Source organism: Oncorhynchus clarkii, chromosome 10 (genome assembly GCF_045791955.1).
Source record: "Oncorhynchus clarkii lewisi isolate Uvic-CL-2024 chromosome 10, UVic_Ocla_1.0, whole genome shotgun sequence".
NCBI classification, from domain to species: Eukaryota; Metazoa; Chordata; class Actinopteri; order Salmoniformes; family Salmonidae; genus Oncorhynchus; species Oncorhynchus clarkii.
The window spans coordinates 42,307,943-42,377,985 of record NC_092156.1 but is presented as its reverse complement, the minus strand read 5'-3'; the positions used below and the strand labels follow the sequence as shown (position 1 = coordinate 42,377,985).

The following is a 70,043-nucleotide window of genomic DNA, read 5'->3' as shown; positions in this document are numbered from 1 at the left end:
ACTCATGATCTCACGTGACTCACCACTCATGATTGTGAATGATTTCTTCTAGCAGGTATCCTGCCAAATCATCTAGTGCACTGAGTGTGGACACATGAGGAAGAGCAAACGGACAAAGAAAGGCTCAGCCCTCTTCTCTTCAATTGGCCTGTCAGGTTCATAAGCTTTGACCTGACAAAAAAACTCAAGATCAATGAGATACAGTCCATACTTTGTCCATATCTTCTCTCTCATTTTTGCTTTTCCAAGCCATGACTCAATCTAAGTTTAGTAGCCCCACTTAGTGGCAGGGTATCACAGCTCTGTTTTGACAGATACTTTTTGTCATACAGCAATAGTCAATCACTCATACTGCTTATTATGAGTGATGAGAATGCAAACACCACTTCTGGAAATGACACTAGTGGAGTAAGTTTAGCAGAAGATGCGGTGGCAGGACAAGAGGCAGGCTCCCAGTCCGCTGAGTCTGGACTGAGTCAGACTGGCAGCTCCAATGGAAATGGACAGAGGACTCGGTCTGGGGGCAAGTCCTCAAACTCTGATGACACCGATGCCCACTTGAGCGGGAACGACTCAGCCGAGAGAGAAGTGGAAGGTCACATGGGGCATGAGGCATCAACCTGCAGCAGCTCCCATAATGGGAAGGACTCTGTCATGGAGACAACCGAGAGCAAAAGGTAAAAAGTTTAACAGAATACATACGCCAAACACCACAACCATGTACAGATGGTAGCCGGTAGACACCGCTTATACTATTGTAATGAATGCTCAGCAGTGATAGTAACATCATGTTATTTTGGCCGGTCAGCTCCAACTCCCACAGCACTTCCCTTCCCAACAGCTCTATGGTCTACAGCCTGCTGAGTGGCAGCTCAGAGCAGGACCACCCATCCACCAGCGGCTGCAGCAGTGGCCAGCCGTCCCGGCTGCAGACCCAGAGAGAGTTGCTCAAGGCCCTGAAGGAGCTGAAGATCCGCATGCCTGCAGACCACCGGACAAAAGGCCGCTCCAGCACTCTGGCCTCCCTGCAGTACGCTCTCAACTGTGTCAAACAAGTCAGAGGTAAGATACTGCCTTTTGAGCCATGCCTTTTGCTACATGTATACTGCGAGGCTTTAGCATGAAATAGCATGACTACTCTCTAACTATAATAGCTATTTATACTGTCTGAATGTGTGTGTGTGTGTTTTTAGCGAATCAGGAGTATTACCACCAGTGGAGTGTGGAGGAGAGCCACGGTTGCAGTCTGGACCTCTCAGCCTTCACCACAGAGGAACTGGACAACATCACCTCTGAATACACACTCCAGAACACGGTAGGAACTAGAGAACAATCTTTGTCTACTAGAACCAGACTAACAGGTCTTAAACCCAACCGAACATTGTTCTGACCTGTTTCTTCTCCTGTACAGGACACATTCTCTGTTGGAGTGTCCTTCCTCTCTGGGAAGGTGGTGTACATCTCTCCCCAGGCCTCTCCCATGCTGCGCACTAAACCTGAGCGACTACAGGGAGCGCTCTTCTCTGAGCTGCTGGCCCCCCAGGACGTCAGCACTTTCTACAGCAGCACGGCTCCCTGCCGCCTGCCCCCCTGGGCCTCCTGTACTGGCTCCAGTAAGTTTCCACACCTCTAATTCAGCTCTGAATTCACATGGAAATGGATCATCACATTTGTGTATGTGATGTAAATATTGTTGTGGTGCTAATATCTCCCCTCTCTCTATCTCCCTCAGTGACCTCCCCTGTGGACTGCACCCAGGAGAAATCCATGTTCTGCCGCATCAGTGGTGGGAGGGACAGCGAGGGGGAGGTGCGGTACTACCCCTTCCGTATGACCCCCTACCAGCTGACACTGCGGGACTCTGATATGTCTCAGCCACAGCCCTGCTGCCTGCTCATCGCTGAGAAGGTGCACTCAGGATATGAAGCTCCCCGTATCCCAGCTGACAAGAGGATTTTCACCACTAGCCACACCCCCAGCTGTCTCTTTCAGGAAGTCGATGAAAGGGCTGTGGCGTTGCTAGGCTACCTGCCCCAGGACCTGGTTGGGACCCCTGTCCTCATGTACCTCCACCCTGATGACAGGCCTGTCATGGTGGCCATACACAAGAAGAGTGAGTACTCCTGTCCAACAGTCATGCCTTATACATTCTGTAAGGATTCATAAACCAGCAAATGGATGAATGATTATTTTCTTATACTCAATCAAAACGTTAACATATTTGGTTCTCAGTTCTGCAGTCAGCGGGCCAGCCCTTTGAACACTCGCCCCTTCGTATGTGTGCCCGGAACGGGGAGTATCTCACCATAGATACCAGCTGGTCCTCCTTCGTTAACCCCTGGAGCCGCAAAGTGGCCTTCATCGTTGGTCGACACAAAGTCAGAACGTGAGTAGTTGACCTCTCTGCTACGTCAATGACCTTCACAACCTTGCAATAGCCACATTTGAACTGCTCTGTAACCTATTTGTATAGCTATCAAGCCGAGTCTTGTTCTAAACCCCATTCCCTTGTCCTTCTCCCCTCATCTGCAGGAGTCCCCTGAACGAGGATGTGTTCACGCCTACTGTGGAGGTGGAGGCGCGGGCCATGTCTCCAGAGATCCCCAGGCTCAGTGAGCAGATCCACCGCGTGCTGGTGCAGCCTGTCCACAGTGGCGGCTCCCAGGGCTACTGCAGCTCCCACGGATCCCACCCACAGAGGCCCAGCCCAGGCTCTTCGTCAGGCAGCAACAGCCCCTCCACCAAGGAGCTCATCCTGAAGACCATCCAGAGACCAGTGAGTACTAACACAATCATAACCTCACGCATGTTTCTGTTGTCTATTTGATCAGGTAACAAGATTTGAACAGGGTCATTTTAGTTTGTAATGTTTGACTAGTTTGTAACTAGTCCTAATTCTCCCCTATCTCTGTTCCACAGCAGCAGATGACATTCCAGCAGATGTGTAAGGACGTCCACATGGTGAAGACCAATGGTCAGCAGGTCTTCACCAAGTCCCGCAACCGCCCAGCACTCCGCAAACACGCCAGCACTGGTAAACACCTGGAATTATTTAAAAAAATAATGAGTTTGTTTCAGGATTTTGTTCTATAAAATGTCCCAATTATAAATGTATAGCGTAGATAATGCGGTTCTTCTTCCTCTCAGGAGCCCTGGTGGTGCCAGATAATTTAAACAAGGACTTGGGACCTATTGGAGCTCTGGGGCCAACTAAAACCCTGGCCTCCGTGCAGTCAAGAAAAGACCCGTCAGCCAACTACTCCTACCAGCAGATCAACTGTCTGGACAGCATCGTACGCTACCTGGAGAGCTGCAACGTCCCCAACACAGTGAAGAGGAAATGTGGCTCCTCCTCCTGCACCACGTCATCAACGTCAGACGATGACAAGCAGAGGGAGTTGCCTGGAACAGCTAAAGGTACACAATAAAGATCACATTGAAACACCTCAAATTATGTTTTTTTCGATGCCTTTTTTTATGCTCTGCATGTATTTTTGGTGTCTTAACTGTGTGTTGCCTTACAGACCTCGAAGGACTCCAGAGTAATGAAGGGTCTAAAGGGGGGCCACAGATGAGCCCTCTGGCGCTGCACTGCAAGGCTGAGAGTGTGGTCTCTGTCACGTCCCAATGCAGCTTCAGCAGCACCATTGTCCACGTAGGTGACAAGAAGCCCCCAGAGTCAGGTAGGTCACATCCCTTTATTGTCCGACTGTTTGTTTACCTCTCTTCTTGGCCTCCGTCTCTTCTCGCTCATCTCTGATGTATTGTCAACCTTATTCCTTGCAGATATAGTTATGATGGAGGAGACACCAGCCACCCCCACTCTCACCGTCACCTCTCCAGCCCCAGCCACTAACAACGCCATCACAATGTTAGTGACCCCCCGGCCGTTGGCCCTGCCCAGCCCGGCACCACCCAGCCCTGCCCAGCCCGATAGGGACGGCCGCAGGTCAGCTGGATGCTCAGGCCGCCTGGGTCTGACCAAGGAGGTGCTGTCTGCCCACACCCAGCAGGAGGAACAGGTGTTCCTGAGCCGGTTCAGAGACCTGGGAGAGCTCCGCGTGCTGGACCCTGGCCCTCCTCCTCTGAGAGGACTCACCACCACACCCAAAGGTAAGACGGACACTTCAAGTGGAGATGGGGTTTTTATTATGACTGTGAAAAGTAATATGAATGAGAGACCATTGTTTTTCCATGCAGCTCACCCCTGTGTTCTCTCTGTGTATCTCCCTCTCTATGTGTCTCTGTCTCAGGAGTGCACAGCTCGAAGGACTACCCAGCAGGTGGTCATGGACGGAGGAGGGGCCGCGGGGGAAAGAGGCTGAAGCACCAGCAGGAGGGCTCCCAGCGTGGGATGAACGGTAGTTTCAGGAGGGAAGGGCAGGGGCCCCAAGGCCTCACGTTCCCCATGGGTCAACCCCTGATGATGCAGGGACCCCTGACCTCGTCCTCTTCCTGGCCCGCCTCTGAGGCCAGTCTCCCTCCTGCCGTGGCCCAGTACCCTCCAGGAGTCCTGCCCTTCTTCCCACTCTACCCCAGCGTGCAACAACAAGTCCTGGGCCACACCGGAGTGAACCCCAATGTCATGCAGATGGGCTACCCCAGCCCCCAGCCAGGCTTACCGTACCCCATGCATACCATGCCGTTGGCTCCCCCAATGATGGTTGTTCTGCCCAACTACATGTTCCCTCAACTCAACGGAGGTGTATCACCGCTCAATACCACCATGCCTCAGTATAACACAACCATACCGAACCTTTGCCCCGGTATCCCTGGTATGGCACAACTTAACCAAGCACTACCGCTGTTCAAACAGACTATCCCACTACCACAACTCAATCCTGGATTGGCTCAGTTCAACCCCGCTATGATGCAGATGAATGGCATGCCTCGTGTTAGTCCCGCCCTAGCTCAACTCAACCCGTCACAGGTCAAACCGACTTTGTCGATGATCCCCCAACACTGTTACGATCCCCGCCCAGCATTACCTTTCCCAAATCCCATTCCGATTCCCAGCTTTGCCTTACCCGAGATGGATCCCACCTTTGTCCAACGTGGCAACTCCCGCTCCAGCACCCCTCAGTCCACGTGCCAAGCCCCCCTGGAGGGGACAGACTCGCCCCTCTTCCAGTCACGATGCTCCTCCCCCCTCAACCTGCTACAGCTGGAGGAGTTGCCAGGCAACCGCCAGGAGGGCATGTCGACAGGGGCGCAGCAGACATTGCCCCCACCTGGCTCGGTATCACAGTTCGGAGGTCAAGGCTCTGTTAAGCGAAGCATGAAGGGTGGCGACAGAGAGGACGATAACGTGAGTTTTAAACTGCAATCCATTTAGAAAATATAATTACCAAAAGGTTAATTTGAGTCTAGTGAGTTCTAGTCATTAACTCTGCCTCTCCTGTGTTCTCTTCCTCCAGGATAATGCTGATGACCAGGACGCAATGTCCACCTCCAGTGACCTGCTAGACCTACTGTTGCAGGAGGACGCCTGCTCAGGCACCGGCTCGGCCGCCTCTGCCTCCGGGTCCTCAGGCTCTGGCTCTAATGGATGCAGCACCTCAGGGAGTGGCACAAGTGAGTTTAACACCTCCCAGATTATTCTTGTTAGCGCTGTGATTGGTAAAGGATTTTTATATATTGTGACTGATATGTCATGATACGAACTGAACATGTTCCTTTTTCAACCACAGGAAGTAGCAACACCAGCAAATACTTTGGCAGCGTTGACTCGTCGGAGAACGACCTTTCCCATAAGCAGGCACCAGGGGGGGCTGAAGAGGCCCAGCTCATGAAATATGTCCTTCAGGACCCTATCTGGCTCCTTACGGCCAACACAGATGACAAGGTTATGATGACGTACCAAATGCCCACCAGGTAAGAATTCATTATGGTCACTGCACTACACTGTTGTCATGGCAATTGTAGTCATGATTAATATGAAATGCTATTGTAATTGTATTTATAAATGATGATGTAGTAGTGTATTTATATATTATTTATTCATACAGACTATGAAAAAGAGAGAAATGCCTTCTCACCGTTCTGCTACTAATACACCTTTTACAGACTATGGCATATCTATGGACATGTGAAAGAGTGTCGGTGTGTGTGTGATTTTTAAAGGGACAAAGAGACTGTTCTCAGGGAGGATGGTATGATACTGAGGGCGGTGCAGAAACAGCAGCCGCGCTTCACTGAGGAGCAGAAGAGAGAGCTGATCCAGGTCCATCCCTGGATGGGCACCGGACGCCTGCCACAGGCCATCAACAGCCCTGTAAGTCAGCACACAGACACATACTGGAGACCGTAGCTACAACCCCGTCTCTCTCAGACAAGGAAAGATTCACAGGAATCAGTATAGATGACAGTGGAGATTAATATATTTAAAAAATACTTGTGAAGAATGAGTTTATTCAACTCTTGTCCCTCTGCTTGTGTTTAGACTTGTACAGGGTGCGGTTCTCCTCCCACTTCCTCCGCCCCCCGGCCCTTTAATGTGGAGCTGCAGGACATGGATCTGACACGGGTCCTCCAGCTACAGGAAGAGACCCCTGTTACCATGGCAACAGACACACATGACACCTCCATCCCACCACCACAAGCACCCCAGACAGAGACTAAGGGGGGTGAGCGGCAAGGGGAGCAGGAACGAGATGATAAGGATACCAGAGTGAAAGAGTTGGAGGTGACGTCATCATCCGGAACAGAGAAAGGGGACTCTGGCTGTTAACGGCAACCAAGGAGTTCTATATGGCCAATGACTCTGGGACAACCGGGAGCCAAGGTCACTGTTAATGTGTTGTGTTTGAACAAAGAAGAGAACATGGATAAGGAGTCAAAGAATACCTGATCCTGTTTAAAGACATAGAGAATGTAGCTCAACGTATATGGAATCTAAGGTGTAAATATTCAATGCATTTTAAGTGTAAAAATGGAAAGAGAAGCCCTTAGTAAATATTTAATTGGCATGTTTGGTTCCCTGTCTAAGGAAATTCACTGCTTTGGGACTTTTCTCCCCTTATAGTGACACTTTGATAGTTTTACAAGTTATTGTGTGTATCAACACAATATAATTTATTTGTCCAATGTCCATATTGGAAAATGATGTCAAATCTATTGTCAACCATTAAATCGCAAATTCATTTAGAAAAATATATTTGGTAGAATACTTATTTCAAGTATTTTCTAAGTCATTTCTGATATTGTACCATGTGTATATTACAGTATACCACCGACCAGGAGCTGACATACTACAGTTTTCTGTGGGCTGTTTTGTCATGTAATGTTCTGAATGGTTAATTTCTTTCATAATGTAATTGTACAACACAATCGTTGTAAAAATATGTAAAGTTTTAGTCATTATTGGGAAAATATCCTATTTTTTTAATCTCCAGAGAAATACATAAAGACCATGTTAAAAGAAATACCCTGTTTTGTTGAGTCGTTATGGGTATTTCTGTACAAATAGTATTTCAGATTTGTCAGGAGCAGAGATGGGCATTCCCATGTTAACAACAGATGGAGCCAGTTTTGTTGATAAGGGAGAGGAGCAGGCCTTGAACATGCAGTTGGTCAGGCCTTGATCATGCAGTTGGTCAGGCCTTGATCATGCAGTTGGTCAAGGCCAATATGTTCTATCAATAGTTAGTCTGCCCCTTATTCCCTTTTTCATTACTGTAAATAAAAGGATTAGTCACTTATTACAACTCTTTGGGGGGATTTTGGTATGTAATTCATATTAAAAAGTGAAATGTAATTTGGTTCTGTTTTCTTTTGTCCGTCTTGAAGAATTTGTGGTGTGTAGTTTATATTCTTTCAGGTATGCAAAGGACATCAGTGTAGCTAAAATCATCTAGTCAAGTATTATTCCTTGACCTTCTCTGCCACCAGAGGTTGTGGGGACAGTTGGTTGAAGGCTCCAGGTCCAGCCTGACTGGTGATACATTACATTTCTGAAATTGTCTACGGTAGATTAGCTAGGTATTCGAACATATTGAAGTCATTTTAAATTGCCAGCACTGCCGGCCCGCTCATTAGGCCAGATTAGGTGGCCGCCTATGGCGGAAGATTGGCGAGGGTGGCATTTTCTGAGCTAAACTGGCCAAGACGCACCTCCAACAACAACAAATAAAACCTCACATAATTCTGCTCAAAAACAATGACAATTTCTCTCAACCAGTGGAATGTTTTTTTTTGAGTGAGCGCTGATACGGCCCTGTAAAATACAGTGGCCACTTTGTCAAAGGAAAATAAATATTTTGTTTGTCCATTCCCAGCATGCCTTTCCAGGGTGCTGTTGATACAGGATATGGTAGAACGAGTATGTAGCATTTTCTGTAGCCTACAGGCTGGAGATAAAATGAATGCCAATGTATTGAGACGGACACTTTTTACACCTAAATGGCACCTGAATCAAATAAAACATTAACGTTAACAAACAACATATCCTGAAAACAGGTCAGGTCAAAGTAAAATGGACAATACGGAACGGACAATCACAACTGTTGTCCAGGAGTTTCACCCCATTCTCATGATCAGTGGTTTCAAGTTTGTGTCCGTAAAATGTTTGATAAGCTGATCATAGCGAAAAAATAAAATACTTCTGCATTTCCAGCTGTGGAAACACATAGCAAATAGGCACAAGATAAGTCCTAAAAAGTTGGGTAGCTGATATTCAGAGCTTAAAAAGATAAATTGTTTAGTCGCAGGAATCAGGACTAATAAAGCCAATGCAACGGCCTGTTTTTACAAATGGTGGACCTACCATATGGATGGGCCTTCATACCCTAACAAAAAAAGACTGCACTTAGAGTGCAGTATAACTACAATATGCTGCAAATACTGCATCCAAAATACCACAGTCGACTGCAGTTTCTGCACTTTTAGTGTAGTTTCAAAATTACAATATTTTTTATTTTAAAAATGTTATTGCTGGCTGACATGGTAAGCACGAACCGACGTCTTTTGGATGTGTTTTTTTTGTCATGTCCAGATGTCTTTTTTTGTGTGTTTTTGTGTTTTTTGTAGATGGGCATTCATAAAATTCAATTTCAGGGAACACTGTAGGCTACACCTCAGTAAGCAGAGACCAACACCAACGCCTTTTGGAAATCTTTTTTTTGGGGTCAGTCTGGCCCGGCCTTGATTTCCACACCCACAGACATTGGTTTTTGGTCCAATCCGGACCAAATGTGAACATAGATGACTATGTTTTGTTCAGATTTGGTCCGGTCTGGACCAGCCAGAATCGTCTAGAATGTCACTGTATGCTGTAGAGTGATTTCCCTTCACTGGAACTAAGGGACCTAGCTCGAACCATTAAAAACAACCTCAGACCATTATTCCTCCTCCACCAAACTTTACAGTTGGCACTATGCATCGGGGAAGATAGTGTTTTTCTGCCATCTACCAAACCAAGATTAATTCGTCAGACTGCCAGATGGTGTAGCGTAATTCATCACTTCAGAGAATGCGTCCAGCCGACGCTTGGCATTGCACATGGTCATCTTAGGCTTGTGTGCGGCTGCTCGGCCATGGAAACCCATTTCATGAAGCTCCCAATGAAGTTGCTTCCAGAAGCAGTTTGGAACTCGGTAGTGAGTGTTGCAACCGAGGACAGATGAGCTTTACGCGCTATGCGCTGCAACACTTGGCGGTCCCGTTCTGTGAGCTTGTGTGGCTTACCAATTCGCGGCTGAGCCATTGTTGCTCCCAGACGTTCCACTTCTCAATATCAGCACTTACAGTTGACCGGGGCAGCTCTTGCAGGGCAGACATTTAATGACTTGTTGGAAAGGTGGCATCCTATGACGGTGCCACGTTGAAAGTCACTGAGCTCTTCAGTAAGGCCATTCTACTGTCAATGTTTGTCTATGGAGATTGCATGGCTGTGTGCTCAAATTTTATACACCCGTCAGAAATGGGTGTGGCTGAAATAGCCGAATCCACTAATTTGAAGGGGTGTCAACATACTTTTGTATATATAGTATATATCTCTATCCCTAAGTGCTCCAGTTCTAAGTAATATTCAAAGTAGGGAATTGGCATGGGCCAAAACAATTCCTGAAATCTTCCCCTCTCCAAATCCACAGGTTAAGTGCAACAGGCAGCGTGATTTAGAGCAGATTAAATATCTGCTTGGGTCTTAGGTCAGATTAGCCCAGTGTGGGTCTCAGCTGGTAGTAACAAACAGCCACAAGACCTCGACTCTTAAATCTAAGTCTGCATTCTCCCGTCCTGGATTTGCAAAACGCTGTTCAAAGTGTATCTGAACATTCCACTGTCTTTTCTGTGTGCAGGAAGTGACTGAGCACTGCTGGACACTGACCATGGGGGAGGAGGCAGAGGGACTTATCTAACACTGGCACTCTCACTTCCACCCACGGACAGAGTCATGGCCAAATGGTTAGGGCATTGTGCAAGTCAACTGTACTTTCAACAGATGCTAGACTGTCCACCTGTGGGCTGCTGAACAGAGACTCACATGACTATTTTGTTGTTAGCCTGGGAGCAGAGTTCTCTTAGAAAACAAGACCTGCATTCTAGAATGCACTCATGCTAACCTCTCTCTTTAAAACCACATTAAGCCTTTTATTTTCATAGTTGCTTGATTTGCTATTATCTGATATAGAGTATGGATTTCCCCATGAGACCTGAGTTGGATGGAAACAAACACCGGATATACTGTGTTACATAACCATTTTGGGGAAAAAAACTTCTAAGAGTCTCAAGTTCATACCTCCCTCATTGTTGCCAAGGTAGAGGATATACGATCCAAATCCGAACACAATACTTCCCAAAAGACGTGGCCTGTTGGCAGGTCACAGGGTTTACTTGACTGTTTATATTCATACTGTTCATCCTCATTCTCATAATTATGGCCACACTGTCTCTACTTCAGTGTCTCTTTACTGTTTCTCTGTGCCTTGGACATTTCTCTGAATAACCTGACTCACCCATTACTCAGTAGGTTTAATTCATGGTTTATAAAAAACATTTAAAAAAGAGTATTTATTGCAAGAGCACACGTTTGTGAGGCAGTTTATATTCTGTCTGTGCATATGCATGTGGTGGACACAGATCTTTTTTAAGCAGGAGCGAATCCTTTGGAGTGAAACCACAATGAGAGAAGAGATGTTTTATGATTCGTCCGGGAACAGCAGTTGCTATTGTCACACTCCATTTCACACCTCCCACTGTTGTTCGGTTTGAGACATCTCTTATTGAAACCAATTTCCTCTCCAATAAGTTCCAGAGATATTTTGCAACTCCAGACAGTGTGCATGCATGGCCACTGCCGGTCAAATGTTTTAGAACACCTACTCTTTCAAGGGTTTTTCTTTATTTGTACTATTTTCTACATTGTAGAATAATAGTGAAGACATCAAAACTATGAAATAACACATATGGAATCATTTAGTAACCAAAAAAGTGTTAAACAAATCAAAATATATTTTATGTTTGAGATTCTTCAAAGTAGCCACCCTTTGCCTTAGCATTCTCTCAACCATTCTCTCAACCATAGTCACCTGGAATGCATTTCAATTAACAGGTGTGCCTTCTTAAAAGTTCATTTGTGGAATTTCTTTCCTTTTTAATACATTTGAGCCAATCAGTTGTTGTCACGTTCTTTCAAAATCGAACCCAGAAGCAGACCAGGACAAGGAGAGTAGGAAGAAGGTGAGTATTTATTTACAAGTGAATGTGAATGGGTAGATATATCCAGGTGGCGTAGCGGGCAGCGGTGGTGAGTTGATGGGAGTAAATAGGTGGATCCAATGGGGTAGCGGAATCCTCCGAAGACCAGGCGGGAATGGGGTAAATGATCCGGGTGAGTAACTGAAGACAGAACAAACGGAGGTAAATTTAAGGCAAGCAATACGTAAAAAACAACAAAACAAATTCTATCCAACTTGAGGCTGATACTATGGCACAACATACTGTTCATGGCTAACGATCCGGCAGGGAATGGATGTCAGGTCAGAGCTTTTGAAGGGGAGAGGTGATGATCAGGACAGGTGTGCAGATTACTGATGGGATACAGGTGCGGGTGAACATCGATCTCCCAACAAGCTAATTCGCCCGGCAACCAGACAGGGTGCGTTCCAGGACACCGGAAACACACTCCAGGACAGAAACACAGGCAAACACAGACTCAGGAAGCGGGATTTGTGACAGTTGTGTTGTTTTAAGGTAGGGGGTGTACAGAAGATATTGCCATATTGGATAAAAGACCAAGCCCATATTATGGCAAGAACAGGTCAAATAAGCAAAGAGAAACGACAGTCCATCATTACTCTAAGACATCAACACGGAAAATGTCAAGATCTTTGAACATTTCTTCAAGTGCAGTCGCAAAAACCATCAAGCGCTATGATGAAACTGGCTCTCATGAGGACCGCCACAGGAATGGAAGACCCAGAGCTACCTCTGCTGCAGAGAATAAGTTCATTAGAGTTACCAGCCTCAAAAATTGCAGCCCAAATAAATGTCAACTATTCAGAGGAGACTGTGTGAATTATGCCTTCATGGTCGAATTGCTGCAAAGACCACTACTAAAGGACACCAATAATAAGAAGAGACTTGCTTGGGCAAAGAAACACGAGCAATGGACATTAGACCGGTGGAAATTTGTCCTTTGGTCTGGAGACCAAAATTTTGAGTTTTGATTCCAACCACCGTGTCTTCGTAAGATGTGGCTGAACGGATTATCTCCGCGTGTGTATTTCCCACCGTGAAGCATGGAGGAGGAGGTGTTATGGTGTGGGGGTGCTTTTCTTGTGACACTTTCTGTGATTTATTTAGAATTCAAGGCACACTTAACCAGCATGGCTACCACAGCGCACTGCAGCGATACGCCATCCCATCTGGTTTGGGCTTAGTGAAACTATAATTTGTTTTTCAACAGGACAATGACCCAATACACCTCCAGGCTGTGTAAGAGCTATTTTACCAAGAAGTACAGTGATGGAGTGCTGCCTCCGATGACCTAGCCTCCACAATCACCAGACCTCAACCCAATTGAGATGGTTTGGAATGAGTTGGACCGCAGAGTGAAGGAAAAGCAGCCAACAAGTGCTCAGCATATGTGGGAACTCCTTCCAGGCTGTTGGAAAAGCATTCCAGGTGAAGCTGGTTTAGAGAATGCCAAGAGTGTGCAAAGCTGTCATCAAGGCAAAGGGTGGCTATTTGAAGAACCTCAAATATAAAATATTTTTGGATTTGTTAAACACTTTTTTGTTTACTACATGTAAATATGTGTTATTTCATAGTTTTTATGTCTTCACTATTATTGTACAATTTAGAAAATAGTAAAAATAAAGAAAAACCCTTGAATGAGTAGGTGTCTAAAACTTTTGACCGGTAGTGTATGTGTGTGCAGGGGGGATATCCGTCTCAAGCAGGAAGAAATAAATATGACTCAATTTCCATCATAAATACTTGCACTGCTGAGTATCCTCGGTTTGCAGCGGCATTTAAACTATCTCATTTTCCCTCCCCATTTTCTCCATCGGCTTGGAAGATTCCAGGAGAAATTAACTAACTATCCACCCCTCCCTCCATCCCCTACCACAGTCCCATACTACCCATTTTGCCTTGCTGTCTCTCCTGCAGGAGGAATGTGTGTCTCGTGATGGACTGTTCTGGAGTCGTGGCAGAATCAGAGGCCTACACCCCTTGGACTCCAGCCAGGTGTTACGGTCACTCATGCTCCCCCGCTCTAGCAGCAGCAGTCCTCACAAACAGACGCCATCCGCCCCCCAGCAGACTCACTCTGCACGTCACCACATTCCTGTTGTCTCAGCCTCTTATCAGAGATGTAGCTTAACACACAGCAGGCAGCAGACACTGACTGGGGAGTTCAAGGCAAGCTAATGAGCAGCCGTGCCATAGCATTGTTGATAGGGGGCTGTATCATAAAATTATCATAACACAACCATAACAACATTTCAAGCAGTTCAAGCAGTCCCATAGGCTCTTGCTTATATCAATCAGTCAATAATTCATGAATCCATGTTAAAGTGAGAGACCACCTGTAATTATGACTAGGGGATGTGAATGTATAAACATGTACCACCTCCTATGTTCTTTGGTCATGGTTTTACTGCTCTGTCCGTCTGAAAGAGGCTGTTTTTATGGTCTGTATGAAACGGCACCCCCTCTAAAGGCCCCAGCCCAGCGATGCGGGCGAAAGGGTCGGCTTTACAGATCCACATCATGTGAACACTCCCCCAGGCCTCTCTGGGGTGTTGTTCCCTATCTCGTTGCATTGTGGGGGCTGATGAAGACACTCTGACTGGGAGGAAGTGTGTCTGTCTGTCTGTCTGTGGAGCTAAAGGAGCTCTAGGGGGCTGGGGGAATATGGTCAAAAATAAATACGGGGCTTCAGATACTGGGTGTACCTTTATGTTCATCTAACTTTGGAAAGTTGCTTAGCTAAAGCCGTTCTAATAGCCTATGCTATTCATGAATATCAAAAGTGTCATAAATTTGATAAAGAACCATTAATGTAAATACATCAGTCAAGCTAGTGGTCAAAAAGTCGCACTGGAATTTAAAGAGAAGTGACCTTCTTTGTAATGGTCCTGGCCACCTGGTACCCCAGGCTCTACCGCCACCTGTGCAGCCAGGAACCAGGCATCATAATGATCCAGCAGACTCTGTGATCTACTGAGACCGATGCCGTAATTAACCTGGCAACAACCAAGATAAAAGCTATAATTTGCATGCTCTGTGTGCAACGGTAATAAGCTGTTTCAGTTATTTATGGCCTTGAATTAGTCTATTGCACAAACCTTTGTGCAGCCATTGTGGGACGTTAGTCTCTCGTTCTCTCTTTTCCTTTTACCCCTTCTGTTGCATGGAGGCCAATGTTAACATTGAGACAGCATCTGGTTCTAATTAAACACTCCCCTCCCCCTCGCGACGTCTCCCCCGTCATGTCTCCTTCTAGCTCCTAACCTCTCAGCATCTCTCTCCTTCTCGCTCTCTCTCTCACTCCCTCTTTATGCCTCTCCAGTGGCTCCCTCCCCCTGTCCTCCAGCTCTCCCCTCTCTTGCTCCCATCTCTCTCTTCTGGTTTACCCTCTTACTGTGTCTGCTCTCGGCATCATGAAGTGTGAGCATTGTATCTGGGGTCTCTCTGTGCTCCTGGCTCTATGTTTAGGATGGGCACAGGGCCAGAGTCAGAGGCAACCAGAGACTAACTACACCAGGTAGGGAATATGAGTGTATTGCGCTTGTTGGTGTGTGTGCAATGTATGTTTGCAAGAGGCTTTACAGTGTGGATAGCTCCATTTGGGTGAATGCACAGTGTATTCGTCTGTGGCAATATCCACAAGGATGCACTTGTTTACATTATTTCTATGGTTCACAATATAAAATAACCATATACAGAGCGTGTATGGTTTTGAGTGTGCCATGTTCAGATTTCACGCAGTGTGCTCTGAACCTCCTATCGGAGCTTCCTGCATTTGTATGTTAGCTTAGGGGTATGGCAGTGTTGTTGTTGGCGTTGTGAATGGTCCATGGTGTTGATGTGGTTGAGCTGCCCCAGATGTCAGTGCTTTGAGGTCTGTATGTCTGTCTGTATGTGTCTGTGTGGGGTTGGATCAGGATGGCTTGACTCTGGCTGGACATCTTAGCTTTCATCAGCTTGCCTCTGTCTGCTGGGGTTCTGTAAGTTTGAGCTCCTATAATGTGACAGACTGGGCGCTTTCTCAATGTGTCTGAGGTCAAGCCTTGAGTGTTGGCTGGAGTCCTAGAAAAGTTATTTTGTCCTCCGGTTGTGATAATGGTAACGACTAAGTCTGTGGGTTTTATTTGTTCTTCTTGAGTATGTCTCTACTATCTGTTTTGATGCTCCACACTAGGTATGAGTTACTTTTGTGCACCTCTGTCTCCTGTACAGACAGTCTCCAATGTGCCTGTTCCCATAACTGTCTGTGAGGCCACTGGCAAACAATTATATATTTATCAATGAAAGTATTCTGGTATTAGTCCAGGTTTGGTATTTTTCCGTTGGAAAAGGAGCTTGGATGAATTATTTGAGCAGACGTGGAAGTGCATGGGGTGAGGGGGAGACTGGGTTAGAAACTTGGACAAACATAGGGGAGAATTCTTTAGGGGGAGGTCTCATTGATGAAGCTCTAGTCAAGAACACCTTAACCTCCACTAACTTGGCCCAGTCTCCATCCTGTCTCCATCCTGTCTCCATCCTTTCTCCCTCCTGTCTCCATCCTGTCTACATCCTGTCTACATCCTGTCTACATCCCCTCTCTCTTCCCATTCTCCTGAAACTGACACCAGTGTGCCAAGGGGAGGCATTATTGTTGGGTGCCTGAGGGATTTATAGAGATGATCTGTTGAGTGTGTGTGTGTGTGTGTGTGTGTGTGTGTGTGTGTGTGTGTGTGTGTGTGTGTGTGTGTGTGTGTGTGTGTGTGTGTGTGTGTGTGTGTGTGTGTGTGTGTGCGTGCGTGCGTGCGTGCGTGCGTGCGTGCATGTGCGAGTTTCCCAAAGTGATAGTGATGTGGTAAGCCTAAGCCAATGTTTATAAAGTACAGTACATGATAATACATCACTTTTTTCCCACCCTACTCTCTCTCAGGCCTGTGTTCCACTGTGGGGGAGACATGGTTGCAGACTCAGGCTTTGTGGGCAGTGAAGGATTTCCAAACTACTACAAACCCAACAGCAAATGTACCTGGCGCATTACAGTGAGTCACTGGCCCTGCACTACATACCACTTCACCATTACTCTGAATTTAACCTACATATTGACCTAAAGCCTGTTCTGCCCTCTCTCTAAACTTCAGGTCCCAGAGGGCAATGTGGTCATGCTCTCTTTCCGCATCTTTGACCTGGAGGCTGACCCCATGTGTCGCTATGACTACCTGGATGTGTACAATGGCCACTCCATCATGGTGCAGAAGCTGGGGAGGTTCTGTGGAACGTTCAGGCCTGGTACACTCATCTCCACCACCAACACCATAATGCTGGAGATGGTGAGCGACTCTGAGACTGGAGGGAGGGGCTTCCTGGCTTACTTCAATGGAGGAAAACCACATGTGGATGGTGAGCTTTACAGTATAACTTGGGCTCTCACTCTCTGTTTTTTCTAAGGAACAACATCTTTGCGATGTCCTATGTCTATTAGCTCACATACTGTAACATAGGCTTATACCCACTGTCAAATATTTTAGTCACCTGATTATTTATTGATCTGTGTATCAATAATTTCAGAGCCCCAATTCTGTGGAGGAAAGATGACAAAAGCCCAGGGTGAAGTTAAAACACCTAACTGGCCAGAGAAGAATTACCCAGCAGGCATCAGTTGCTCCTGGCTCATCACAGTAGAGCGGGATCAGGTTATTAGTCATCATGTTCAGCTCTCCATGCTCTTTATTCTTAACGGACTTCTGCTAATGATGCTGTCGTTATGTTGCGCCAACCACAGAACCAAATGTGCACCAATATGCATAAATGTATTGGAGTTTCAAATGATGTTCCTAGAGTGTAACGTTGTTGTATTTGTCGTTCTGTTTATTTCTGTGTGTGGGCTAGGTGATTGAGGTGAAGTTTGATAAGTTTGATGTGGAGTCAGACAGTTACTGCCGCTTTGATTACGTGGCCTTCTTCAACGGTGGAGAGAAAGATGACTCTCGACGCATTGGAAAATACTGTGGAGACGTCAGCCCCCAGTGAGTGGTACACAACTCTATGTGTGTTTGCCTGACTTCCTGTGTTTATGATTATGCTTGTTAGTGGTCTACATCTATGATCATATGTTGTCTATCTGTTTGTTCTTGTCACTCTACTCTCTTCCAATCCTCCCTCTGTATTACTCTCTGCCCACAGAACCATTGTGACCAATGGGAACGTGCTCCTAGTACAATTTGTGTCTGACCTCAGCGTGACCTCTGATGGCTTCCTGGCCAGTTACACCACCGTCCCCCGTGGATCCAGAACCCCCACAGTAGACAACACAGGATCAGGACCCCGTAAAGAGTCAGTCCCCAGGAAGACTGTTGTTAAACCCATCCTGCCTGAGAGAACAGTCATCACCACCACTACCACCCAACCACCCACTACAACCAGACACCAGGCCCCCCCAACCCCACAGCCCCAGGAGCCCACTGCCAAGCCCAAACCAATCAAACCAGTCAGGACCCGCCCACCAAACAAGCCAGGCCCAGACAGGGTCAGAGTTACTAAACCAGACATCAAGAAGCCAGGTAAGAGAAGCTGAAGAACTGGTGTAGCAAGACCTGAGTTTATGTATACACATGTCTGTGTGTTTGTGTGGCTATGTGTGTAAACAATGTTTGTATTTTCTAGTTCACTTGAACCCACTGTGTGCAAAGGCATGTAAGAGGGATGGAAATATCAAGAGCAGTTTCTGTGCCAGTGAATTTGGTGAGTTCCACTAGACGGCTAGCATCATTGGATAGCCAAATTAATCAAGCGATTTAAGGTCATAACAAATTCACAGCATTGCTCAGGCAACTAGACTAACTAACTCTCTCTCTCTCTCTCTCTCTCTCTCTCTCTCAGTGATCACGGGTAAGGTGACAGCGCTGACCCCTGGTCCTCAGGGCAGTGTCTATATCAGTGTGTCTCTCATCAAGGCCTACAAAGCTGGCCAGCTGACCATCACCCAGGCTGGAGAGAACATGTCTGTCAAACTGGTGTCAGCCTGCAAGAAGTGCCCTATCATCCGCAAAGGTAACCTATTTTTCTTCCCAGACAATCTGACTGGCATGTACAGCATTACGCAACACATACGTGTACACACACATGCATGCACAGATGCACACACACTGCTGACTTATCAGCATAGACTGCTGTGTCATCATAGACAGTATTGCCAGATTGCCTAATAAATGCATTTTTGATCAATCACTTTCTCAGGAATGCCTTACATCTTGATGGGCCAGGTTGATGAGGATGGGCGTGGAACAATGGCTCCCGGGGCTTTCACTGCCCCATATAAGGCCCCACATCACAAACTGCTGACCAATATTAACAACCAACCATGCTAACCTCACACCCCAGTCCACCAATCAGGGAAATTCAGCCTCGTGCATGGATACCATGACGAGCAAGGTTACGGTGACCCAAAAACATTTTTTATTCTTGAGGAGTACAAGAATTATCTTGTTTTTTCACTTAATGTTTGATGACACTAACTTAATTGCTCAAATCTCCTTTCATTGGTCGCTCACAGGTTCAGATTAAATGACAAGCATCACATAACAACAGTTTGACCCACCTCATAATATTATTTTTGTAATTTATGTCTCTCAATAAAGGATTTATAACACATGGTGTTGGTTTGATATGTTTATTACATGAACTTTATGTCCCATTCAGTATAGTTTTACTGCAATACAATGATGGTGTGCCACCTAGTGGTCAGATTTACAAAATAACCTCCTATGACACACAAAGCAGGTGCCACTACCCTCTCAAAGAATTAGTGGCCTACTTGGTGTGTGAACTGCTGACTGCTCATCATTTGCTCATCATTTGCAGATACTTGTTGACACATCAACCAGGATTGAGGGACAGGGCAATTTGTTACTTGTTTTTGGCAGTAAGTGGCTGTATTGGAGTGAGATTGGTTTCACCTCTCCTAGGCAATCAGCAGTTAGTGTTAGTACTTCAGTCTCCCCTGGTTACTCAGCAGCAGCTGTGTAAGCGGTGGTCGTGTCAGTGGCAGTTTTGTCGCAAAACTAAGACAGTTCTGCCGAGTTGTTTGAGGAGTTGTTTGAGGAAGAAAAGAGAGTAAGGCTCCACACCACTTGAGTTTCTTACCTAGTTATTTTCAGATGATCTCAGTTTTGCTCTTTTTGTAGCTTTGGCAACTCTGTGTGTTGTCTACACCTTTTCGCTCTTCTTACTGAAGGTTTTATAGATGCTCCTCACACCTTGGCAGCAACCCTTCTAATTTAGTGTACCCTGCATGCTCAACCCATGTGGAATTCCTGGTCGCTGGCAGCGTTTGGAACTGCAGATCTGCGGTCAAGAACGCCGAGTTCATCCCAGCCTATGATGCCCTTCAGTCCCTTTACTTTTTGGCCTTGATGGAGACACGGATCACTCCAGAGAACACTGCTACTCCAGCTGCTCTCTCTTCATCTGACTTCGTTATCTCTCATAGTCCAAAAGCATCTTGTCGTTGTGGTGGTGGTACTGGTCTACTCATTTCTCCTAAGTGGAGATTTCCACTTTTCTCCCTATCTCACCTGTCCATCTCCTTATTTTATATTCCATGCTGTCACTGTAACTTGTCCACGCAAGTGTAACATTATTGTCATCTATCGCCCACCAGGTGCCCTTGGAGGGTTCCTCAATGAGCTTGACATATTGATAAGCTCATTTTCTTACGATGGCTCACTGCTCTTCGTACTTGGCAACTTCAACCTCCTGACGTCTGCCTTCGATTAATTTCTTTTCAACTCTCCCTTTCCACTCATCTCTTTTCACCTTACACTTTCCCAGTCCTCTCCAACTCACAAGGCAGGCAATATGCTTGACCTCATCTTTACTAGAGGCTGCTCACCTACTAATCTCACTGCAACCCCCCTCCAGGTCTCTGTCTCCCTTTCCTCCAATCCTAAACATTCAGCCCCTACCCAGATGGTCATGCGCATTCACAATCTTTATCATATCTCCCATCTGCTAAATCCTTCTCCCTTCTGTCTCCCGATCCTGCCTCTTCAACCCTACTCTTCTCCCTTTCCGCATCCTATGACTCGTACTGTCCCCTTTCCCCCCTCCCTGCTCTGCCCTCCCCCCTGCTCCGTGGCTGCGTTATTCATTTCAAGCTTACAGAACAGGGCTGCAGGCTGCGGGCAGCTGAGCGATAAATGGAGTAAAACTAAACTTCCAGACGACCTATCATCCTTTCATTCCCTTTTCTCTACCTTCACTTCCTCTGTATCCACTGCTGAAGCGACTTTCTTACTTCTCTCATCAACTCATCCCTGACTACTGGCTGCAGAATGGCTAGACTCACTCCACTCCTCAAGAAACCAACACTCAACTCATCTTACGTCAAAAACTATAGACCTGTGTCGCTCCTTTCTTTTCTTTCGAAAACACTTGACCATGCTTTCTGTGATCAACTCTCTCGTTATCAGAATGATCTTCTTGACCCTAACCAGTCAGGCTTCAAGACGGGTCACTCAACTGAGACTGCTCTACTCTGTGTTACGGAGGCTCTTTGCACTGCCAAAGCTGACTTTCTCTCCTCTGTTCTCATCCTCCTAGAGCTATCCACTGCCCCCGACACCGTGAACAATCAGATCCTCCTCTCCACCCTCACAGGACTGGGTGTCTCAGGCTCTGCATGCTCTTGGATTGAATCCTACCTGGCAGGCCACTCCTACAAAGTGACGCGGAGAGGATCTGTGTCTGCACCATATACTCTCAATACTGGTGTCTCCCAGGGCTCGGTCCTAGGCCCTCTCCTCTTCTCTCTATGCACCAAGTCACTCGGCTCCGTCATATCCTCACATGGTCTCTCCTATCATTGCTATGCTGATGACACTCCACTACTTATCTCCTTCCCCCTTTCGCGTGCCTGGCAAATATCTCAGCTTGGATGTTGTCTCACCACCTCAAGCTCGACCTCGACAAGATGGAGCTGCTCTTGCTCCCTGGGAAGGCCTGCATGCGCAAATACCTCTCCATCATGGTTGACAACTCCAGTGTCGCCCTCCTAGAGTGCAAAGAGCCTTGGCGTGACCCTGGACAACAACCTGTCGTTCTCTGTAAACATCAAAGCAATGACTCACTCCGGCAGGTTCTTGCTCTACAATATTCATAGAGTACGACCCTACCTCACACAGGAAGCGACGTAGGTCCTCCAGCCACTTGTCCTCTCCCCTCTGGACTACTGCAACTCGCTGTTGGCTGGGCTCCCTGCTGGAATGGAATAAATGGTACGGAGTCAAACGTGGTTTCCATATGTTTGTGTTAGATCCCGTTCCATTAATGGTATTAAAATATTTACAATGAGCCTGTCCTATAACTCCTCCCACCAGCCTCCTCTGGTATACACAGTTGCTTAACTTGCTTGCTACAAAACACATATAGATGTCAGGTTTCTTCAAAATCGAACCCAGAAGCAGACCAGGACAAGGAGAGTAGGAAGAAGGTGAGTATTTATTTACAAGTGAATGTGAATGGGTAGATATATCCAGGTGGCGTAGCGGGTAGCGGTGGTGAGTTGATGGGAGTAAATAGGTGGATCCAATGGGGAAGCGGAATCCTCCAACGACCAGGCGGGAATGGGGTAAATGATCCGGATGAGTAACTGAAGACAGAACAAACGGAGAGGTAAGTTCAAGGCAAGCAATACGTAACAAACAACAAAACAAATTCTATCCAACTTGAGGCTGATACTCTGGCACAACATACTGTTCATGGCTAACGATCCGGCAGGGAATGAATGTCAGGTCCGGGCTTATGAAGAGGAGATATGATGATCAGGACCAGGTGTGCAGATAGCTGATGGGATACAGGTGCGGGTAATCAGAAACCCCAACTGGCTACATTGCCCGGCAACCAGACAGGGTGCGTTCCAGGACACCGGAAAAAACTCTCCAGGACAGAACATAGGCAAAAAACAGACTCAGGAAACGGGATTCGTGACAGTACCCCCCCTCCGACGAACGCCACCGGGCGGACTACCCGGAGCTCCAGGGTGGAGGCGGTAAAATTCACGAAGTAGGTCATCGTCAAGGATCTGACGCCGAGGAATCCAACTCCTCTCCTCAGGACCATATCCTTCCCAATCCACTAAATACTGGAACCCTCGATATGATGATCAGGACCAGGTGTGCAGATAGCTGATGGGATACAGGTGCGGGTAATCAGAAACCCCAACTGGCTACATTGCCCGGCAACCAGACAGGGTGCGTTCCAGGACGCCGAAAAAAACTCTCCAGGACAGAACATAGGCAAAAAACAGACTCAGGAAACGGGATTCGTGACAATAGATGTAGGATCTTCATTTGATCACCCTATTGGTGAAGAATTTTGCAGGACATTTCAAACTTGTAGTGTATGTGAGTTTAAAAAGGCTTCTAAAGTTTGTAATTTCCTCTTCGAAAGTGGGTGGTAGCCTTGCGGTTAAGAGTGATCAACAGTTTGCTGGTTCGAATCCACGAGCCAACTACGTGAAAAATCTGTAGATGTACCCCTGAGCAAGACACTTAACCCTAATTGCTCCTGTAAGTTGTGCAAATGTAATTTTACCTTACAGAAAATGTATCAACCACAAAAAAATCTCTGTTAATTACAATCCACATACTAATTAACATTTCCAATTTCTGCAGGATTATTTTCCTGCTGTAGGAGACTGGCTCAAATTAAGATCCTACATATGAACAGCCTTTTAAATGAAAATAAGATCATATGCATAAGGATTTCCAGAGTGATGCTTATTTGGTATTGTCTACTAGGGCTGGAGTCGCCATAATGGACTCTATAGGGAACTGCTTTGAACATCTTTCTGATGCAACAGTGCCACCATTTGACCAAACTCCGCTGTAATTTTTGTGCTTTGTCATTTCAGTTGAAAGTCACGACTCAGAATGATGTGAATTGCCAAAGTAGAGCTATGCTATTAGAAACCAAGGAGTCCAGTCATATTATCCAAAGCTGCAGGTATACTGCCAACATAATGCTATGATAATGTGTGTTAATATAATATCTGCATAATGACTTTGCAGACTTTAGAACTGTTATAACAACACTTGAGATGGTTCACATTTGCATGTGGGTTGACCATTTATTGAAACCACTGGTTGTTTTAATCTGCCATGATTATGAAACAGGTAAATGTATAAAACAGGCAAGTGGTTCAGAAAGTGATTTGATCTCCATGTTTGTTAAGACATACTACATAGCCAAAAGTGCTCTTCAAATATCTCATTCCAAAATCATTGGCTTTAATATGGAGTTTGTCCCCCCTTTGCTGCTATAACGGCCTCCACTCTTCTTGGAAGGCTTTCCACTAGATGTTGGAACATTGCTGCAGGGACTTGCATCCATTTAGCCACAAACATTAGTAACGTCGGGCACTGATGTTGGCCGATTAGGCCTGGCTCACAGTCGGCGTTCCAATTGATCCCAAAAGTGTTCAATGGGGTTGAGGTCAGGGCCCTGTGCAGGCCAGTCAAGTTCTTGTATACTGACCTTGACAAACCATTTCTGTATGAACCTCACTTTGTGCACAGGGGCATTGTCATGCTAAAAACAGGAAAGGGACTTCCCCAAAGATTGCAAGCACAGAATCGACTAGATTCAGATATGTCCGTCGGACTGCCAGATGGTGAAGATGAGAACGGGTTTCCACTACTCCAGTGTAAAATGGTGGCAAGCTTTACAAAACTCCAGCCGACGCTTGGCATAGCGCATGGTGATCTTAGGCTTGTGTGCGACTGCTCGGCCATGGAAACCCATTTCATGAAGTTTCCAACGAACAATTCTTGTGCTGAAGTTGCTTCCAGAAGCAGTTTGGAACTTGGTAGTGAGTGTTGCAACCGAGGACGGACGATTTATACGCGCTACCCGCTTCAGCACTCGGCTGTCCCATTCTGGGAGCTGATTTGACCTACCACTTCACGGCTGAGCCGTTGCTACTCCTAGACGTTTCCACTTCACATTAACAGCACTTACAGTTGACCGGGGCAACTCTAGCAGGGCAGACATTTGACAAACTGACTTGTTGGAAAGGTGGCATCCTATGCTGGTGCCATGTTGAAAGCCACTGAGCTCTTCATTACGGGCCATTCTACTGGCAATGTCTACAGAGATTGCATGGCTGTGTGCTCGATTTTATACACCTGTCAGCAACGGGTGTGGCTTAAATAACCGAAACCTCTCATTTTGAAGGGGTGTCCACATACGTTTGTGTATGCAGGCATTAGGAAACCTGCTTCATGTTTGTATTGATGAGTTACCAAATATACTGAATGGATGTTTACCTGAAAGGTTTGATACATACCATGTTATGTGTGTGCCAATTACTATGTGTACCTATAGTTTTACTGTAGTATTTACCCAGAGAAGTAAACTAAATCTCCTCTCTTTTGTCTCACCTCTATCTCTGACACGCATTACATAACCCTTTGCCCTCTCGTATCTAAAACATGTCTGTGTGAGCTTTACTCAGTCAAATGAACCTCCCTAGCTCCCTCCAGTTTAGTCATGTCACTAAGTATTAATCTTCAGTGTTTACTCAAAGCAATAAGGCTTGAGGGGGTGTGGTATATGGCCAATATACCACGGCTAAGGGCTGTCCTAATGCACGACGCAATGTGGAGTGCCTAGACACAGCCCATAGCTGCGGTATTTTGGCCATATATGACAAACCCCAGAGGTGCCTTATTGCTATTATAAACTGGTCACCAACATAATTAGAACAGTAAAAATAAATGTTTTGTCATACCCGTGGTATATGGTCTGATATACCACGGCTGTCAGCCAATCAGCATTCAGGGCTCGAACCACTCAGTTTCTAACGTCTCTTGTACCATTGCATTGTTGAATACTTGTTTCTGATTGGCTTGAAAGGAATTCTATAGTGTGCATTATTTAGGTGATAATGCCCTCGAAGCCAGTGTTTGGAGGACATATTGGCACGAGTGTTAGGCCCGAGACTAAGTTGAGGGCCGGTAAACCGTGCCAATATATCCTCCAAACACTGGCTTCGAGGGCATTATCACTTTTATACAACGGGTAACCAACATATTCAAATAATGATTGACATATTTTAATTAACTTTATTTTGATTAATTTATTCATACTATTTCATCCTTCCATGAGATATAGTCCTGACACATATCTAGGGTTGCTACCCAAGCCGGCTGGTTGTTTGTTCTATCGGTTTGGTTGCCATAGACGTGACATAGTCGTTTAGACTTTTTGTTCTGTATCTATGGACAGTTGGACACGACCCAGTCATTCTTCTAAATGTTCTATTGCTATATGTTATTATCCCTTGCTTGCTAGCTAGCCAACTACAGCTAACTTACAGTCACGCCAAACAATGCAGCCAGAATAACAACAAAGTAGCTGCATTTGCATTTGTTTAAGCTGTTTTCCAGTAACATTTATTTGGATACATTCATAAGAATGAGCTCATGATGCGTGATTTCACCTGGCATAGAAAATGTGCTCTCTCATCAGGGCACTGTTGTTCAGAGGAGCTAGCCAACAACACAGCTAACACAATCACTTCAAACTGAAGCTGGAAAGACTGCAAGCTAGCTGCATTTAGTTTTATCTGTTCTCTATTGAAATGTCTTTGTATTTGTCCATAAAAATGAAGCTGATTCATGATTTCGACTGGCTGAGAAAAGTTGCCTGTCTTTCTCGTCCCGACTCCCGATCCCTACATGTTCATTACTATGGGACAGCAAGAGGTCGAATTTCAATATGAAACAAAATTGCAAATGTCAGAGAGTCAGACTGCAAGTTTTATACAAATCTCTGTTATTGAAAACCGATTGCTAGTCTAAAAGAAATGGGAGATAATGTCTAGATGTTTTTTACAGTGGGGATGAAGTTTATAAATTGTCTGGCTGGGCTGATGAGACAGTGGATTGCGCAGTGAGATGGAACAGAGTAAATAGGCATTTCAATATCATAGCTTTAGCTTGTGGTAATTTGGGGAATAGACACCTGCTGGAATGCTGTTTTAACCAATTAGCGTCCAGGATCAGACCCACCCGTTGTATAATTCCCTATAACGCACAGTATATCAGCATAGTAGAATTCAATGGCTATAGTTAATTCTTTCATGTTCTATGTTTGAGCTGCTTTTGAAAGAAAGTCGAATTGAAAACACTATTGGCATTGTTGAATTTGATTTTCATAATAGCAAGCTGATGGTTAGCTAAACCAGCAAGTCTGTTTGGTTACCAAGGCATCTCCTGCAGCTATCTAGTAAACTTGCTAGCTACTTCAGTGAATGTTGAACACATTTCTACCTGCAAAGTGAACACATTTCTAAAGGTAAATGCCAGGGCTGCAGGTAGCCTAGTGGTTAGAGCGTTGGGCCTGTAACCGTAAGGTTGCTGGATTGAATCCTGAACTGACAAGGTAAAAAGCTGCCATTCTGCCCCTGAACAAGGCAGTTAACCAACCCACTGTTGCCCGGTAGGCTGTCTAAATAAGAATTTGTTCTTAGCTGTCTTGCATAGTTAAATAAAGGTTAAATAAAAATGTACAAATTATGTTTTTTTTTTAAACAATTTGAGCCATGTTATAAAAGGGATAATCAACTCAGGGCTCTGTGTTCTCTGGAAAATAATGTGTAATTTGTTAGATGTCACCTTGCTAGCGCATCTTGGAACACACCTTCCACGTTGTTCATTATTTTAGTTGATTATCCCTTACTCGTAAAGGCCTGTTTGTTGAGTATATCCCATTCTTACTCAAAACTATTGAAAGGCTGTGATAGGATAACAGTGAACATGGGCCGAACTAGACGGACACTGTAGCAATGTTCCATAATCAAACTGCAAGACAATTCATTTGCAACTATCCAACACTATTTTAAAACATACTTTGTTACATTATTAGTAATGTAACATTAGTTTTGTTCCATTATTTCAAAAGAAACAACACAAATAGAACATAAAGTGACAGAAATAATTGACAGTTGTAGAATTATAGCATTCATCGCATAGCCGTGCATTAGTTATGACTAGTCTACAACACCAGTTGCTAGATGGGATTTTACAGCAAATGGACAACTACAAAACGTAATTTAGATGCAAAATATTCAACCTAAAACAATAAATACACAACATTGACCCTAGAACAATAAATAAAGTGACAAATGATAAAACAAGAAGAATGCACTTTAAGGTAATAGCGTAAACACATTTTCTTTACCCTTATCTACAAAAGTGTTTTCTTCCAATTCTGTCAAAAAATGTCGTAAGCCTATCAGACTGTTCTCAGAAGTGCTACTCAGCCTCCATCTTCATTCAAGCAACTATCTCTAACATTGAGATGAACTGAGCTCCTCAACTACAAACAAGATCATTGAAGAACTGGGATATAGTCTGTTGTGAGACAGAGGATTCTGAGCAGACAGTCTTTGAGGGGTGTTTCTGCAGCAGGGGCTGCAGGATGAGGCTAGGGGTCAGTAGGTGGTATCTATAACGTTGCCTTCCATCTGATGTCTGTAGGCCACTCTTGCCTTGTGGGAAAAGTAGACAACTCCTCCTCCAGCGCTGGCATAGGTTGTCGGGGCAAACTGGGGCTCCGCTTCAATGTATGGAACTAAACAGGAAAAGGAGAGATGAGAGGATTAAAACCCCATTAATATTACATTAATACTGACATGAATCTCTGTTGGGAAGTCACATTCCCATACTGTACTACTATTGATGATGATGAACTGTCAAAGGGTTGTCAGTCCAAAATTACATTCCAAGTCAATTGTAAAATGGCCTTAAAGTCGAACAGACAGCACTAGCACCATGAAATCTTATAAAAATCTATTCATATACACCCCGAGGAAGAATACTTCTTTCAATCTTTACTAACGACATGTCACTGGCTTTGCAGATGACTTAACACTATACACGTCAGCTAGTACCGCAACTGAAATTACTGCAGCACTTAACAAAGAGCTACAGTTAGTTTTCCGAATGTGTTGCAAGGAATAAGTTAGTCCTAAAAATGTCAAAAACTTAAAGCATTGTAATTGGGACAAATCATTCACTAAACCCTAAATCTTGTAATGAATAATGTGGAGCAAGTTGAGTGGACTAACTGCTTGGAGTAATCCTGGATTGTAAACTACTATGGTCAAAAAATATTGATACAACAGTAGCTAAGATGGGGAGAAGTCTGTCCATAATAAAGCGCTGTTCTGCCTTCTTAACAGCAATAAAAACAAGGCAGGTGTCACATTTGTCATAGTGAGGAGACCAAGGTGCAGCGTTGTAAGTGTACATCTTCTTTTAATGGAAGAACGAACACTGAACAAAACAACAGAACGAACCGTGACGCTATATGACTAGTGCAAACAAGCAACTAAACATAGAATAACAACACACAAACTATCCAAGGAATATGGCTACCTAAATATGGTCCCCAATCAGAGACAACGATAAACAGCTGCCTCTGATTGAGAACCAATCTAGGCAACCATAGACATATAAACACCTAGACTAGAAAAACCCTAGACATACAAAAAAAACTAGATAATACAAAAACTAAACCAACCACCCTTGTCACAAAACAAAACAAAAGAATAAAGGAAACAAAGATAACTATGGTCAGGGTGTGACAGCAGGTCCTACAGGCCCTAGTTTTGTCACACCTGGACTACTGTTCAGTCAGGTGGTCAGGTGCTACAAAGAGGGACCTTTGGCTCAGAACAGGGCAGCACGGCTGGCCCCTGGTTTTACAAAGAGAGCTAACATTAATAATATGCATGTCAATCTCTTCTGGCTCAAAGAGATTGACTTCATCACTACTTGTATTTGTGAGAGTTAATGATATGTTGAATGCACAAAGCTGTCTGTTTGAACTACTGGCACACAGCTCGGACACCAATGCATACCCCACAATACATCCCACCAGAGGTCTCTTCACAGTCCCCAAGTCCAGAACAGACTATGGGAGGCGCACAGTACTACAAAGAGCCATGACTAAATGGAACTTCTATTCCACATCAAGTAACTCATGCAAGCAGTACAATTGGATTTAAAAAATACATTAAAATACACCTTGGGGACTATGAAGCAACACAAACATAGGCACAGAGACATGCATACAGACACACATGATAAGATACGCACTATACACACGTGCACACATGGATTTTGTGTTGTAGATATGTGGTAGTAGAGTAAGGGCCTTAGGGCACACACTTAATGTGTTGTGAAATCTGTTGTGAATGTACTGTAAGGTTTATAGAAATGTATAACTGCCTTAATTTTGCTTGACCCCAGGAAGAGTAGCTCAGCTAATGGGGATCCATAATGAATACAAATACGATGACAAGCGAGCACTTAGATATGGTCATTTTCACGGTTTCATAAATTCATAGAATGTTTGGGAATGACATAGAGTAAGGCATTTGTGGAAATTCTATATAAATATAGAGTGGGAAAGCAGCTGTGCATTTAGACTATTAATAGACACTGCACTAAATAAAACCAAATAAAGACATCTGTCTCATCCAGGACCGGAGTCTACGCAGACCGGTGCACCATAGCCAATAAGAGCTACAGTAGGCCTTTATATGCAAATAAGCCTTTGTGCAAATAAGCCATTTGCCACAAGGGCCTGCCATCATTCACTTTGAACTGGACTGTGTGTTTACAGGCAGTAGTAACAGCACAATTTAGATCATTCGAAAAGCATTCGCCAAAAGCCACAAAATACATCTGAATGGATTTCTGCAAATCAGTAAATACCATGGGAGGACTCTTACATTTGGGAACTTGACATACCTATTGATCAAACAACCATGAAAAGTAGTCTCCTCTTCAGTTATGCACATCAACAACAACAACAACAACCTCAACAACTAATGCTAGCCAGAGCAAGATAAGCTAAAATCTAATGAGGGAACATTAGATAAACCCTCAAACTTTTTTCAGCTAGTTGGCCGTCAAAATTGCACTGATAAACAATGGGGAATAGTAGCCTACTCGTCCTTCTGCAGCTTGCCTGCCAATGCACGCATGTTCCAAGACACGTTTTGACAACTGAATGGGAACTTACCTGCCAACCCATTTGATCGATGCCAAATACATTTCATTGACAACTAAGGGTGCCTGTTTCTGCTCTCCGGTTCAGGAATGGCTGAAAATGCATAACATTGATCTAAAATTGACCCTAGAAGTAGTACTGTTGTGAGATCTGGAGAGACCGGGTCAGTCAATAGCTAATATACTAATACTCTTAGTAAAAATATTTATCTTCAATCTGTGGATTCTATTCGATTAGATAGATTGAAATTGTATGTTAAACATCACAGCATAGCTGAAAGATATACTGTATGGTGCATAGAATTCCGAAGAGGGTGGCCAGCAGAGATAGGTGGGATGGGCTGAGGGAAGCTGAGGGATGGAATGACGGTCAAAGATAAAAGTATAAAAAATAAAGTCAAAATAAAACATAACAAAAAGTAAGTTTGAATGACACTGAGGGGCAATGTTGTTACTGCTAATGCCGGTTTGCCTGAGGCTGATGCTGTGCAGGTGTTTGTACACATGCATATACACACACACTCATTCAAATGCACACAGGTGCACATACATGGTCACACACACATGTAAATAGTGCCATACATGCACTTAAACATATTCAGTTGTCCTTGATGTTTTTTTGCTTTCTGTTTTCCTTTGTCTTTTTCCTTTTTATATTTTGTTCATTTTCTTGGTTACTGGGGGAGGTCTTGGGGGTGGGGAATGGAATATTTTTTCTACTTTATTTGTATCTTATTTTCTCAAGGGAGGGGGGACTGTGTGTGTGTGTGGGGGGGGGGGGGGTCTCAGATGGTTAAAGGGCAGCTCTTGGGGAACTGTTGTGGGGGGGATCTTGGATGGCTGGTGGCCTGGCGGTTAGGAGCTTGGTCCGGTGGCTGATGGATTAAAAAAAATGTAAACCCATTTGATTTACAAATAAAATCACTCAGTGTTTCAGAGTGCTCTCTGGGTCGTTCGTAAACGCAGAGTGCTGTCAGATTGTATGTTGGTAAATTCAAAGCGTCCCCCCCCGCACACTGCACTATTGATATTGGACACTGGCCATGGAGTATGGTTGATCCGAGCATTCCTCACAACAGCCAAGTTAAGTGACTAAAGTTGGCTAAGCTGCTAGCTACTTCCAGACACAAATGAGAGAACACCTCGCACTGACCATTTTACTTGCCCTAGCAGAGCTGTTATGGCTGTTTACATGTTATCTAGAGCGTAGTGACTAACGTTAACTGTGCTGATAGCAACAATTGAATTACTTTTTTTGCCAACGTTTACTGACACCGGTCATATTCAGCCAGTGTTAAGTGTTCGTCAATTCATCAGTTATTCTGCGCTCTGGCATACTCAGACAAGGAGAGTGCTCTGAAATTGGACTAGATAGCCATAACAGTCGTTCAAGTTAAGCATAACTAGCTAGCAAAGCGATTCACATTTCTTGCCCTTGCTATTTTCTTTATTGCCCTTGCTAGTTTGATTATATTGACATTCCCAGCCTTAGTTACATTCGTCTGTTTTTGTCCAAAAAATGTAGTAATTGAAAATGTACGTCATGGAACTTTGACTTAAATAAAACTTATTTTCAAAACCTCTTATAAAGTTGGTTTTGTAGCATAAACTGGGAATTTGATATTTTTAACTGATATTACGACTCTCTGTTTGTTTCATATCTGCAGATGAGTTAAAATGCTGTCAGTTCCACTTTAATGAACACTGTGTTCTTCTCTTTGCAAATAGTGCCCCATTGAAAAAATCTAAACAAATACAGTGCCTTGCAAAATAATTCATCTCCCTTGGCATTTTTTCTATTTTGTTTACAAAATTACAATCTGTAATTTAAATAGATTTTTATTTGGATTTCATGTAATGAACATACACAAAATAGTCCAAATTGGTGAAGTGAAATGGAAAAAAATTACTTATTTCAAAAAATTTGTAAAAATTAAAAACAGAAGCCCCTAAATAAGATCTGGTACAACCAATTACCTTCAGAAGTCATATAATTAGTTAAATAAAGACGTGTGTGCAATCTAAGTGTCACATGATCTGTCACATGATCTCAGTACCTGTTCTCAACACCTGTTCTGAAAGGCCCCAGAGTCTGCAACACCACCAAGCAAGGGGCACCACCAAGCAAGCGGCACCATGAAGACCAAGGATCTCTCCAAACAGGTCAGGATCAAAGTTGTGGAGAAGTACAGATCACGGTTGGGTTCTAAAAAAATATCTGAAACTTTGAACATCCCACGGAGCACCATTAAATCCATGATTAAAAAATGGAAAGAATATGGCACCACAACAAACCTGCCAAGAGTGGGCCGTCCACCAAAATTCACGGACCAGGCATGGAGGGCATTAATCAGAGAGGCAACAAAGAGACCAAAGATAACCCTGAAGGAGCTGCAAAGCTCCACAACGGAGATTGGAGTACTTGTCAATGGGACCTTAAGCCGTACACTCTACAGAGCAGGGCTTTTCGGAAGACTCCCCAAACATATGGAAGAAGGTACTCTGGTCAGATGAGACTAAAATGTTTCTTTTTGGCCATCAAGGAAAGAGCAAACCCAACACCTCACATCACCCCGAGAACACCATCCCCACAATGAAGCATGGTGGTGGCAGCATCATGCTGTGGGGATGTTTTCCATTGGCAGGGACTGGGAAACTGGTCAGAATTGAAAGAATGATGGATGGCTCTAAATACAGGGAAATTCATGAGGGAAACCTGTTTCAGTCTTCCAGAGATTTGAGACTTGGACCTCAATCCAATGAAGAATCTGTGGTATGGCTTAAAGATTGCTGAATACCAGCGGAACCCATCCAACTTGAAGGAGCTGGAGCAGTTTTGCCTTGAAGAATGGGCAAACATCCCAGTGGCTAGATGTGCCAAGCTTATAGAGACGTACCCCAAGATACTTACAGCTCTAATTGCTGCAAAAGGTGGATCAACAAAATATAGACTTTGGAGGGTGAATAGTTATGCACGCTCAAGTTCAGTTTTTTTTGTCTTATTTCTTGTTTGTTTCACCCAAAAATATTTTGCATCTTCAAAGTGGTAGGCATGTTGTGTAAATCAAATTATACAAACCCCCCCAAAAATGTATTTTAATTCCAGGTTGTAAGGCAACAAAATAGGAAAAATGCCAAGGGGGATGAATACTTTTGCAAGCCACTGTAGGCATCACACTCCTGCAAAAACTGTAGTTGGTGTTGTTACCTGCTTTAGGGGGGCAGTGTCTGCCCTTGCCTCTGTCTTTACACCTCCTGTACCAGGGAAAACACTGGAGAACCTTCACACCCATGGGCGCAGCAGCTCGAGGAGCCAGTCTGAAAAGAGAGAACAATGATTTTGTTATTTAAAAGAAGCATTAGCACTGGGCACTCTATACATTTCAAAACCTGAAAACTGAGAAAACTTCAACAACCATATTGCAAATGAATTATGAGCCTTTTTCAGGGAATTTAAGAGCTACTCATCCCTCTATATGAATTGCACCAGCAAAATTGGGTTGTTATACATTTCTAAAACTGACACACTCCAAGCTGTCCCTAAATGTGTCATTCTGGTTTGGTTTTAGGACTATCCTAATAAAATATATTGATAGTTTTTATGTTTAAGAGAGAGAGAGAGAAAGAGAGAGAGAGTGATAGCTTTATGGTATTTTCTTAATATTTTGGACCCTGGAGGCTGTGAACCATTTAAATTATTACTTCCAGCTATGACAGAAGATCGAATAGATTAAAAACAAACCATTAATCAAAGGGAGCTTTTAAATGAAATAACCCACGAGGCACAGACCTCAGTTCAACATCTAGTTTAGATTCACATGTGGTTGAGTTATCAAGTAACGTAAAAAAAAATAAAAAAATAAATCACAATGTTGTCGGGAAGTAGTTTGGGGGTAGATAGCTATATTGGGCTAATATAGGACTATTAAAGGCCCAGTGCACTACTTTTGTGAATTTGTATTTTTTTTTAACCCCCCAAAAATGTTTATTTAAGAGGCTCCTCTGTCCTCCACTCGTTACCTGTATTAATGGCACCTGTTTGAACTTGTTATCAGTATAAAATACACCTGTCCACAACCTCAAACAGTCACACTCCAAACTCCACTATGGCCAAGACCAAAGAGCTGTCAAAGGACACCAGAGACAAAATTGTAGACCTACACCAGGCTGGGAAGACTGAATCTGCAATAGGTAAGCAGCTTGATTTGAAGAAATCAACTGTGGGAGCAATTATTAGGAAATCGAAGACATACAAGACCACTGATAATCTCCCTCGATCTGGGGCTCCACGCAAGATCTCACCCCGTGGGGTCAAAATGATCACAAGAACGGTGAGCAAAAATCCCAGAACCACACGTTATTGGACTCTGGAGCAGTGGAAACTCGTTCTCTGGAGTGATGAATCCCGCTTCACCATTTGGAAGTCCAACAGACGAATCTGGGTCTGGTGGATGCCAGGAGAACACTACCTGCCCCAATGCATAAAGCCAACTTTAAAGTTTGATGGAGGAGGAATAATGGTCAGGGGCTGTTTTTCATGGTTTGGGCTAGGCCTCTTAGTTCCAGTAAAGGGAAATCTTAACACTACAGCTTACAAGGATATTCTAGACGATTCTGTGCTTCCAGCTTTGTGGCAACAGTTTGGGGAAGACCCTTTCCTATTTCAGGATAACAATGCCCCTGTGCACAAAGCGAGGTCCATACAGAATTGGTTTGTCGAGATCGGTGTGGAAGAACTTGACTGACCTGCACAGAGCCCTGACCTCAACCATATTGAACACCTTTGGGATTAATTGGAATGCCGACTGTGAGCAAGAGCTAATCGCCCAACATCAGTGCCCAACCCCACTAACACTCTTGTGGCTGAATGGAAGCAAGTCCCTGCAGCAATGTTCCAACATTTAGTGGAAAGCCTTCCCAGAGTGGAGGCTGTCGTAGCAGTAAAGGGGGCACCAACTCCATATTAATGCCCATGATTTTGGTGTTTGAGCAGATGTCCACATACTTTTAGTCATGTAGTGTACAGTGGCTTGCAAAAGTATTCACTCCCCTTGGCATTTTTCCTATTTTGTTGCCTTACACCCTGGAATGAAAATAGATTTTTTTGGTGGTTTGTATAATTACACAACATGCCTACCACTTTGAAGATGCAAAATATTTTTTCTTGTGAAACAAACAAGAAATAAAACAAAAAAACGGAAAACTTGTACGTGCATAACTATTCACCCCCCCAAAGGGTACCGCTGGTGTACAACAATCTTTAAGTCATACCACAGATTCTCAAATGATTTGAGGTCTGGGCTTTAACTAGGCCATTCCAAGACATTTAAATGTTCCCCTTAAACCACTAAAGTGTTGCTTTAGCAGTATACTTAGGGTTAGGGTCATTGTCCTGCTGGAAGGTGAACATCCGTCCCAGTCTCAAATCTCTGGAAGACTGAAACAGGTTTCCCTCATGAATTTCCCTGTATTTAGCGCCATCCATCATTCTTTCAATTCTGACCAGTTTTCCAGTCCCTGCCAATGAAAACATCCCCACAGCATGGTGCTGCCACCACCATGCTTCATTGTGGGGATGGCATTCTCGGGGTGATGAAAGGTGTTGGGTTTGCGCTTTCCTTGATGGCTAAAAAGCTCAATTTCACCAGATCTTATTTAGGTGCTTCATAGTAAAGGGGGTGAATACATATGCATGCACCACTTTTCCGTTTAAAAAAAAAAAAAAGTTTTTTTTTTCATTTCACTTCACCAATTTGGACTATTTTGTGTATGTCCGTTACATGAAATAAAAATCCATTTAAATAACAGGCTGTAATGCAACAAAGTAGGAAAAATGCAAAGGGCAATGAATACTTTTGCAAGGCACTGTACATCTCATATCACTCATATTATCTTAGGACCGTGGTTACGAAAGTAACCTTAAATTATGGCGAGCAGCAAATCCCAGGAGGCTTAGCGTGTTTCTTCAGGGAATTGTGAGAACAAGGGAAAACACTGCCAACAAGATGATCTAATCTCAGATCTCTCTCCTTTACAGTACAGGACAAGGCAACCTCAACATGGTGATCCCCACATGCCCAACCAAGCTGTTATTGCTTGTGTGTGTTTTCCTAGGTCTATTTCGGTTTGTGCCCACAATTCTGAAATAATGTGAGGTTCCATATCAATGATTTCACATAGTCCTACCTGATACAAGTATAGACATTTAGGGGGTGCAGACTTAACCTCTGTGCAGGGACAAAACACTGTAGGCTACTCTTGTGTGAGGCAGGCCTGCAGGAATAACCCCAATGGTGGATAAGAACTGCACAACAGATGCACTACAAAGGCTGGGTCCTGCTGCCACCAGTGTAGCAAATAAGTGGAGAGATCAGCAACCCTAAGGTTACAGGGCAAGTGCACTCACTTTGCTTACTGTATAAAGGTGCTGTCCAGAGGGTGCTACACTTGTGCGCATGCCAGACTTGTTGCTGTCAACCGGTAAGCTACAGTAGGCTATTGATACACTGCGTTCTCTGAAAAGACAGTTACATAAACCGGCAGTAGCATAATCTGTTGTTGCCATTGAAACTAGAGCAATTTACGCAGAGAAAGGCAGACAGATCTCTCAGTATCCCATAACGGAAATTAATGACTGCATTTCTATTTCTCTAAATTCTGATCTTAAAATGAGAGATTTTGTGTGTTGTTATGCACAAAATAGCTCATGTATAAAGTAGGCCTGGGCTATATGCAAATTAAGAAGTCATGTCAGAGCAATAATTCTGAATTTCAATAGCCTTTCAAATATTTTAGAGGCCCAATGCAGTCAAAATTATGTTTTCTTGTGTTTTGTATCATATTGTACAGTAGCTGATGAAACTAACACTGTAAAACACATTTGATCATTGTTTGATTTCCTGATAGTTGCTGGTTGAAAATGCAATCTACACAGGACCTTCTATTCAGCAGGTTTACATGGGCAGGAGTTTTGTCTGTTTGTTAATAGACCAATAACAAAAAGTGTTCCAAACCTCTCTGACAATGGCTAGTTTTCAGTTTTCTTGCTTGAGAAATACTTTTTTGCTTTAAAAAAGCATTTTCTTGTCAATTTTAATGGAAAATTATTAGACTACACTACGATATTTAATTGGTACCCAGAAATTATATTTATATAATGGCTGCATTGGGCCATTAAGATTTTTGTCCTCTTACTCCCTCTCCTTCCCAATTACTCAAATTTAAAAAATCACAATAGTCAAATGTAGCCATACCCTACAACCAATCAATAACTGTATGAAGGTTACATCAACCGAATACGAAATGTGAAAACAAAACATTGAAATATCCCCGTATGTCATGGTGCTATTGAATAGCCAAAATAATAGAATAGTCTATAACTCACCTGTAAATAAAATATAAAAATGGTATGAACTTGTTTTGTGAGTAGGTTTGGTTGGAGTTCTCTAAAAAATGGTATCATTTGCTTTTTGATGTCTGATCTTCTGGTTTGATGTCACGAGGCAGTCAGAGCTCATTCCTCTGACCACTGATGCTGTAAATGCAACCTGTCTTGTCCCTGGTAGAGCGTCTATCATTCTCTCATTGATACAACAAGGGCATGGAAATTTTCCACTGTCGACTCTGCGTCTTTAAATAGCTAATCCCTCAGCGCGTGGCCACAAAACAAAACATGCTTCCCCTGACGCTGTCCCCGCACTTACAGTGTATGTGTGTGTTGCCAATTTAGTATGGGCAGTAAATAGATTTCAAGTGAAGTGTATCCTTGTAAAAAAAATGTTAAAAACAAGGACATGAATGGTGATCTAATTGGTAAGGGATGCAATGTTAGTCAAGATGGTGTGTTTACCTACACTAATATGTAAAACACTTTATTCTGCATATTATACCTCCACATAGTAAGATACAATTTTTATTTTATTTTTTTAAAGGTCAACATATGCTGTTATTATCTTGTCCATCATCAACACGAGGACACCAGTGCATTCAACCAACACAAAAGTCTACCATAACGTTGATCATGTCTGAAAGGTGTCCTTACCTGCCTGTTTCTGAATAACCTATTTTGAATGACAGGCAGAACAACACTGACCTTTGGTGACCCTGAGCAGTGAACTTTCCAACAGCTGACATACAGCACAACAGCTGACATACAGCACAACAGCTGACATACAGCACAACAGCTGACATACAGCACAACAGCTGACATACAGCACAACAGCTGACATACAGCACAACAGCTGACATACAGCACAACAGCTGACATACAGCACCACAGCTGACATACAGCACAACAGCTGGCAGGGAGAAAATAGGTTATTTTGTAGTTGTTTATATGAAATTGGCATAGCTTTAATAATATTTTTTGGGGGGGATTATCTATTTAATACAATTCTATTGCTATAATGGGCAATTAGAAAGCCTGTAATATACTCAAAGTATTTTTTTCCAGGTATTCTCAATTACGTTACAACAGCTATTCACAGGCCATGATTATATAAACATGACAGAAGTTGATTGCTTTAGCTTACTTAAAATAAAATAAAAACATTTGGCAAGTTACTCATGTATTTATTACTGCATGACAACTGTTTTTGTTATCCACAAAATATGAGTATAGGTTGTCAACAGTTTTCTATGAATGTCATCATTCTATTCAAGCCCAACAAGGGAATCCAAGCAAACCCTTCCTGAGTGAAGTGATGTCATGAAGTTACTGAGTGAAGTGATGTCATGAAGTTACTGAGTGAAGTGATGTCATGAAGTTACTAAGTGAAGTGATGTCATAAAAAGCTTTTTGATTGATTCTGTACACCATTTATAGGATGTATTTGTGACTATAACTCCATTCAAACTTGGATTAAAGAGTCAATATTTGACAGCTGCCAAATGGCATCAGAGAGATGGTGGCCTTGGTATCCCACAGGATTGTCATGGTAGAGGACATCTTGTGATCCACTAGAGGGAGGTGTTGCCATTTCATGCCAGACAGTCCACAACAGAACCTGATTCCCTTTTCTTTATTTCTTTAACACAAAGCAACTTTTTCGATATGATGGAATATTTTATTCTAAACAAGCATAACGTAATAAAAGTACAGCATTATTGAATATTTAAAAAAACAAACGCAATAATGTGACATTGAATTACAGCGTAGTTACAGGGATATTTGATAGTACTTCATGTAGCATAGTTGTGTGTTTTTACAGCTTCACCTTTGCTCTCTACTTATAAAAGAACCAGTGTATTGTAAGATCCACCCCCACACCACCCTCAGACCTACAGACATATGAAAGATGTCCATAATCTCCACACCTCATGCTCTGTTTTCTTTCTCCATTCCTTCACATTCTCCCCCTCCCTGCTCAAAGTACAAGTTGCCCCTATCCACAGATCTAGGATCAAATTACTTGACCCCCAATCCTAACCTTCACCATAAGGAGGAAGAAAATGTTATCTGACCCTGCATCGGTGGTTGGGTCAACATCTACTCTACTCACACCCACACACTGCCTTTGCCCTCCCCCTCTGAGGCCCCATGCGGGCCGCAGCAGTCCCCTCCACGGTGGCGCGAGGCAGGCAGGTTCTTGTATACGGCCCTGCTATAGGGGATGAAACAGAGGCCCAGTTGGAGGTGGCGGGCCAGGCGGCAGTAGGCAGCCAGAGCCAGGACCAGGAGGGGGGTGACCAGGATGAAGCCCACCACCAGCAGGGCCACACAGCCACCGTCATCCAGCAGGTCTGAACAGTACAGGGACGTGCCATTGGGCTGCACCTGGGGACGACATACACACATATTTATACCACTCATGTGTCACACTGCAATGTTCAGGTGGTGACTCATGCTCTTCCTTTCCCCGCGTGTCAATGACTCTTTCCTCTCTGTTTCTATCTTTCTGAGACACACAGACTTCCTTCCTGGATGGCAGTCTTACCGTGGAGTGACACAGGAAGCCAAACACGACCATGACCAGCGCTGGGGTCAAGATGGTGCCGAACACGATGCTGGCCAGTGTGCCGTTGACCAGTGCGATGATCAGGTTCTGAGCCGTCACCAGTACTGAGCACGCCCAGCAGTCCAGAGAGCCTCTCAGCTCCAGAGGGGCGTCTGTACCCCCTGATGCGCTGCCCGCCACTGAGTACGGGGGTGGCACCACCACTCCTGACCCCCCCGTGGGTGACCTTGGCACAGAGGTCACAGAGCCTGTGTGCTGGAGGTGGGATGGCAGTGATGACAGAGGTTCCCCATTATTAATGTGATTCAGCTGGGTGATGCCCTTCTCCAGGGTTCCGTTTCTCGACAGACTCATCCTCCCTGGGCCTTCAGAAAACAAAATGATTAGGGTTGTTTAATTAATTAATTAAGTAATTTATGTGCATATCATACAGTACAATGGTATAATCATTATTACTAGTGGCAGTGCAGTTGGTTATGGGTTAAGTGGTATTGGGCGGGCCTATTACTTCTATTCTGTTAGGGTGCCTTAGTAGTTGCAGTTACATAGACTGGGAGCCTGATAATGAATCCCCTTTACAGAAAGGAATCTGTTTGGCATGCCCATGTTTTTACATAACAGAGTGAAAAAAGCCTCTGAATGTTGCTCCATTAAAGTGAGAGTAGCAAAGTTTCCTAAAGTACAGTGGTGAGAGCTGCGGAAAGAAAACACAGATAACTACGCAACTCGGGGAAGTAGGAAATAGACTTCCCTTGGCCCCACCCCCAGTCTCCTGGATGACTACAGTCTCAGAACAATGAGCCAGGAACGAGCCCCCCCCCCCCATACACCCCTTCTGAGAAACCCTCTACCGCTAATTTTAACAGTCAACAACCTTTAGTTAAGTTGGATTTGAAATGAAAACGGATCATTATAATGGACTTTAAAATACATATATTTCACCCAACTTTCCAGTTGTCTTTAGAAGTGGGGTGGTACCTCAGCCATGTGTAATGGTCACAAATATAATACTAGACTGTTGGTATTGAGATGAAGGTAGCATGTATGACCAGCATGTATGACCTCTGAGAACATCATGGTAAAAAGGATCATGGATTTAAATAGTTCATTCTCCATTCAGTCTCCATATGAACCTAGCAATGAACGGGTGGATTCAAACCCTTCAATTGAAGTTATTCAACTGTCCTGTAATACAATGCCAAATGCTAATTGTCTCGTCACACCCAAACACGCACTAGCAGCATAAACACAACACGCTGCAAGAGAGTTGACCATGATCTTTGTTAGGATGTTTAGTTTTAGTTTCCATGTCCCTCCTTCATCCCTGGACACCCATAACGACCACGGTGAGATGTGTTTACTCACTGTGTGATTGGTGGAGTCGTTCTGAGGATCTGTCTCTCTCTCCTCTCACAGTCGCGGTGAGACGATGAGAATGTACTCTGTTCTTTAACCTGTCCTCCCACTCTGAGAACGCCCGTGGAGAGAAGAAGAGGTCGCCCTCCACTGCATGAACATCCAGATCCCGAGGTCAGAGGGATGGTATTGATCAGGTGGAGGTTGATAGCCTTTATGTCGAGGGTTCAGACCTTTCTCTGCTGTATCCAGGTCTTCCAGAAGGTAAACTCCCGGTATTCAGCAGATGCTTTGTGTCCTCACAGCCCTCAGTCAGTGTGACTATCGTTCTCTTTTGCTTTGTGCTGAATCCGACGTTCTGAACAGTTAAGGCAAATGTTGCTTTCCTGCTTGGCTCTGGCTCTTCATTTCCTGCCGTGCCGTTTCCTCACTTTTACTCCAGCTTGGTTAGTCACGGAGTCTCCCCTCTGTCTCCTGCCTGTCTCCTCTCTGCTGGGTGCGTGTCTGTGGGCTGCTGTGGTGCTGGTGGGTACAGAGGCAGCTGGGGTGTGTTAGGGGTTGGTGATGGTATTTGGGAAGGGCGGGGGCACACAGGAGGGATTACACTGATAACCCCTGCACCCAGTGGGGAGCGAGGGGGTGGGGAGGGATGGGAAGGCAGTCACTCCGGAGAGGGAGAGTGTTTATTTGGATAGATTAGGAGTCAGGGGTGAGGGCCAAACTCTAGCAGTTGCTACAACCACTAACCACTACCTTCTGCTGAAGTCACTACAACCACTAACCACTACCTTCTGCTGAAGTCACTACAACCACTAACTTCTGCTGAAGTCACTACAACCACTAACCACTACCTTCTGCTGAAGTCACTACAACCACTAACCACTACCTTCTGCTGAAGTCACTACAACCACTAACCACTACCTTCTGCTGAAGTCACTACAATCACTAACCACTAACTTCTGCATTCGAATATTGAAAATGTGTGGATATTAAAATCCTAAACACATGAGAACAAACAGTAGAGTGGAACTTTCTGAAGCAAGTACATTTAAGCATTTAAAACAGGAATGTGTAATTTAGTGAGATGGTGATAAGACGGAATAAACTGTTAACGTTTTGCAATGTGTCTCCATTGCAAGATAATCCGATCCAGTACATCTGTTTTACATTTGCTATACATTATTCAGAACATGGATAGTTTCTCACATAAGATCCGTACATTCCTATCTACTCCTGAGTGAGATATAGATGACGGGGGAGGGAACTCACTGATTGCACAAAGATAAGACGTAGCTTCTAATAGCACTATAGTATACAGACCCCGAGACAGAACACAGAACGGAACACATGTACTATGTAGAAGGTAGGTAGGGACAGCGGCTGCCTGGGCCATACAAGACATAGTTGTTTTAATGTTGTGCTGAAGGTCAAGAAGGAAAGGGGACTGGCACTTGCCGTCTTGATGAAAAACAGAACACCAGGTTCAGAGAACGAATAGGAAATGTGGATGGGGTAGAACGGAGTGATGTGGCAGGAGAAGGAGAGGATCACCAGATTGATAAGAGACCAGTGGGAGTTTAGTTCAAAGAGCGAGAATTAGTATTGGATGTTTTTCCCCCTTTTTTTCTTCTTCATCTCAGTCTGGGCAAGTTTGTTTATTTCTTCAGGGGGCAGATAGGAGCTCCCTCTGGAATGAGAGGGAGAGATTGAATAAAGGAGGGGGGCTGAGGAGAAGAAAGAAAGGTGATAATACAGCCTTTTGTGTATGTTGAGAGGTGTAGGGTTGCGGGAGGAAGAGCAAGACCAGTCTTCCTGTCTTAGGAACCAGGATATCCTGCTCTGTCCGTAGGTCTAGGGTGAGTTGTCCCTGCATCCTCTTTAAACTAAAGGTTTCCTATTCCCATGTCCCCAGCAGTGATACATCAAAAACAATACGCTACTAGCATTCTATCTCTTTCTTAATAACTGGGAGTAGAACCATTCAAGTCACTCTTATGTCACCACTAATCCAAACACTGACGTGTGTGTGTAATGAAGGAGATTCTGGTTGACGTGCTGTATTAAAAGCAGGCAAAGTGCAGGACGTGGATAATGATATGACAGAAGACATGATGGCTAAACGCTGCTAGGCATTGACAGCAGGGGATGAAGAGAGGGTAGATCCTAGGGATGGAATACATCTCCCTCCATAGAGATTTTGCAGCTCAGACACAAATCAGACCGTACTCTGTGAAATGATCAAGGCTTCTTATCAATACCGGGAAACCAATTCAATTACAAACATCACTCAAAGAATTCCTTCAAACATTTTGATTTTATTTGGATTAATATTACTCACAATAATGTCACAGAAACATCACAGGGTGTTTGAGACAGGTCTGGATCAGGCCTCCTTTGATAGGAGTTTTTTTTCTTCTTTTAAAACAGTGCAGCTTCAATAAACAGTCAGAGGAGAGCAAGATTACAACCTTGAAATGATACTCATGAGGACAGAACACGGAAGGAACCCAAACCCACACCTCGCTATACATCCCTAAAAGTATTTTTCAAAAGTGGCTAAAACTACAAATACTGATAATATCCATCATAAAATCACAAATGCGTCACAATTTTATGAATTTCGTATAATGCAAAAAAGTTGAAAAAAGGTATTGTTTTTATCAGTTAGATACAGTACAAAGACATCATTCTATTCCTTTACCAGTAAGCGTAATGACGCGGTTCTAAGCACCAACCTCTCGGTTTCAGTTATATTCATTGACTTATATTCATAGATCATTTATACACAGTTAGTGAGGGGTTGAGCGAGGCAAGAGGGGGTTGAGCACCATTAAAATCCAACCTCCCCCTGTTTGCCCTTCCCTGTCCACACACAATAGGAAACTTTAAAAATAGCTGGTGTCCCCAGAGAAGCACCATCAATATGCAATAAATACATTTAAGAAAACAAAACATATACATGTATAAATAAAGTCACAATTTACAATTCTTCCATTTTCTCTGTAATCCAGAAAAGAAGGAGATAGCAACCAAAAAGAGAGGTATGAAAACAGGGAGAACGATACCATTTATCAAAAGAAAAAGGAAGGGGGGTCCTTTTTAGGGTATATTGTAGCAATCACATCTCTCTCTACTAAAACATTATTTAGGATTATTATGCAAAAACTAAAATCACAATAAAACAGACTCGATTTCCAACACAGAGTGAAACCAGATTAGTCCTCTCGTAAACCCGTATTTCTTAAATGAATATTCCTAACGCTTTTCGAAAACGTTTTCTGCATGTTTGCATTTTTCCCTTTCATCTAAATACAGTTCGCAAGGCCAATGAGGTGTACTTCTAGGCTGGTTAAACTTTTGAAATACCTAGGTCAGAATAAATGAAATGGAAATAGCACCCCAAAGAGTATACAGACAGGAATTATACATGTCTATTCACCTGAATAGAAAACAAAACCAAAACAATGTAATTTCATTGAGACTATTGGCTACTTTGCTAGTGAAGCGATTCCCCTGCTGTTAGCGTCGCAACACAGTAAATTCATGGATGTAGAATAACTAGATTGGTGTAAAAAAGTTCCATTGGATTTGCATAAAAGTACCTGAATTAATGCACCATATACCGGCTACTTGACGCTTTTGAATCACAGCAGTGTCCGTTTTAAATAAGACCTGATTTTTCAGTGCTAACTATGTTCACATTTTCTGTAGTTGTCTGACATGTTTTTAATGAGTAGTTGTACCAGTCTAGTCATTCTATCTCAAGACTCAAGTCCAATCAGCAGCTGGTAGGAGGGGAAGACAGTGAGCTGGAATTCAATTGGCTGACGGACGATATCTTACGGTGATGTAAACAACACTGAGTAAACATGGTTGGCTGTTCACCAAGTGTTAGCAGTAGTAGTATTCCTTGAAGACGACGCCTGTGCTGCCACTGTGTAGGAGTTTTGGTTATGGCTGTTGGACAACAGGAAGGAGGCCTCACTTGGAGCAGGGTGACGGAGTCTGGAGAGAGAAAGAGAAGGAACGAAAGTCTTAAAGAGGGGGGTAAATAGGGTGGACATGACCTCACAGCACAGAGAAACTGTGTGTGTTTCTCTCACCACACAGAGGCTGTCGTAGGTTCTCATCAGCTCCTCCACGCGGTACTGCTCCAGCACCACAACTCCAGCCAGCGAGGGGCTCTTGGACACAGTCCGGGCACAGTCCTCACAGTGCACCATGTAGGTCTTCCTATTGCCAGACTCACTGGTCACAAACAGCAGGTCAAACACCTCCACCTGCACACAGACACAACACAATCACTCACTGCAGAAATAACCAAAGGCATACATCAACACTCTGTTGGTAAGCTACTTGGGTCATGGTAGTTCATAGCGGGTCTGATTCAGGCATACATCCACAGGCTGTTGAGAGGGACTTACGTCACACTCGTTGCAGTAGTAGGCTGGTTCGTCCTTCACACGGCTCTGATAAGAGATCTTCTTCCCTGCAGCAACCAGCTGGTCTCTCAGAATCTGGATGTGCTTGATGGACTGTAGAAGACAATGTCTGAGAGAGAGAGAGAGAGAGAGAGAGAGAGAGAGAGAGAGAGAGAGAGAGAGAGAGAGAGAGAGAGAGAGAGAGAGAGAGAGAGAGAGAGAGAGAGAGAGAGAGAGAGAGAGAGAGAGAGAGAGAGAGAGAGGTAAGGTGTAGCAAGAAATAAACATGCATACTAGATAGGTGACGAGGCGCCCACACAGTCTTGTATAACTAACACACGCACACGCACACACACCCACTTGACCATCTTGTAGGTTTCTTGGTCTGTGATCTTGATAGTGCGGGCCACATTCCAGGAGACATGGATCATGGGAACGATGGACTTGACCTTCTTCACCTCGTTCCACTCAAAGCGCTCCAGAGCCAGCTGATACTGGTATGCTGAAAGGGCAAAGACGACACACAAGGCTCACATTAGCAGTGTTAAGGCCAAATAATGGCAGTGTTCAGACACTATAGAGTACATTTGGAGAGGGATTTTAACAGTATACTGAACAAAAATATAAACAACATGTCAAGTGTTGGTCCCATGTTTCATGAGCTGAAATAAAAGATCCCAGAAATGTTCCATACACAAAAATACTTATTTCGCTCAAATGTTGTGCACAAATTTGTTACATCCCTGTTAGTGAGCATTTCTCCTTTGCCAAGATAATCCATCCACCTGACAGGTGTGGCATATTAAGAAGCTGATTAAACAGCATGATCATTACACAGGTGCACTTTGTGCTGAGGATAATAAAAGGCCACTCTAAAATGTGTAGTTTTGTCACACAACACAATGCCACAGATGTCTCAAGTTTTGAGGGAGCATTCAATTGGCATGCTGACTGCAGGAATGTCCACCAGAGCTGTTGTCAGAGAACTAAATGTTCATGAGCCTAGTATTGTAATAACCTCTGGACAGGGATAGGCCAAGGGGGCTTCAAAGGCCTTTACATTTGGGTGGGGGGGGGTCTGTGGAACATTTTCATGTCTCTACCATAAGCCTCCTCCAGTGTTGTTTTTGAGAATTTGGCAGTACATCCAACCGGACTCACAACCGCAGACCATGTGTAACCACGCCATCCCACCTGTGGGATCGTTTGAGACCAGCCACCCTCGGACAGCTGATGAAACTGAGGATTATTTCTGTCTGTAATAAAGCCTCTTTGTGGGGAAAAACAAATTCTTATTGGCTGGGCATTGCTCCCAAGTTGGTGGGCCTATGCCCTCCCAGGCCCACCCATGACTGCGCCCCTGCCCAGTCATGTGAAATCCACACAGTAGATGAGGACCTTAATGAATTTACTTCAATTGACCGATTTCCTTATATGAACTGTAACTCAGTAAAATTGTTGAAATTGATGCATTTATATTTTTGTTCAGTATAATTTGACTGAGGTAGAGAATAGTGGACAGCCAACTACAAGCTACACTCTTCTCTGCTGTTCTGCACTGTGTATGACCCAGCTCCCCTTTCCAATCTATGGCTTCCCCTGCTGGACACGGTTAGTAACTCACAGTTGAGAGGTCCCACATTCCAGGCGATGTTGTTGCACCAGCCCACAGCCTGCACCCAGTGGATGGACCCTGCGTTGATCCACACCAGGTCCCCTGGTCTCTGGATGAAGCGGTACACCGGGATGTTGGAGCGGTACAGGTCCTCCAGAACAGGCCACCAGGACCCCGTCAGGTAGTCTACTCCATGCCTGAAGGAGGGAGCAGAGATGGCATCTAAGTGGCTAGTTTCTGGTTCAAATCCTCTCTGGGTCACCGCTATGCCTTTTTTTAAACGAGCAGAACAGCTTAAAACGCTGAACTAAATGCAAAATCCTCGCACACAAAAAAAAAAAACGCCTCATGACTCACTTCTCACAGAAGTTGTTGACGTGCTCCCAGTAGTGCTCATGGACTGCAAACCACTCACAATCCCCCGGCCCGATGTTGATGTTCACAGAGCAGAAGTTATTATTCTCCTGGTGGCCTGAAAACAGACATACACAGAGATATTTAAGCCCGTGTTCAGATGCGTGCAATACGCACCTAAAAACACACCCAGGTAACACTGACCAGGCGTGCGGCTCCCGGGGACCTTCATGTAGAGCTGGACGGTGTTCATGCCCAGGATGGTGTGTCCCACGTGGCTCAGCATGTTTCCATTGAACTCCACACGCATGAAGGCTGGCAGCTTCAGCAGCTCCTGCAGCTGGGGCTTCCACCTGGTAACACACGTACATTAACACTCTACTTCCTCTCCAACGGTGTCCTTTGAGCTTTGAAACAATCTGCCACGGGGAAAGCTAATCTCACCTCTTAGGATCAGAGAGGTCAATGTTGGTGCCGAATTTGATGATATTTCCAGTCGATTTTGCCTCTGGCCTGTAGGAAAGGAGAAGTGTATTTCAATAAAACATCTTCAATAACGTCGGAATATTGTTTTGATTAAATGTATTGCATTTGGTTTATTAAAGAGTTTATTAAGGATGTTCTGACCTGAGTGTGTTAGCAATAGGGGTAGGGCCGACTTTGCTAGCAACCACAGTAGGGTTGGCTTTGCTAGCAACCACAGTAGGGTTGGCTTTGCTAGCAACCACAGAAGGGTTGGCTTTGCTAGCAACCACAGTAGGGTTGGCTTTGCTAGCAACCACAGAAGGGTTGGCTTTGCTAGCAACCACAGAAGGGTTGGCTTTGCTAGCAACCACAGAAGGGTTGGCTTTACTGGCGCCAGACGCAGCGGTGGTTGATGGGTCAGAGGACAGAGCCTGCTTCTCTTCTTGTTCTTCCTTATCCTCATCTTCACTGTCCTTCTCTTCCTGTAGACACATAGAAGTACACATGAACTTAGCTAGGCAAAGAGAGGAAGGGGGGGAAATGTATGGAACCGTGTGTATGTGCACATCCCCAACCTGGAGGCTCTCCTGGAAGCTGGAGGCCTGGTACTGGGCGTACTTGGCGATGGTGGTGTGTGAGCGGCTGCTCTCGCAAGGCCAGGTCTGGCCTGAACCAGTGGCGTCCCAGTTCTCATCAGCAGGCTGCTGCACCTGGGTCCTCACCTCCACTGCATGCTCTGCATTGGCCTCCACCAGAGACTTAGTGGAGAACAGACCCAGGTCTGACATAGAGGGAGAGAGAGGGGGAAGGAGAGAAAGAGGGAGTGATAGAAGAGAGAGGTACTGTATAGTGAGTCAATTTGAAATGATGTTGCTGTTTTAAAAGGGCAACTCCACCACTTTTCAACCTCATTTTCATTACCTCCAGCACAATACCAGTGCCTACATATGTGAAAACGGCAGATTTGAACGTTTTGTTGAAAATAAAAGTTAAAAAGTTCTACCCGATGACATCATCACATATACACGGTTCCATTTTAAAACGGTGATCTTCAAACAATATGACATTCGCAGTGACGTGGGGAGCAAGAAAATGCCCCCCCTCTGGCAATTGAAAAAATACACTTTTATTCCTACCCTTTGATGTCACAAAGAAGCATTATTTAGGACCTTGTCTTTTTAACCACAGACCATCGAAACGCACCGTTTTCACATATAGACACTGGTATTGTGCCGGAGATACAGAATTTGAAGTTGAAAAGTGACGGAGTTGCCCTTTAAGTTTTAGCCCGGAGAAACATCAAAATGTGTAAACTCACTGAGCCGGAGGGATCCAGCCAGGCCTCGGATGACAGTGACAGGGTTCTTGGGATCAGTACAGAACTGGAGGAGGACTGGGGAGAAGGCATCTCTCTTACTCTCCAACTGGACACAGACACACAAGACGATACAGAAGTCCATCAACAACGTGTTGCTCAAATACAGAACTGACACGTGAGAATGAAGAAGAGAATAGGAAGAGAGAAGATCAACTTGAGATGTATTTTTGTTGTTGGTGTTGCTTTATCCCCCCTCCCCCCAAGGCAGCTTGAAGCATAGGGTCAACTGCAGTGCAGCGCCCCTGGCGTGAGGACTCACATAGATGCTTGGTGTGGGGGGGTTAAGCTTCTCCCGTGGGATGGGTGGGTCGGTGATGAGAACAGGCTTGACAGAGAAAGCACGGAGCAGATAGGACTCCCGAAACTTCCCCTTTACCTTCGCCCCCCTGAAACAGACAGAGAACGAGACAGATGAAGAGCTAGAATTCAATAAGATGTCCTTTAGCCCAATTTTCCTTGTACTGTGTACTCACTTGCAGGCCCTGATGACCTCGCTGGCTGTGTGTCTGATGCTGACCTCTCCTAGGGGGATCCGGTGCTCCTCGACCTCGGAGGCGATGAACGTCTCTCTGTCTGCACTCTCCACCTTGATCAGACGGATCTTCAGCTCCTTGGGAGGGCCCATGGACAGGGCCTTCAGCTTCAGGAAATCAGCAGCAGCCAGGGGACAGGGGGTCCTCCTCACTGGGGCAGCAGGCGGGGCCGGGGTGGGGGTAGCAGTAGTAGTAGAGGGAGTGTTGATGGTGCTATTTGCGGTTGCCACTGTGTCTGTGTTGCTGCCTGGTCTGGACGTCGTGGTTTCAGGCTCACTGCACCTCTCCTCCTTCCTCACTGTCGATTGTGCCCCCTGCTCAGTGTTTCCTGTGTGCGCCTTGTCTTTCTGTCCCTGGATGTCTTTGCTCTGGAGGCCGAGGTTCCCCGGAATCGGACGGCTCTTCTTACTGTCTTTGAGCTGCTTGACCGGGCTACTGGGGGGTGGTGTAGATGAGGACAACGTAATGGAGGAGGCTGATTTTCTGTCTCTCTTTTCTTCTACCTTCTTCTTTTCATTGCCTCCACTCCTCTGATGACTGCTATCTTGTTTCCTTCTCTTCCTTTTCCCATCCTCTTCCCTGTTTCCATCTGCACCGCTTTGTACCCTCTTCCTGCCTGTCCGCCTGCGTACCTCCCTCTGCCCCCGCTCCTCCTTGGTGGTGGCAGGGAGGCGGTGTGTGGTGGTCAACCTTAGCTCAGCGCTCAGAGACCCGGCTGTCTCCCCGCTGTCTACACCCTTAGTCCTCTCCTTCTTCCTCTCATTCTGAATCTCCTCCAATCTCGCGTGCTTCTGTTTCGTGCGCTCCCCCACGGAGAGTTGTGGTTGGTTGAGGTCTAAGGGAGGACGGGGTTTAGAAGGCGGATCTGAGGTAGTGTGAGTGGGTGATTGGGTAGTGAGTCTTGGGGGCGTGGTGGAGTCAGATGTCGGGGAGGGACACTGCTGGTCCTGACAGTTGGTTTCCGGGTCCATGGCGAGGGAGGAAGAGTACTTCACTCCTCCCATGGAGCTAGGAGGAGGACGCCCAAACGGACCGCCCCGATATGTGTACCTCTGGCCCCCCAGGAACGAGGCCAAAGACTTGAAGACATCAGCCACTCCTGTCTGGTGGAGGTGTGGCCGACGGGGAGGCAGAGAGCTGGATGAAGTGTCCCCACTACTGTCCTCCTCTTCCTCATCCTCCTCTTCCACTCCATTGGGAGTATCAGGCAGGCCATAGAGCTTGGCCAAGTCGCTATGGCGAAGCTCATCAGCACCCCTCCCATCACTGACCACCTCTGCCTTCTCATTGAGCTCCTCTAAGTTCCCATGGGGGGGTGAGATGGACGGGCTGTGGGTGGGGCTGGGCTGCAGGACGGGTCTCCTCATCACTCCTCCCTGCTCTTCCTCCTCTTCTTCCTCACTCAGGGCTGATGCTGGGGAGCCTTGCCAGCTGAGCACAGGGGGGCTGGCGGGGGGGTTGTCTCCCAGTTCCTCCACACTGCCCACCCCTGCCGCAGGCTGGAGATCTGGGGCCCGCAGGACCCCCCCTTCTGGACACACACCCATTGTCTCTGTCTGGTTCTGCTGGCTTGGGATGGACCCCGCTGACCCAGCCACAGTGGGAGCTGCTGGGGTTTTGGATGAGAGTGTGGAGGGGGTAGAATCAGCCTTCCCCTCTGTGCTGCATTTAGAAGGTTTTGGAGGGCTGGTGGGCTGAGGACTGGTCTTACTGGTCTTGCTGGTGCTGCTGATGTTGTTGTTAATGGTGGTGGTGGTGGGTGGGGGACAGGTTGGTAGTGGTGAGCCCTTGACGGGGTGTTTGGGTTGAGCTGGGTTTAACTTGTACAGGGTCCTTCCCCTCCTTGACTTTTTGTGTTTGGATGGATGTGGTGCGGGTTGGTTAGGATGGGCGGCAAGCGGGCCAGCAGGTGGCACTGTCTCTGAGGTATTTGGAGAGCTGTCGTCATGGGACGTTCCACCTCTTCCTTGGCCCTTCTCTCTGTGTCTGTGTTTGCCAGCGGTGGATGGTGTTTGGGAGGGTTGGCCTGGCTTCCCTGGAACCCTAGATCCAGACTGAGTCTTAGGGGAGGAAGGCCATACTGATGGAGGGAGGGATGATTCACGTGGGGACTTTGAGCATCCCATCTCTGCTTTCTCCAGCTGCTTAGCCCTAAGACTCTCCTCCCTTTTCTCCATCTTCCTCCCTTCCTCTTTCCTATTTTTTCTCTCCACCTTGTCCCTCAACTTATTCTTTACCCCATTCTCCCTTTTCGCTTCTTTCTCCTTTCTCCTTTTCCTCTCCTCCATCTTCTTCTCCATCTTCCTCGTTGGTTCCCTCTTTCCCACCTCGCCTCTCTCCGCTCGACTTTCCTTATCCTTATGGGCCCTCTCTGTCTGTTTGTGTCGATGAGGCTGAAGCCCTGGCTTGTTGACAGTAGGTCTGTTGTTGTTGACAGTAGGTCTATCCTGGGGAGAGCTGGGTGGGGTCTGGGGCTCTGAGCCTAGCCCTGTGCGGGAGGCAGAGAGAGGGGGAGGAGTGGGACTGGGTGAGGGGGTCCTTGGTCCCCGTTTATGGGGTGTGCCAGCGGCAGTGTCAGGACTCCTCTGATTGGGTGGAGGGTCTTTCTTCCCACTGGCCTTACTAGGAGTGGTGGAGCTGGAGAGGCCTGAGGGACAGGAGGAGCTCAGGGCTGTGGAGCCTAAAACTCTGTGGCTGCTGTTGCGGTGGGGAGGCTCTGTAGCAGAGGGCTGGGAGGGGGTCTGATCCCTCTTCTGTCTGTGGGAGCGTGGAGCTGGGGGGCTGTGCTGAGGTACTGAGGGGGGTGATGGGGGGCGCTGGTGGTGCTGGCTGTAAGGCACGCCGGTGTGTTCTGCTGGTGAGGAGGGGGGCTGGGACTGGCCATACACCTCCACCCAGGATCCATGGTGGGGGGGTCTGCTACCGCCACAGGGCTGGGATGGAGGAGGGTGGCGGGGATAGGAGGAAGGAGGGGGGCCTTGACCATCGAAGGGGACCTGGGGAACTGGACTATGGGTAGAATGATGTGTACTATAATTGAAACGCCCTAATCTTGACTTGATGGATTCCTGAAATAACAAGAGAGAAAGGATTGTTCATCAATGAGTAGTCTTAAGAGCACTGTTCCCTTGAAGAACATTGACTATTAACCGACTTACTTGTAACTCGGTAGACGAGGTCCTCCTGTCAGCATGGGTGCGAGAACCAGGTCTGTCATATGATTGGTTCCAGAAACCTTGTTTGGGAGGGAGGTAGTGGGGTGGTGAGTGTGGCTGGTCTGGTCCAGATAAATGCTTTGAGCCACGGTGAGAGGGCTGGTGAGAGAGAACAGTACTAAACAGTAAGTGTCTTGGTGAGGTGTATTGATCCCTACCAGAAGGTGGTGCTATTGTATAAATATCACAGCTACACGAGTGACTTCAGACGACTGTTCCAGGATCAGATATCACCATAATGGTTAAGTCTACCAGTAGAGAAATCTGATCCTAGATCAGGTTAGTAGACATGTTCCTCAAGCATTGATACAGGACTAACTGTGGGCGGGGACCGTCCACTCCTGGCAAACAAGATCATTAGCTCAAGTGATGACTGACCTGCTCAGGGCCAGAGCTCCTGCTTCTTTTGGCAGGGCAGTCTTCCTTGGGGGGCGGAGAGTGCTGTGAGTGTGGGGAGCGGTGTGGAGGTTGGCCACGGTGGTGCTTGTGGGGGGGCGGGCGCTTCCATGGTCCTGGTCCCTGGTCTATCATCCTGCCTGGGAAGGCCCTGGAGCGGTCTGAGGTGGCCCACCTCTCTGCTGGGGAGCCCAGGTCTCCGGGGGGATCTCTGGGCCGTTGGTGCTGGTGGGGACCCCCATACTGAGAGAGACAATTATCATCATTAAAGTCATGCAATCAATAAGAAAAAGACATAAACCTACTGTATGTAGTAAATAATGAGTTATGTAGAGTATAGAATAGGCTGTCGATAGGCTGCCCTCTTCCCCTCTCACTCTGGGAGGCTGGTTGTTGTAAAAGTCCCAGATGGTGTAGGGTTCCCCCGGTCCTGTTTGGTAGCCTCCCTGGTTGCGGCCATGGTTTTGAAATGACCGTGGGGAGTCCTGGTGCCAGCCCTGGGTCTCATAAGCCTGGTCTTTCTGGGCCCAGGGTCGTGTTGCTGGTCTCTGGACATGGAAGGAGGGCCTGGCCCCTCTACGTTCCAGAGAGAAAGTGGAGATCACTAAGGGATCACTGCAGCAAGGTGACAGTGGACTAACATTTCAAAGATGTGCTCTGCACTCAATGTAAGATGTGAACAATTGAGATGTTTCACTCACCTGTCATAAATCTTGTTAACGTGCTGGGATTGGTTGATTCCTCCGGTGTACCTACAGTAGATAAAGGAGGGTTACCATTGGCTCAGCACAGACTCCATCACAGGAAGAGTGTGTCAGTAGACTGTGGTGTAAGAAGAGGGCTCACCTGTTTGGAGGGCCCCAGGGGCGACTGTTGACGGGGGCCCATGTTCCTCTGTGAGGTCCTCCAGCAGGGTAGGAGTCCCTGGTGTTACGTCCATGATACTGCTCTGCTGGGTGATACATTCAGCCTGAGACAGGATAAAACACACTTTTTACTGGACTAGGGTAGAACGTGAGCAAACATACACACATGAACACACACTGTAGTCTACACAGAGGCAAATGGTTGCCATGGACACAAACAGTACTGTACACAGAGGTAGAAATACTCACCACACTTGGTCTGTGTCTGTGAAGCCCTCTACTATAGAACTGAGAGGGTTACACGACAACACCAATCTGTCTTTCCTTCAATAACTCTCAACCACAACCTAGAGAGAGATTAGTGTTCAGTTGCTAAACCACCAAAATATCAACCACTAACCACATCATGCTTGACGTTCACAGTCTCTGCAGACTCGCTACACTGTACATGTTAATGCACCTCCAACACTGCTCTACAACTCCTTACACCAGCAGACAACTGCCACTGCCCACACACCTACAATAGACAACCTTTAGGTACTGGTCTAAGATCCTATAATGACAACAAATACAATTCACTGCAACTACAAACACACAACACTCTCCTCTCCCCTTTTCTGTTTCACTTTCTCTCCGTGTCTGCCTCCTAATCTGCTGGAACACTCATGTTTGTTTGTGGTTTGTCACCAGTCAGCCAGAGCTGCACCCTGCATCCAGCCCCTCTCTGATCACCAGCTCCCTGCAGCAACTGCAGCCTGTGGCCAGCCACTGATAAAGGCCTGTCTGCTCTATTTCTCCAACCATTCTAGTCTGGACATGAAGACAACACAGACAGCAGAGACGGAGAGAGAATAGAGGGGCAGAGCTGATCTGCTGTTTCTACTGTTGATCAGGGAAATGGATGTGTGTGACAGCAACAGAGATGGAGAGAGAGCGTGTGTCTGTGTGTATGAATGTACTTTAAGGAGACAGTGAAAGAGGACTTTCCCGCCAGGCTGTTTATATTCATGTTAGAATACTACTGTGTACTACAGCACAATGCAAACACACATACGGAGAAGAAAGTTTATCTTATGTTCCAAAAGGACAGCTGTACATTGCAGGTCATTACAGGCACTGAATAATCTCTCTCAGGCCCTAATTTCCCTCTGTCTAATATGCAAACCTACTCCAGTTCATTCAGCTGCGTGGTAGTAGTGGTAACAGTGACAGGTGAAAACTAGAATATATGTTGCTATAGAGACACTATGATGCTAAACTAGAGATCACCAAAGAATAAAAGAGGTTCTACACACACTGGTTCTGTGTGTGTGTGTGTGTGTGTGTGTGTGCGCGACTGTGCGTTGTGTGTTTGGGATCGAGTCAAATTGAGGTAAACACAGCATTTTATATTCAGTCAAACCCAAATATTCCGACCCATGGGACTGGCCTGTGACCCAGTGAATCAGAGTACAAGCACACATTGTGCTCGGTGTGTAGAGCAGCCAGAAACACACACCCCTCGCCCCTCCTCCTCGCCCCTCCTTCACTTGTCTGGCCACTCAGCCGCACCCCTCGCCCCTCCTCTGTGCACTTCATTCCTGAAGAACGGACAATCGCTCTTTCAAACAGGGGTCCTGGATGGATGGGGGTGGGTATGGGCAAAGTGATCCTCTGTCTATGTGAGGACAGACAGGTCTCTCATCCAATGAGAATACAAAAAAAAGACGTCAAAGAATTTAGGCAAAACAAGAACCCAGAAAATTCATGCTATGAGATGTAGCTATTAAATATATCGCCAGAGAGATGATACATAATGTCTGTGAAGGTTGAAACCATGCATTAATTTCTCGATTCTATTGGGTTCTTCCAAGTTGCATATCCAATCTAGCACTTGTAGATCTATGCTCCATGGCCTGCATGCACCACCATCATGTATGTCAGATCTAGTGAGTACATATACACGTCTGCCTCCAGGCACCTTTAATGAATTAGGAGGGCAGGTGATAGAGGGGCCTTGAGAGAAGGTTACATGATATCAGCCCTGTGTGTGTGTGCACGTGTGTATGTGTGTGTGTCTGTGTGTGTGCATGTGTGTATGTGTGTGTGAGATCGCAGATGGATTATAGTATGTCAGCACACAGGAAATTGCACTCATTCAGGGGGTTGTGGGTGAGAGTGTGTAGGGGAGAAATATTTTGACATCCTCCCTACACATACATACACACGTGTACACACACACACACACACACACAGTCCACAGGCAGAGCATAGACTTTTGCTTACTCATTCACTAGAACTGCCAAAATACACAGCACTGTGGATACTCTCTGACAGAAACATTAAGCATGCATGCACGCACGTGCACGCAAACACACACACACTTACAATAATGGAGAATTTATTGCTCCTATGAAACCATGCTAGATAGACAGATCATATCTCATCTTACATCCTCTCTGTCCAGACCACATCACACACAGTGCAGTATACAGAGTAGTAATGATCTGTGTGCCTCTAGTGGTGCCTGCCTGGTGCCTGAGATCACCATAGCAATCGATAATGATTCCATTTCCTGCACAAAAGCCTGCACTCCCCCCACCCACCCCTCACTACATTTCTACCCCAAGCTGTGTCTCACACACCACCTCTATCACACACATGTAGACATTTCTTGTGTGTGTATGATGACACTGAACAATGAATAAGATTGCATATTTGTTTACTTAAAGCAATGCAAAACAGAGACAATCCTACAGCAGATTTCCAACGCACAGAGGGAGAGTAGGAGAGAGAGAGAGAGGGAGAGAGACAGAGGGAGAGTAGGAGAGAGAGAGAGAGAGAGAGAGAGAGAGAGAGAGAGAGAGAGAGAGAGAGAGAGAGAGAGAGAGAGAGAGAGAGAGAATGGGCATTTCATAAGACAAATGGAGACTGTATAGCTGTGCAGCTGAGTTAGTAGAGGGTGGAGGAAGAGGGTGGCTCCACATTTCATCTTTACTAGCTCAGTCAGTCAGTCGCTTCTGAGCAGACTTGTCCTTCAGTTTTCAGGAACTGCAGCCCTCTATCGGTCTCTATCACCAAGGAGACCGGTGTCTTTGTCACCAGAGAAATCACTGTCGTCAACACTCACTAAATCTCCCTGGTAACCGGTGTCTCTGTCACCAGGGAAACACATAACCCTCACTTACACATATCCCTCTCCAGGGAAACCAGTTTTTTTACTGTGACCCCCTGCCCATATATATATGTGTGTGTGTGTGTGTGTGTGTGTGTGTGTGTGTGTGTGTGTGTGTGTGTGTGTGTGTGTGTGAGAGAGAGAGAGAGAGAGGTGAAGGATCATTCTAGTCTTACCTTGCTGCTGAGTGCTGTGAGAGAGAGAGGGAGGAGGGGACACCGTCTGTGTGCTCTCGGTGTGAAGACGCCACTCACTCAGGGACAGAGGCAGCAGCCCACTTCAGCTTCAGCTTCAGCCTGAAGTCCTGTTAAACCGAACAGGCGTCCACTCCCTCTGCTAGCCAGCACACACACATCCACAAACACAGGAGAGAGGGAGGAGAAACCACTGTCAGGTAGGACACAGATGTGAGGACATGAAAGGGGGTTATTGTCTAAAAAGAAAGTAGGTATCTCTATTCCATTCTGCCATCTTTTCATTCCTCTCTTGTCCTCCCCTCTCCCCCCTCTCTTTCCTCTCTGTCACACACACTGTTCTCTCTGGCGTTTCTCCCCTCAGTAGACAGACAAAGAAAGGGAACGAATGGCTCGGTAGAGAAAGCAGAGAGGGAGAGGGAGAGCGTGAGGATGGCCCAGCCCCCTTTGACCAGCCAGTCGGATTTCATTTATTTTTGCCTTCCTCTCTCTGGCCCCTCCCCTATCGCCTCGTCACCTCTCCTACTCCAGACCCAATTCAACAAGACTGATTCCTCTCCAGCTCCCTCCTTCTCTCACTCACTCTCCCACTTACTATCTCTCTCCACGTGTCTGATACTCACTCTTTGTCTCTCTCTTTCCCTCTCTTACTCACAGACTGTGTCCTGTATCCTTGGCAACCAATGATATAATTTACCACAGAGCCAAGAGCAAGACTCTGCCTTACCAAGGCACATTTTCTTCGCTGTGTGTGTGTGTGTGTGTGTGTGTGTGTGTGTGTGTGTGTGTGTGAATGGCCCTTGAGATTTGCGAGTGTCAATGCCATTGTTTCTCATTGAATTCTCATTACTATTACTCAATACCCATTCATGAATTCTGATGCTGTTCTGTGAAGGGAAACAAGTCTAAAACCTGTTCTGTGGGTTGTGTGAAAGGGAAACAAGTCTAAAACCTGTTCTGTGGGTTGTGTGAAAGGGAAACAAGTCTAAAACCTGTTATGTGGGTTGTGTGAAGGGAAAAAAGTCTAAAAACCTGTTCTGTGGGTTGTGTGAAAGGGAAACAAGTCTAAAACCTGTTATGTGGGTTGTGTGAAGGGAAACAAGTCTAAAACCTGTTATGTGGGTTGTGTGAAAGGGAAACAAGTCTAAAACCTGTTATGTGGGTTGTGTGAAAGGGAAACAAGTCTAAAAACCTGTTCTGTGGGTTGTGTGAAAGGGAAACAAGTCTAAAACCTGTTATGTGGGTTGTGTGAAAGGGAAACAAGTCTAAAAACCTGTTCTGTGGGTTGTGCGAAAGGGAAACAAGTCTAAAACCTGTTAAGTGGATTGTGTGAAGTAAAACAACACTAAAATCTGTTATTAATAATACATCTCTTTTTGACATCTGCTTTGGAAGAAAAACACCTAAGAGAATAAGGTGATATGGGCCTTAAGTTGTTCATAAAGATCCCCGCTGCTGCACATCTTAAAAACAAGACGCTTCTCCACTGACTTATTACTTATGTTAATTTTAGTTTGGTGCGATATATCGGTTATACTGTATACCGAGGTATTTCTTTTTCTTTCTAATAACTATTAGGAATCTAAATGACATCCAGCCCAGGGCTCCAGCTATGCCTTTGGTTTGCTAATCTGCTAGTTGAGTGTCGAGACGTCAAGATCAAGCTTCTTGGTTACAGCAGAGACATCGAATCCCCTGGAGGAAGATCCCTGCTGCCTGAATTGTTTTGTGCATCAACAGCAAAAAATTGCGCCCCTTGTGTGCACTTCCGTTAATACCGTGTACCCCGGTATGGTACAGAAACGGTATGACGGTATGAACAGCTGGATACCGCTCAACCCTAGCTCCTGTGCTGAATAACCATGATAGAGTAAACTCCCCCTCGTCCTCTATCTTTACCCATCTCTCCTCTCTCCAGTCAGGTGTCAGCCCCAGGGGTGAGAGTGCCCCTTCCTCTCCCCCAGAACGACCTTACACTCCACAGGAAGTAACTAACCTCTCCAGGATTAGCAGACATGCTTTCCTCAGTGATCAACCAGCCTGCTTGAAAAGGTGCAGAATAATACCATGCATAATAGTCTTCTGACAATGGGAGTCATTTGCTTTAAATTCTCCAATTTGAGTTGCCTCAATAGAAGCATACATCATCCTATAATCCTTCTGCGGTCTCTAGAGTGGTGAAGTTAGCAGAAATGTTGACGTTAGAGCAGAATGTCTTTGCACTGTCAAACCCTGCCTTTCAACTGGGGCTCCCGAGTGGCGCAGCGGTCTAAGGCACTGCATCTCAGTGCTTGAGGCGTCACTACAGACACCCTGGTTCGAAATCCAGGCTGTGTCACAACCGGCCGTGATTGGGAGTCCCGTAGGGCGGCGCACAATTGGCCCAGCGTCGTCCGGGTTTGGCCGGTCTAGGCCGTCATCGTAAATAAGAATTTGTTCTTAACTGACTTGCCTAGTTAAATAAAGGTTCAATGTAAATGTTAAAAAACTTCTCTGCAACTGACACAAGAACAGTAGTGTCCCTCAACCAAAGAGGCAGAGACAACAGATTCCAATACAGCATTAATGCTCACCCTGTTGCGCTACACTGACACACTGAACAGTGTGTTTGTATCTGCCTGCTGGTGGCATAGCAACCCAGTGCAGATGTGCAGCCTTCTGTGTGGGTGAACATGGCGGAGCCTCTACAATCAGGGCAGTCACACAGACAGACAGAGGTCACTAAGCTGCTTAGTGGAGGAGGAGGCAGGAAGCATACTGATCCTATCTTATATGGGGGATGGGCTGTACCACCAAACCACAACAGACCTGGCTCTGATACCCAACTCCCATTCCCAGTTCAACATGTGGAGCATTTAGACACATAGAGAAAAATAGAGAAAGAGAACTGAGCGAAGAGGGAGACGTCACTTCTCAGTGACACCTACAAAACACAACTACACAAATCAACCTGGAATACAGACTGACAGGGCAGCAAGCAGACAAACGGACACTGACACATACAGCCTCCCATCCACAGGTTAACAGGCAGAGACACTGATGCGTATGTAGCCTACTGTAAGTACTCAATGTCTGTAAGACAATGTAAAATGCTGACCTGAGTTGACACCAAGCAGAACGTATGAGATTCATATATATAGCTTTTCTAAAAATAACTTTTTATAACCTCACAACCCTGCTCTCCCTCCCCTCCTCTCCCACATCTACCTTCTCTTTCTCTCCAAAATGGAGGCTTCTCCCTCTGTATGCTCCAGAAAGCACAGACCTCAGACAAGTACTGGAATGTACCACTGCAGGCTTGGAACAGGGGGGCTCGAGGGGGGCATCTTTTCTCGCAAACGATACCGACAGACCAGGTGGCATTTCATAGACGACAGCAATGAAGGAGTGTGTGTGTGTGTGTGTGTGTGTGTGTGTGTGTGTGTGTGGTTGTGTGTTAGTGAATGAGTGTGAGTGTGTGTCTGCGCGTGTGTGCGTTAATGTGTGTCAGAGAGAGCCTGCCTGTGCTAGTATGTGCAGAGGACTGGTTGTCATGGAGATCATCACTAGGCAAGTGCATCAGCAGGGCAGGAACTTTATGATCTGTGACCCCGCAGGGCGGTGGAGGGGCAGGGACCTCATCAGAAAGCTGTCACACTGACCCCTCACCCCTGACCTCTAACCCTGTCCTACTGCTGAGTCTCTCATAACAAAGAAATATTTACCACTAAATGAATGAAACACACGGACCAATCCGACCACCTGGAACCTATTTGGGAGGAAAACAGGCAGCTGCTGAGTGTACTGAATATTAACCTCATCATAGAATCAGCATGGTCAAGTGGTTGGGTGTACTGGTTGGTGACCAGTGGTGAACCACAGAAGAGTTGAAGAGGCCAGGTCGCAGTTGCAAATGAGAATTTGTTCTCAACTAGCTTACCTGGTTAAATAAAGGTGAAATAAAATGTTAAAAACCAGAGAAGAAATACACCCTGATGCCCAGAGTGTGTGTGTGTGTGTGTGTGTTAGGGTGTTAGTATGTGTTTGTATCCACATGGGTGTGTTATTGTAACTTAGCAAGGGCAAACAAGGCTGTTCTTTACTCCTTCTATTTGCAGCTGCCAGAGTGAGTCACTGTAGTGTATAAATACAGCACTAAATGTGGGTCAAAAATGCTAGGCCATTTTTAGCACAAGGAGGACAAGTTAGCCCACTACCAGGCTCCCTGTTTGGGCTCTGCACACTAGGAAAACCCCTGGCAAGCTTCGATCAAAAAGGCCTGCATTTTCATAGAAATTCGGAACAATACACTGGGTTTATCCAATACATAAAAATAAAAAAAATTCGGAATACAATAACATCTTTCAGCAATAAACTGACAAGCTGCACTCCCTATCGGGAAACTTTCTATTAACACAATGTTTATCAATACCTACACAAGGTCACGCGCTGCAATCACTGGACTCGCACCAGCACGGAAATGTAAGGTTACGCTCTGTTTTACTACTGTATCACAGCAACCAAACCACACACATCAACACGGACCAAACACTGCGTTGCTGTAAAGCACAAGTTAAAGCCTGAGTCTAAACAGGGGCTTAAAGAGACTAACACGACAGGAATAACCATTACTCTAAAAATCAGTCAGCACAAGTCAGCTGACTGTGTTTATGTACAGTGTGTGTGTGTGTGTGTGTGTGTGTGTGTGTGTGTGTGTGTGTGTGTGTGTGTGTGCTCGTTGTGCATGACTGTGCCACACAATCTGCAGACATACAGCATAGTAATAGTACAGTATGTGCAGTTGTAATATATCAACACAAAAGACATGTCCTAACATGCACCGATATATGACACAAAAAAATATTTGCACAAATGTGTACACAATTGCACCCCTTCTGTACAGTAACACAAAGAAACAGACAGACACACTCTCCTTGTTTTACCTGCACTCTCCTTTTGTTCTCTTCTTTTACTCGTTCTTTCTGCTCCACACACCCCTTGGCTCCTCTCCCTTTCCTCTTTCCTCTCTCCTCCCCCAATCCTCTCCTCTTCCTCTCTTCCCTCTCCTCTGCTCCTGGTTTCCTCTCCTCTCTGATACTCAGGCTCTAACAGCAGACTGATCCACGTGCAGAGACCTAAGGGGCGGGCCCCCACACCGCCATTTAATTCACACCAGCCAATAAGGGAGGAGGGTCTCATGCCAATCCTCCTATGCTAAACAGGAGGAGGAGACAAAGACAGAGTGAAAGATAGAGACACCCCCCTCTCTCTCTGTGTGTGTGTGTGTGTGTGTGTGTGTGTGTGTGTGTGTGTGTGTGTGTGTGTGTGTTGGAATAAAGCCAACAGAACTAGCAGCTATTTTTAAACCACCACAGTGAGGTAGCAAAGACTCCATTTTCTCTGTGGCAGATATTCCCCAAATCGTACTGCATCCTCCATACTTAGTACTGGCAACTGTATAGGTTTCCATGAATGGCTTGATAGTTATGAACTTGCCCTCTAAGCACTGACAGTAATACTCCTACTAAATACTCCCTTACCGTATTCAAAATGTTGGAATCAGTTGCATTGTACTCCAATCAGGCGGACTGACTCTCTCCTTCCATACTGTATGACACAAGCACTTTGTTTCAGACATTAAACTCACATGCCCTGTATTTGGCAAGAGCTCACAAAACCTGCAGTTTAAAAGCACCACAAGAGAAAAGAAGTGCCATAGAATGACTGGAATTTCAATTATGTCAGAGGGTAATACATTACATGTGTGATAAGTCATTTGCAGAAAACAGACAGAAACCTGTCAGACTGTATCCTCTTAATATAATATATTGGAGGAATATAGAGTCATAATGGTAAAGTAGGATGCTGCGCAGACTGTGCCCTGATGTGTGTAATAATTGATGTCTGTGTGATTAATCAGGACAGTGGTGATTATGTGCGAGGCTCTGACAGACAGACATTAGAATGAGGGATGACCAAAGGGTCGTAGAGGACGACTAACCAGGCCAGTAGCATTGGACCCCAGCGCTGGACCCACAGGACGTCAGCTGGCTGTTACATTGGCCGGGGAAGGTGGGGCAGGGGGCATTGGGTTTATGTGGGGAGGGTCTTGCCTACGTGACTCAAAGCCCACACCCAGTAGAGCTGCTTCTCACTGGCCCCCTCTCCTCACTTCACCCTTAATCAACCAATACACCAGAGACAGTGGATAGACACAGACAGTCTGAAGGACAGATCCGAGAGAGAGAGAGAGAGAGAGAGAGAGAGAGAGAGAGAGAGAGAGAGAGAGAGAGAGAGAGAGAGAGAGAGAGAGAGAGAGAGAGAGAGAGAGAGAGAGAGAGAGAGAGAGAGAGAGAGAGAGAGAGAGAAGAGTCCAGCTGACTCTCCTTAGCAACAGCCCCAATGCTGTCTCTACCCCATTGGCCAACCATCTGCTCACAGCACAACCCCATGTGGCCATATGAGCCAATCAGCAGGCACTGCCACAGAGGCTGGATTCCATTTTCACCATGGAAACTGAACATTACACCCTCCATGTACGAGACGTGTAACATGGACACTCATCCAAGGCTCTCACACATACACACAGTTTGAATGCTGTGTGCTCCTCTCTACCACTGGGGCATCTTGAAAAGCAAATCACTGCCTACTTATTTGTATACGCTATACATACTGCATACAACATAATGGCAGCCATGGTGTGTGCTGTGGCTGCATAATGTGGATGGTACAGTGCTGTGCATCCAGACACAACATTAAGAACCTGTGGCGGGGAATCGATTGTAATCGAAGCATTGAGACTTGCAGCAAGAGATGATTTGTGAATGCCAATAAGAGCATGTTCGATTTACTATCATGGGTTCCTTTATTTTGGTTCCCTATGCTAAAGGATGCAAAAAGTGGCTGTGGCCATGTATACAGGAATGTGGACCAGACAATCTCTTCGCGCTCAAAGACTATTTGAATTATTCATAATTTGGTTGAGCTATCTATTTAACGTGTGATGACATTTCCCTTCCCATTGGCTGAGCAGATTTGGAAACCCACCTCATCTTGGAGGCTATTGGCTTAGTTGGACTTCATCTTCTGCAAGTCAATCAAACCATGTCTTCCATTGGCTACAGCTGACATCTCATCTTCTGTCCTCTTCTCCTATGGCCCACCCGTGTCCTAGGTGTGGATGCATCGCTCTCTGCTATTGGCCCACAGAAAGTGCTACTCAATTGTAGGTGTCTGATAGGGTGTCTACAAAGGCGGTGCCATTTTTCACCTCTCGTTACCTGCCACCACCCGCTGTCAAGAGAAATGAAAAAGCGATTAGCATGTGTTAATAGCATGCAACTGACTAGAGCAAACACTACATTGATCATTTAAATCAGAGAGTAACACAGATTGAGAGCTGGCTTCATGTTAAGGAGGGAACACGTTCTACATGACAGAATCATCATGTCCGTTCCATGTACCATTCATCTGAACGTTCTGTAAACCCCACTGATCACCTCCCCAGAGCCCATTTTATATGACAAACAAATGGAGAACTACTAAATTGAGACCTGATTAGATTGGTACTGACACAAGTTATATGATCTAGTATCTTATTCTGAAAATGTATTATGGCTCAACTGGCCAATAACCAAACCCTGAGAAATGTAGTTAATTACTAGGGAATTACAACCACTAATTGAGAATAAACATGTAATAATCTCCATTAGACAATAATCCATAACGCATTCAATCATCTGCACTAAACAGACCTACGTGTAACTAACTAACTGTACGAAAAAGATTCATAGACCTTCACACCAAAGTAGGCAGCTATATCATCCATGCACAGATATCGCCACCTTGTGGACAATAATCCATATTGCGTAACAGAAACTAGTGAAACAAATTGGGAATAGTGTGTGTGTGTGCGTGTGTGAGATTGAGTGGGAATATGCCAATTCCGCATTCAGTTAATTTCCCAATTCCCGCCGCAACTTCACGTGGCATTTAAACGTGATAATGCGACACCATATTTACACAACCAAGTGGACATTTTGAGAATGGTAATGATTCATAAAATTACTAAGTAATAACCAACTAATTTATTAAAGAAAAAACACTATATAGCATGACCACCTATGGAAATGTCCTCTAAAAGTTATATTTTTGGAGGGAACTTGGTTAACTAAATTCACATACTAAAATAAAACCACAAAGGTGGATCGCCCAGTAGCCTACAATAACATGTGCATTATAGTCTAAATGAATAGTTTTAGGTAACTTGAATAAGTAGGCTACATTTCTATAGCTTGATTGTAGATACCTATATATCCCTTCGCATGCACATTAAGAGTGAAATATGATTGATCGTTGGCTTTTCAACGGCATTATGTAAGCTTTTCAATAATCAAGTTATGGCGCAGAGAGAAGCTTCTGAATTAGAATGTTTACTAGACAAGGTCCGTCGCTTAAATAGACAACAAATAGCCTTTCAAACAAACAGCCTGGCTGAGTATAGCTATCGATAACTGTCCCTCCAGCTTACCTCTGACAAACGAAGATGGAAAACATTTGAGTAGCGAAACAGTCGGGATGAGTGATTCAGCTTTCCTATTGCGCAGTTGTAAAGCCACTGATGGGAGCCACTCAATACGAACGCCTCCGTCTATGGCGCAGAATTCACCTACTCCTCCGGTCCTCAGTGGACGAGATACAGCTCGCGCCACGATGCACGCTGGCACTGTCACTCTTAAGGAAACAGAACAAAAGGGCCACGGAATTTTGAAGAAGACATGCGGTGATGTTGTCAAATTTCCAAAATAAGGACTGTGGCGCTTCACGTGTCCACAGATGAGACAAAGTTAAACAAATGTTATCATTACAGTTGTCACAAAGGGCTTTACAACAACTAGGCGGAGGTCCCTTAATAACAGCAGTGCCAAGGAAAAACGAAAGGACGAAACCTCTAGAACAGGGTTCCCAAACTGATGGCCCGCGGGCGATTTTATTTGGCCTCTTAAGTACTTTAGTGTGTGGAATTTTCATTGTTGGACATAAGACTGTAAAATAAAAACAGGAAATCAGCTCCAAGGGATTTTAATTTAAGAAATCTGTTCCTAAGTATTCCCGCACATAATAGAGAGACACAACTTGATTATATACAAATGTAAGCAAGGTTTGAAATGAGTTTGTGTTAGTCAAACATTATACTCTACCGTTCAAAAGTTTGGGGTCACTTAGAAATGTTCTTGTTTTGCAAAGAAAAGCACAATTTTTGTCCATTTAAATAACATCACATTTATCAGAAATACAGTGTAGATATTGTTAATGTTGTAAATTACTATTGTAGCTGGATATGGCTGATTTTAACGGAATATCTACATAGATGTACAGAGGCCCATTATCAGCAACCATTACTCCTGTGTTCCAATGGCACGTTGTGTTAGCTAATTCAAGTTGATTATTTTAAAAGGCTAATTGGTCATTAGAAAACCCTATTGCAATTATGTTAGCACAGCTGAAAACTGTTGTCCTGATAAAATATGCAATAAAACTGGCCTTCTTTAGACTAGTTGAGTATCTGGAGCATCAGCATTTGTGGGTTTGATTACAGGCTCAAAATAGCCAGAAACAAAGAACTTTCTTTTGAAACTTGTCAGTCTATTCTTGTTCTGAGAAATTAAGGCTATTCCGTGCGAGAAATTGCCAAGAAACTGAAGATCTTGTACAGTGCTGTGTACTCCCTTCACAGAACAGCGCAAACTGTCTCTAACCAGAATAGAAAGAGGAGATGGAGGCCCCGGGACACAACTGAGCAAGAGGACAAGTACACTAGAGTGTCTAGTTTGAGAAACAAGTCTTCAACTGGCAGCTTCATTAAATAGTACCCGCAAAACACCAGTCTCAACGTCAACAGTGAAGAGGCGACTCCGGGATGCTGGCCTTCCAGGCAGAGTTGCAAAGAAAAAGCCATATCTCAGACTGGTCAATAAAAAGAAAAGATTAAGATGGGCAAAAGAACACAGACACTGGACAGAGGAACTCTGCCTAGAAGGCCAGCATCCCGGAGTCGCCTCTTCACTGTTGACGTGAAGGGAGTAGTACACAGCGTTGTACGAGATCTTCAGTAACTTGGCAATTTCTCGGACGGAATAGCCTTCATTTCTCAGAACAAAAATAGACTGACGAGTTTCAGAAGAAAGGTCTTTGTTTCTGGACATCTGAACCTGTAATCGAACCCACAAATGCTGATGCTCCAGATACTCAACTAGTTTAAAGGCCAGTTTGATTCCTTCTTTAATTAGTACAAAAGTTTTCAGCTGTGCTAACATAATTGCAATAGGGTTTTCTAATGATCAATTAGCTTTTTAAAATTATAAACTTGGATTAGCTAACACAACGTGCCATTGGAACACAGGAGTGATGGTTGCTGATAATGGGCCTCTGTATGCCTACAGTTGAAGTCGGAAGTTTACATACACTTAGGTTGGAATCATTAAAACTCGTTTTCAACCACTCCAAAAATTTCTTGTTAACATACTATAGTTTTGGCAAGTCAGTTGGAACATCTACTTTGTGCACGACGCACGTAATTTTTCCAATTGTTTACAGACAGATTAATTCACTGTATCACAATTCAGAAGTTTACATACACTAAATTGACTGTGCCTTTAAACAGCTTGGATAATTACAGAAAATGATGTCATGGCTTTAGAAGCTTCTGATAGGCTAATTCAAATCAAATTTTATTTGTCACATACACACTGTTAGCAGATGTTAATGCGAGTGTAGCGAAATGCTTGTGCTTCTAATTCCGACCATGCAGTAATATAACAAGTAACAAGTAATCTAACCTAACAATTTCACAACAACCTTATACACACAAGTGTAAAGGAATGAATAAGAACATGTACATAAAAATATATGAATGAGCGATGGCCGAACTGCATAGGCAAGATGCAGTAGATGGTATAGAGTACAGTATATACATATGAGATGAGTAATGTAGGGTATGTAAACATTATATAAAGTGGCATTGTTTAAAGTGGCTAGTGATTTATTTATTACATCAATTTTTCATTATTAAGTGGCTAGAGATGAGTCAGTATGTTGGCAGCTGCCACTCAATGTTAGTGATGGCTGTTTAACAGTCTGATGGCCTTGAGATAGAAGCTGTTTTTCAGTCTATCGGTCCCCGCTTTGATGCACCTGTACTGACCTCGCCTTCTGGATGATAGCGGGGTGAACAGGCAGTGGCTCGGGTGGTTGTTGTCCTTGATGATCTTTTTTGGCCTTCCTGTGACATCAGTTGGTGTAGGTGTCCTGGAAGGCAGGTAGTTTGCCTCCGGTGATAAGTTGTGCACTCTGGAGAGCCTTACGGTTGTGGGCAGAGCAGTTGCCGTACCAGGCGGTGATGCAGCT

General features: G+C 45.1%; 4 protein-coding genes and 1 long non-coding RNA gene across 16 annotated transcripts in view; 2 read left to right on the top strand and 3 right to left on the bottom strand.

The window, feature by feature from the left end:
* Positions 1–7,756, top strand: part of LOC139418497 (period circadian protein homolog 1-like) — an 8,924-nt gene extending 1,168 nt beyond the window's left edge. Inside the window, exons 2-17 of one of the 4 annotated variants that reach the window (XM_071168015.1) lie at positions 56–677; positions 809–1,062; positions 1,194–1,315; positions 1,412–1,613; positions 1,733–2,113; positions 2,233–2,386; positions 2,533–2,776; positions 2,920–3,034; positions 3,148–3,417; positions 3,525–3,683; positions 3,787–4,113; positions 4,254–5,308; positions 5,418–5,574; positions 5,691–5,874; positions 6,124–6,274; positions 6,443–7,756. In XM_071168015.1, the coding sequence (XP_071024116.1) occupies positions 361–677; positions 809–1,062; positions 1,194–1,315; positions 1,412–1,613; positions 1,733–2,113; positions 2,233–2,386; positions 2,533–2,776; positions 2,920–3,034; positions 3,148–3,417; positions 3,525–3,683; positions 3,787–4,113; positions 4,254–5,308; positions 5,418–5,574; positions 5,691–5,874; positions 6,124–6,274; positions 6,443–6,730 (4,380 nt within the window). In that variant the 5' untranslated portion in view covers positions 56–360 and the 3' untranslated portion in view covers positions 6,731–7,756. Of the gene's footprint in view, positions 1–52; positions 678–808; positions 1,063–1,193; positions 1,316–1,411; positions 1,614–1,732; positions 2,114–2,232; positions 2,387–2,532; positions 2,777–2,919; positions 3,035–3,147; positions 3,418–3,524; positions 3,684–3,786; positions 4,114–4,253; positions 5,309–5,417; positions 5,575–5,690; positions 5,875–6,123; positions 6,275–6,442 lie in introns of those variants that run through there. The other 3 variants (XM_071168017.1, XM_071168016.1, XM_071168018.1) reach the window with 3 other exon arrangements.
* A 7,221-nt stretch (positions 7,757–14,977) lies between these two features.
* LOC139418496 (procollagen C-endopeptidase enhancer 2-like) lies at positions 14,978–19,326 on the top strand. The gene is made up of 9 exons (XM_071168014.1): positions 14,978–15,214; positions 16,607–16,715; positions 16,815–17,073; positions 17,242–17,366; positions 17,563–17,699; positions 17,857–18,233; positions 18,337–18,414; positions 18,553–18,723; positions 18,910–19,326. Exons 1-9 carry the CDS (start codon positions 15,111–15,113, stop codon positions 19,038–19,040), a joined length of 1,491 nt encoding a protein of 496 aa, XP_071024115.1. The 5' UTR covers positions 14,978–15,110; the 3' UTR covers positions 19,041–19,326.
* A 6,469-nt stretch (positions 19,327–25,795) lies between these two features.
* LOC139418495 (uncharacterized) lies at positions 25,796–38,396 on the bottom strand. The gene is made up of 3 exons (XR_011635333.1): positions 38,140–38,396; positions 33,964–34,073; positions 25,796–28,308 (listed from the first exon to the last, which is right to left on the bottom strand). It is a non-coding gene; the product is annotated as an uncharacterized lncRNA (long non-coding RNA).
* A 1,363-nt stretch (positions 38,397–39,759) lies between these two features.
* Positions 39,760–42,617, bottom strand: LOC139418493 (transmembrane protein 88-like). 2 transcript variants are annotated; one of them, XM_071168013.1, is made up of 3 exons: positions 42,077–42,617; positions 40,691–41,070; positions 39,760–40,530 (listed from the first exon to the last, which is right to left on the bottom strand). In XM_071168013.1, the coding sequence occupies exons 2-3, from the start codon at positions 41,063–41,065 to the stop codon at positions 40,252–40,254; spliced, it is 654 nt and encodes a 217-aa protein (XP_071024114.1). In that variant the 5' UTR covers positions 41,066–41,070; positions 42,077–42,617; the 3' UTR covers positions 39,760–40,251. The 2 variants fall into 2 exon arrangements, with proteins under 2 accessions (XP_071024114.1, XP_071024113.1); XM_071168012.1 differs by having other exon boundaries at positions 40,691–41,076; positions 42,077–42,615.
* A 1,745-nt stretch (positions 42,618–44,362) lies between these two features.
* On the bottom strand, positions 44,363–67,364 carry LOC139418492 (lysine-specific demethylase 6B-like). Of its 8 annotated transcripts, none has more exons than XM_071168009.1 (21): positions 67,168–67,364; positions 65,685–65,930; positions 58,641–58,797; positions 55,291–55,414; positions 55,146–55,196; positions 54,822–55,020; positions 54,427–54,687; positions 53,992–54,147; positions 50,774–53,901; positions 50,560–50,686; positions 50,241–50,346; positions 49,498–49,703; positions 49,085–49,404; positions 48,902–48,970; positions 48,662–48,810; positions 48,461–48,575; positions 48,113–48,300; positions 46,849–46,990; positions 46,492–46,618; positions 46,171–46,347; positions 44,363–46,072 (listed from the first exon to the last, which is right to left on the bottom strand). In XM_071168009.1, exons 4-21 carry the CDS (start codon positions 55,407–55,409, stop codon positions 46,049–46,051), a joined length of 5,664 nt encoding a protein of 1,887 aa, XP_071024110.1. In that variant the 5' UTR covers positions 55,410–55,414; positions 58,641–58,797; positions 65,685–65,930; positions 67,168–67,364; the 3' UTR covers positions 44,363–46,048. The 8 variants fall into 8 exon arrangements, 6 of the variants coding, with proteins under 6 accessions (XP_071024110.1, XP_071024109.1, XP_071024112.1 ...); XM_071168008.1 differs by having other exon boundaries at positions 58,641–58,800; positions 67,168–67,304; XM_071168011.1 differs by lacking the exons at positions 65,685–65,930; positions 67,168–67,364 and adding an exon at positions 63,581–63,747 and having other exon boundaries at positions 49,085–49,160; positions 49,242–49,404; positions 58,641–58,800.
* Positions 67,365–70,043: the final 2,679 nt, after the last annotated feature.

Coding starts and splice junctions, on each gene's coding strand:
- LOC139418496 (XM_071168014.1), top strand. CDS start 15,111: ATGAAGTGTGAGCATTGTATCTGGGGTCTCTCTGTGCTCCTGGCTCTA. Junction 15,215..16,606: donor CCAGAGACTAACTACACCAG/GTAGGGAATATG, acceptor ACTCTCTCTCAG/GCCTGTGTTCCACTGTGGGG. Junction 18,234..18,336: donor ACCAGACATCAAGAAGCCAG/GTAAGAGAAGCT, acceptor TGTATTTTCTAG/TTCACTTGAACCCACTGTGT.
- LOC139418493 (XM_071168013.1), bottom strand. CDS start 41,065: ATGAGTCTGTCGAGAAACGGAACCCTGGAGAAGGGCATCACCCAGCTG. Junction 40,531..40,690: donor GCTTCCTGTGTCACTCCACG/GTAAGACTGCCA, acceptor TGTCGTCCCCAG/GTGCAGCCCAATGGCACGTC.
- LOC139418492 (XM_071168009.1), bottom strand. CDS start 55,409: ATGTATCACCCAGCAGAGCAGTATCATGGACGTAACACCAGGGACTCC. Junction 54,688..54,821: donor ACAACAACCAGCCTCCCAGA/GTGAGAGGGGAA, acceptor TGTCTCTCTCAG/TATGGGGGTCCCCACCAGCA. Junction 46,073..46,170: donor CCTACGACAGCCTCTGTGTG/GTGAGAGAAACA, acceptor TTCTCTCTCCAG/ACTCCGTCACCCTGCTCCAA.